Source organism: Botrytis cinerea, chromosome 13 (assembly GCF_000143535.2).
Source record: "Botrytis cinerea B05.10 chromosome 13, complete sequence".
NCBI classification, from domain to species: domain Eukaryota; kingdom Fungi; phylum Ascomycota; class Leotiomycetes; order Helotiales; family Sclerotiniaceae; genus Botrytis; species Botrytis cinerea.
In genome coordinates, this window is record NC_037322.1 from 4542 (window position 1) to 72738 (window position 68197).

Below are 68197 nucleotides of genomic sequence, written 5' to 3' on the forward strand. Positions count from 1 at the left end.
AGCGAATATGTTTTGCCGGTGTGGGAAAGGATGTGTTCGAAGAGGAAGCAATATTTGTTGATCTGAGCCGCGAGGAAATCGAGGGCACCCTTGGTAGGGATGATATAATACGGGAGGTGAGGTCGATTGATATTATGTTCATCATCGTATTGATCCCACTGTTGCCACTGCTGGTAGATCTCTTCCATCATGGTTTGGGAGATGCGATGCTCTTCTCGAATCCCATACGACTTTGCACGATTGTCTACCAGGTTCGCGTGAGCCCGCTTCTTGCTGTGCTGGTAACCAAACTCAGCGACAGCCTTAGAGAAAGTAATACCGCCACCGGCTTGTTGAAGAGCTCGAATGTATCCAGGGTCGAGAGCCAGATTCTCCACCGAATCATTGTCAAAAACGTATACCTTGGATGAGTCGAAAGGCGTCTTGATTAAGCCATAAAATTGAGAATAGATTAATCCATCCATATTCTCTTGACTATGTGGGACAGCAAAAAGAGTTTGACCTATTGTGTCCCGCATGGTGGCCCAAGGGTATACAGTTCGTTTGGGATTGCCCCTCGCGGGACTACCGTCAGCCTCAAGAACCACTCGACTCTTGGCATACGCTTCAAGACAACACTTCTTCCACAAGAATACCTCGGCTTCGTGATGGGTAAGAATGTGATCAAATGGCAAGGCAGTATCTTGAGATGTTACCTGTTTGGCAAGGTCTACAAATGTACGATCCGGGTTGTAGAATTGAGTATCAGTTGTAGCAACCCACTTGGAATGCCAGTCATCATATACTTTCGTCAGGCTAGCATTCATGAATTCCAACTTGATATTCTTGGAATGAGCGAATAGAGTAGCGCCTCGAAATCGATGGAAGCCGGGGTTATCTTCAATACTTTGAACAATAGCATCCCAGAGTCGATCAAGATATTGAGGTTGTATAGTGTGCTTGACCAACTGTTCCCTCGAAGATTCTTTTCGTCGCAGGCCCTCGGTCGAAATAGCCATAGCATCCAATTGCGAAATCCTAGCGGATGCAGGATAATGCTGTATGATATTGGAGGATTGGATAACCCGATTGAGAGCGGGGCTAACGATGGCATCAAAGAAGAGTTCATTGTCCTCATTACTCAAGTAGGAAGTGTGTTGATAATTACTCTCGAGGTGTAAGGCAGGGAAGAAGATAAAGATTAGTAATGATTCCATCCCAATTGCATTACCAAAGCAATAGTGAGGGATTTTGTGAAGTGGAGTAGCTCTTTCTATTAATATACCACGATTGTTGTAAGTAGGTATCTTCAAGGCAAAGTGAATATCAGCCGTGAGATTGAGGATAGAGTGAGCTTTAGGCAACCAGTGTATGCCACGTTTCGCAAAGCCTAAGCTGGTGGGAAAACAGCAAATGCTATCGATATCGTATGTCACCTTGGCTTCACGATTCTTCTTGCTGGTAAGGTGGTGTTGTGACAAACACAAGTTCTTGGGCAAGTTCTCATTTCGTGTGCCGTCATCTTCAAGAGCGGCTGTAGTACTCACACCTTCAAATGCTGCTTGAAAATCCTGGAAATTGTAATCTCCTGCCTGGAGCAATTTGTGATTGCTCAAAACATCAGGCAGAGGAACTCCACCAGGATAATCCCCTTTGAGGAGGGTGGTGATATCTTGTAAGGACGAACATTCCGAGTGGATATCAGGTTCTTGGTGATGCTCGCGGTGAAGTTGTTCAGCCGTCTCATGTTGCTCGTGGGTACAGCCTTGGAAGTTACGGAGTTGCTTGGCTAATTTGAGAGCTGTACGCTTTATGGGCGTTGAGGGAGCGGATGGTGCTGGGGAGGGGCTTCCGGTTGAGGCGGAAGAAGGAGCAAATTCAGGATTGATAAAGGCTGGCGTTGATGGTATCACAGATTCGGAAGGTGTCGAAGAAGGTACACTCTCAATCGGGGAGTGGCTTGAAGACGAAGTATTTGTGGTATGTTGTGGTAAGCTTGGAGTTGGAGTTGTATTCTGAATCCTAGAGGTTGGATGTAGTGAAGGTGTTAACCAAGCCTCGAGATTACTTTGCACAGAGAATCGGTTTCTTCCTGTACTACTGCTTTGCTGACTTCGGCTTTGATTGAATAATTGGAAAGAAGGTGATCGAGATTGAATAGGGCTTGATAGTAGTATAGGATTATCTACAGACCCTTGAATGCTCACTGATGGGTGACGGGAATTTGATACAGGAGTGCTATCATTATCCAATGTTCGGTCCTCACTTGGATCCCCCACTCTTGTTTCCTGTATTGTATTGATCGTATTCACCGATTGTATCACTGTTTCATTTGAATCAATTGCAAGACTCGTTTCCTTCATCTTTTCGGAGATTGCAGTTTCATATTCAACACGCTCTTTGTCCGCTTCTTCTTCTTCAAGTCGAATATGTCTCATTTGTTCTTCAAGTTCAGTAGTCAATTCGATTGGAGAGGATGTCGATAAAGGAGGGTTCGATTGTATGTTCGAAGGATTTTCAATTGATGAATCGTCGTCTAAAGGTATTGGGATATCAGGGCTGAGTCGAAGTCCGCTAGGAGGTGTATTGACTGGTACATCTGATAGAGGGGGTTCGTAAGCAATGAAATCGGATGGACCGGCAGCAATGCGTGGGTGACGCCGCCGTTGTTGAGCATATCGATTGCTGTTTCTTTTAGAAGCTGCAGCTTCTTCTTGTGTAAATTTTCGTGGTCTGCCACGACTTTTCTTGATTGAATTTGAATCCATTGTTGCAGTCGATATAATGAAAATAATCTTAGGATTGGTTTAATGTATACATTAAAAGAAAAACTCGATGAAAAAATGCCAATAAGGTTTAGCGCGATTCTGATTTGGTATCCACAACTGGATTTGGTATCTACAGCTTGATACAGTATCATTTACTTTGATACTACACTCGTTTCCGGCCCCTTCATTGTGCAGGTTGTATGAGCTGACTGCAATTCCATCAGAATCTTTGCAATATTTGTATCACATTCCTCTTCTGCAAGATTGATCTCTTGATTGTTCATTTCGTTCTTTTGGATATCGATCTCTTTATAGTTGTGGATCGAGGGTGATTGACTCTGTGCTGGGAGAGCGGGTTGCAAGCTCTCTAAACCATTACTCTCACAAACATTTTCAGCTTCGAGGATTTGATCTTGAGATAATGGAATTGCCATTAGGAGTCCAGTGCTCGGGCGAATATATGGAGAAGAATTATTTGCAAAGATATTGGTAAAAGAAGAGGATTGATATACAACAAACTCATTTGAATCTGAGGATTGAAGTTTTTTCTTTCTTGCACGAAGGCGATTGTTGATATTATTCGCTTTTCTAGCTTCCTCAGCATTAGCATACTTTCTCGGTCGTCCAAGGTTCCTATGAGATGGCATTATAGAGCTGTAGACTGATTGCCAATTGAAGTAGATATCGTAATGTTATGAAATATTGATAATATTTGAAGAAAAAAACCTGATTAGTAAGGCCGATAAACAACTGATGCTTTTATTGATAGAATCCAATACCTTGAGGTTAATTTATATTCATCACAACTTCATTCACGATTTTTCTTATATACTATTATGAATTATGATGTTAGATCTAAGGATCTGAAAACGAATTATTAGGTTTTCGTATTTTTAATAGGCATAGAATGTGTGTTTTGAGTGATGTGGTGTTGCGTCAGAAATAAATACTAATCGGGAAGGTGGGTCAGCTGACCTTCACCAATTCTTAGGATTAACTTGAATCAATTACAACTTCTTTTATTATTAATCTCTGATTTTGTAATTAAAACCAATAATAGTTCTAAATATTTATATACTAGGTATCAAGTTTCTATATTTTTAATGAATGTAGAATGTGTGTTTTGAGTGATGTGGTATTGTGTCAGAAATAATCCTAATCGGGAAGGTGGGTCAGCTGACCTTCACCAACTCTAAGGGTTAACTTGAATCAGCTACAACTTCACTCAACATTGGTTTTCGATTTTGAAATTCAAAATGATAGTTGTTCTACATAGCTGAATACTAGGTATTAGGTTTTTGTATTTTTAATCGAGATGGAATGTGTGTTTTGAGCGATGATTAGTTGTGTCAGAAATAATCCTAATCGGGAAAGGCGGTATGACAATCGGCAGTATCTGACTTTTTGCCGAATCGGATCTACAATACTACGAATCCTACCTTTAATCAACTATAACTTTTGCTACAACTTTTTGACAATGAAATAATTATTATCATTATAATCCTCAAATTAAGACGAATCCAATAGTATCAAAAAAAAATCAATTTTTTCTTTTACACTCTGGGCTAACCTTTACCCTATATTCAGTCTTCATGGGATCATGTGATTTTCACGTGATTTAAATTTAAAGCCAGTTTTTGAAAAGTTTGAAACGCTATATAACTCAAAATTCTTCAAATATTTCAAAAGTACTATTATTATATTGCTAGCTCTAATATTACGTAAGAAATGAGTTAATACCAGATGATTTTTGTTAATACCAGATAAATCTTAAAAATAAAAATAAAATTTTGTATATATATAATAAAAGCTACACTAAAATATTCAACTTTGAAATCTATTTATAGTAATATATTATAGCTTTTTCGAAAATATTAGTCCTTAAGCTTTTAAACCCTAAATAAGTTTTATAAGAAATCAAGAAACTCTAATTTTTCTAAGTCAAAAACGAACTAAGCCTGATTTGGACAAAATATATATCATTCAATTCGATTTATTTTGAAAAGTTCAAAAAAGTTATTTTTAATAAGCTAGCTCTAAAACTAAACGAGATATTAGTTAATACCAGATGAAATTCTAAAAATAGAACTTAATAAGGAAGAACGCTAGCAAAATAAAAAAAGCACTATTAAATCAGAAATTTTTTTGGAATTATAAAAATATAACTATATATATATAAAAGACCCTAAAAACCCTAAATTTGAGTTAATACCAGATAAAACGTTAATACCAGGTGTATAGGAGTTAGGAAGAACGCTAGCAAAATAAAAAAATCACTATTAAATCAGAATTCTTCTCAGAATTATAAAAATATAATTATATATATATAAAAGACCCTAAAACCCCTAAATTTGAGTTAATACCAGATAAAACGTTAATACCAGGTGTATAGGAGTTAGGTGTATAGGAGTTAGGTGTTGGGAAGAATGCTAGCAAAATAAAAAAATCACTATTAAATCAGAATTTTTCTCAGAATTATAAAAATATAATTATATATATATAAAAAACTCTAAAAACCCTAAATTTGAGTTAATACTAAATAAAACATTAATACCAGGTGTATAGTAGTTAGGAAAAACGCTAGCAAAATAAAAAAATCATTATTAAATTAGATTTTTTTTTAGAATTATAAAAATATAATTATATATATAAAAGACTTTAAAAACCGTAAATTTGAGTTAATATTAGATAAAACATTAATATCCGGTGTATAGGAGTTAGATTAATAAATTTCTGTTATAAATTGGATTTAGAGTGATAACTAGATTGATTTATTTTGTATATGATTATTCTTTTTGTTAGGGAGCGATCACCTGATTGGGTATATATAGTAGATTCACTATTTCAAAAGCATTTGAAATACTCCATGCTTTTATAGATCAATAGAAAAGTAAATCATTCCTGATATTGTATTCCAGATATAAGGATGTCTTATTCTGAAATTCTTATTTGTATAAATTTAAACAAAAATAATTATATCTTGAATTCAATCTCAATAATTGATTTAGTTGTAACTATTATACTTTTAGTATTCTATATTTATAAAATCTTATATTTATAGAATTGTTAGCTCCTTTTTGATTGGTGTATATCGGGTGGGTTTGTATAAAACGAAAACAAGTATTAGGAAACAATCATCTAATTGAATATATATAATAGATTCACTATTTCAGAAGTATTTGGAATACTCTATGCTTTTGTGGGTCAATGGGAAAGTGAATCACTTCTAACACTTTTTGTTTTCAAAAATTATTATAGCTTTTTTTTAATCTTTTGAATCTCTTGAAAACTAGTTTTATTTTAATTCAATATAAAAGCTTCAATATTAAAAATATTTTAATTTTAGTTTTTAATAAATATAATTCAATTGAATTTTTATTAATTTATTTTTTTAAATTTTTAAAAAGTTTTAAATTGAAGTTAGGAAGGGTGTTAACCAATTGAAAAGTTTTAATGTTTTTTTGTAGGTTATTATTCTTTTGTTTTTTATAAATTACTGTAGTTTTTTTTCAATTTTATTAGAATTAAAGTTATTTCAATTCGATATAGAAGTTTCAATTTCAAGAATTTTTCAATTCTAATATCGAGTAAATATAATTCAATTGATTTTCTATTAATTTTTATTTTCAAATTTTAAAAAAGTTTTGAATTGAAGTCAGAAAGGATGGTAATCAATTGAAGAGATTTTTATTGGATTATTATTCCCCTATTGAAATGGATTATTACTGATACTGATTATCAAAAAAATCCTAGGAATAATAATTACAACTCCTTTTTATTTTCTCTTTTACAATCTTTTTAAATCCTTCCATTGTGCAACATCTTATTTTCATTTCCATATTTTATAATCTCTCCTTTTTCATCATCTACATTCAAAGCTCTTTTCATCTCTCTCTAATTCAACACATCCTTATCCCTTACCTCTACGCTCAAATTAAATTAAATAACTCTCCTCTTAAACTCAAGCTCAGCAGTCGGGTTCGGACTAATCGTTACATTATAAATATAATTCGACGGTTTCTCTCCCCCTTTCCCCTCTTTATCGCCCACTAATCTGAAGTCCCAACCTTTTAATATTTCCACCAATAGTACTTTGATCTCTATTGCTGCGAAGAAACGACCTGGGCATGCGTGGTTCTGTGGGCGGGGAGTTAGCGCATGTTATCTTTTACCATTTGAAGAAGCGGGAGAGACATTGGAAAGGTGGAAAGGTGGAAGATAAGAAGAATGAAAGAACAGAAGAAAAACCGGAATTTAGAAGGGGTTTACGACGAAAAATGTGGACATGAAGGGATTAATATGTATTGAGATAATGAGCTCGCGTTAACAAAGATTTCAAAAGTGTAATTGTGAAAGCAAACTACATACCCCATGTCCAAAATTTACGCTCTCTTTATTTGTCGTCACATACTGATATTTCGATTCATTCCCCGGTGCTTCACGTAGCGTCGACCATCTGAACGGCGAAAAGATTTCAGGAGAATCAAGTGCTGGAATATTAGAAGGATCGTGAGGAAGAGAAGAAACATTGGGACCGGACATGTTGATTGTGTGTGCATCAAATGTTATGCGTGTTCCGGCAGGTATGGTCTCACCGGTAGACAAGCGAATCGGCGAGGTTGTTGAACGAATATTGAAGACTAGGTTTCATTAGTATATCAGAAGGATGGGAAATGCCTAAAAGAAAGTCCACCAGGTCTTGGTATATATGGAGAAGAATGTGAGGGGGAAAGCAAAACTCACCCAAGTCGAGAGGACTGAGCCTCTGACTTTCTTTTAAGAGACTATCCAATTTCTTCAATTTAGGTAATGATTGTTTTTTCAAGGTTTTCATCCCGCTGCCATCATCTTCCCATCCATCATCCGCCAGAACCTGATCAATTTCCTCGCGAAGAGGCGCAATGAATTGTGGATGAGATGCTAAATCGAATAATGCGTGTGTAACAGCCATGGCAGTTGTATGCATAGCAGCAAAAGACAAGGTGAGTTGATGTTGCGCCAAAGCAAACGGATCCTCCTTTTTCTTTTCATCCGACCATTTCATAACCCAACTAACGAATGTGCCCTGATTGTCATCAAATTCATCACCTTCATAATCTTCTTTTCCCTCCCTGAATCTTTGAATGCATCCCTCTATAATCGGTCTCAATAACTCTGCCCCTACGGCTTTATGTTGCCTTAGCTTCCTGATCTCTGGTAAGAATGGGATCGCGAAAGATCTAAGCCACGCTGGATACTTAGCCACGCTTTCTCTTGCTAGCACCACATCCTCCGTAAAATGAGTACTAATGTCAATCCACTCTTCAGTTCGACTCAGCGGTCTTCCCACAAAAACTCTTCCGCTGAGAAGTGCAATCATCTTGAGTATTTTTTCGTACACAATAACTTGAGTCCAATTGTCGTACGTGCCGAGTTCTTTATCTAATGCAAAGCGCGACTCGTCTTGGAGAGGCTCAATGGTAGATGCTACATGACGGTTCAAATCTGTTTTGACGACTTTGATGATTGGGGGAGTGTCTATGCCAATACCAGTGTGCTCGCCATAGAACATGCGGGAAAGTTCTTTTTGGAAAGAAGCTTTGTTTTCAGGGAGATTTCGTAGTTCATCATGCATAGTCAAGGGGAGGACGACCGTTGGGGGGTCACTGGGGAGGACGTAGGGGGTTGTAGGATACTGTCTGGTGTAAGTTTGGATGTTAGGGTAAATGAGGGAGGATTTGATTGAATGGAAAGGCTCTTACTTTGGCAGTTCCTTCGAGCAATGCAGCTCTAAAATCGACATCACTGGGATTTCCCACGATTGGAAAGTCTAAGTTTTTGGGTCGGAAAAGTATAGCTCGGATGACATATGCAAGGAGAAGAAGTGCCGAAGCACCTAGAACAAGTGTTGAAGGCATCTTGTCTTTGCTTTTTCGAATAGCTATGGCGAAATCTCGATGAAGTGTATTTTGTAGCTCAACTTTGGACTGAGCTTCATCTAACAGTAACTATATCCAATAATTAGTCTGAATTTCTCTGATGTGAATATTCCGAGGTCCTGGAGAACAGTTGAAGCATCTTCAAGTAGCGGAAACTTACAACAGCAGAACGAAAAACAAGAGTATGTATATAGAATCTCCTCAAAAGCTTCCCGGTAGCTCCAAACCTCAAAAGAATTAAGAAGAAGGTAAATGATCCAATACTCCAACTCTTTGCGAGGACTTGGACACATATATATACCCGCGTTTTCTCCACTCTCTTCTGTTCCTAACCTTCCATCCCGTTACCTACCTGCCAACTGCAGATTATTCATCCACTGTAATTGACCTTGCACATCACCTCGTACAGTCCCTTTCGACGACACATTTTTTGTTCTATCACTTGTAAATAATGCTCCACACGTCTACGTCCACCCCACACCATCTTGTACACGACAAATCGGTACTCTCGCACTTCTGAATTGTCCGTCTTCAAACAGGGTCGAATCTCCAATAACGAGCAAAATTTCTACTTGATCCGTGTTTAAATTGCATGAACGAATTTTTATATTGTCAAAATTCAGAAAATAATCTACTCGGTCTTTGCGGATATTCAAGAGCAAGATGGTCCGAATTTTAAACTTCACAGAATTGAATCATATTCTAAGCCAGGACCATGGCGATAATTCGTTGATGTCGGCACGGCCTCTCAGTAAGGTAATTCCGGGATAAGGTTAAAACAATCGAGTGCTTTTGTATAACTAGTCATCTGATTAATGACCTTATATAATGTTATTCTGTTCACTTCAAAACACAAGTTCTAGACATCGTGTCTTTGAACTAATCAGCGAATAATAATAATAATAATAAAATAATAAAATAATTCTGAGAGGAATTAACGATTTTTTAAAACCCTTCGAATATAAAATGATACCCTTTTTTCAATCTTTCAGTTCTCATCTGACTCACTGCTGCTGCTGTTGCTTTCACTATGTCGAGTACGAGATATAATGTAGTTGATTTCTCATATCAAGTTACACTACCTACTTACTAAGTATATAAAGATTGTAATTTAAGATTTCATACATTTGATTCTTTCGATTAATTCATCCGGCTCTACTATTCATCATTATCATAATCACTATTCATTTCGATATCTTAGCTCCAAGCCCTCTCAATACCTGTTACAACGGATTAGTAATAAACTATAGAATTATCAACTTATAAGCTATAGTAGTTATAAAAATTATAACTAGTTGTAATCTTATTTGAATCCCTATTTAAAGTATAGTTTAAATTATTTTAAAAGATCTTTAGATGCTTGTATATAACTCTAGAGACAGCTCTCGTAATAATACTCTATATTCAGATTAATTATTATATAATTCTCCGATTCACGTATAACGGAAATGAATATTAAGAAGGTTTAAATAGAAACTAAATTTTCGAGTATTAGATTTTTAAACTTTATTAAGTCTATTTTTCCTTTTATAAAATTTTAATTAGAACACAAATTTGATTGAAATACAAATCTAACTGAAATACAAATTTAATAAAAAAGATGAATTTTAATGTAATTCTAAAGTAGCTCATATAATAATAACTTATATACAAATAAACCACGTTATATTAATACTAACTAACTTATATTCCCAGGGATAAGAATCAGTAATGTTTAATCATATCATATTCGAGCTATAAATCGAGAAAGGAAGATCATAAATATAAAGACTTCCTACTAATATAGAAAACAGAAGAAAGAGGGAGAAGGATGTAGATCTCTTATAATCTTAATATCTATTTTGACCCTTCAATACCTTATAGCTGTTTCATTAATATGTAATCTGTTTGTACAATCTCCCCTATCGTAAAGTCATGCTCTCCGACTTTCTTATATCCCCATTTCTCATATGCTTTCATTGCTCGGTGGTTCTCCTCCCAAACACCAAGCCATATATGCTGAAATTTCTGATCTCGGGCAATATTCTCCAGCCTATCAGCTAATAATTTTCCAACGCCCTGGCCATGAGCACTTGGATGGACGTATATTCTTTGCAGCTCGACTGCATCCTGCAGATGCTGCACGCACGGTTCGCTTGTTCCACGGGTCAAAAGAGCAAAAGCGATGATATCTTCATTCTCTTGCTCAGTTGCAACGATCATATCTTTTTCGGGATTGCAAATATCTGCAACGGTTGCTGTTACGCTGTAGGATTCATCGAGGTAGGTTTGTAATTGGTGTGGTTCAACTGAATGGCCAAAGGTGGCGCTGAAGACAAAAGAACCAAGTTTAGCGACTTGAGCAGCATCACCAAGCTTTGCATTGCGCACCAGGATCGGAGATTGACCGGAGGGAGCCATTTTGAATAGATGTACTTATTTTTAAGAAAGACTTCAATCGACACTGAATTGCAGCAATTGAACCTAGAGAATTTGTCTGAATTGGCGCAAGGGACAATTATAAAAGTAATTATGGTATATTCAATTAATGAAATTTTTTTGAACTTATACTAAGTATGTTATAGAAAGAGTAGATACCTCTCAAGTCTAGAATGTAAATGATTCTGAACGGAATGTTCTCGAAGGCTGTGGGTGTCGATTTCAGGGCGCACGCTGTGGAGTTTTTCCTAGTGTTGCTCAAAAAACTTTCTTTTGAGTTCATCCCCGCTTCCGGTTGTACATACTATATTAGGAAGGCACTCCTACCGGTACTTGAGCGACCATGCAATAACCCACTCGAAGCACGCTTCCATTGTCAGCACGCTAGCCTTTTTTGTTCAAGCTAAGTCTAAAGTACATCTAGCCATCCACAAAAATCAGTCAACCTGTTGTTGATAGGGCGTGTGGCATGTCAAAACATTGCCGACATTAACCGCCCCTTTCGAAAGGAGAAATAATGAAACCTAGAATGAGAAAGGCAAATCACAAATTCATTTCGGTTTCACGGACCCGGCATAACATGGTGAACTTGAAGGATATGAGCAATTATCTTGGCAGCTCCAAAATAAAAAAGATTTCGACCTTGGGTATAAAGAGCGCAAGGTAACAACAAGGCCGGCGGGTCACAAGGGAGTAAATTGATCATTGGGTTGTGACAAAGTTCCATCTGAATTTTTGATTTATCAATAACCAATCTCATCTACACACAGGATAAGCCATCATCACAAACATGTATATTCGATCCGTCCACGCGGAAAGAGATCTCCGTGTCCTTCGAAAGTTGATACACGATAACCCTCTTGGGTTTTTGACCACTGCAATTCGATCGTCCTCGCACCCTTTCCTTCAGACAAGTCATATCCCGTTCGTTTTGGATGTCAATGATGAGTCTAGCGAGATTGAACTTGGGCGGTTGAGAGGACATCTTGCTCGACAAAACCCACATAGCAAGGCAATGATCGAGGTACTGACTTCAACGCCCAAATCAGCGAATTTTCTTGAGGAGGAAGTCCTCGTGTTGTTTAATGCCCCAGCCCATCACTATGTCACACCAAAATTTTATACAGAGACAAAGCCTGCTACAGGTAAAGTGGTACCAACATGGAATTATGCAGCGGTACAAGCATACGGCAGAGCCAAGATATTCTTTGATTCTCGCTCGGACACGACGTCGATGTTTTTACAGAAACAAATAGAAGACCTGAGCCACCACAACGAGACCGTAACTATGGGTTATACAGGAGAAGCCGGTCGTCCGTCTGAATGGAAAGTTTCGGACGCTCCAGAACGCTACATTCAGTTACTTAAGAAGAATATTATTGGCATCGAGATTGAAATTCATCGTTTAGAGGGCAAATTTAAGATGAGCCAGGAGATGGGCCAGGGGGATCGGAAAGGTGTTGTCGAGGGCTTTGCGAAGGTAGGTTCGGACACAGCAGACTGGATTTCAGACACAGTTGGTCGGTGTGCGAGGTAAATTGAAGGGTTTCTAGAAGAGCGCGAAAGCTAGATTAACACGATAAATCAGTACGCAATGATTTCCTTTTTTAAGTATCATGATTTAATTCAGAGTTCCGCCAAAAACGTCGATCAAGTGGGCATCGGGGAACATTTCGACTGCCAGCCACTGCTCTGAATTCTTGGAATTGCGGATACTAGACGAACAATTATGTAGTAATTTAATTGATGGTGACACGATAACATGTCCAGAATATGGGTATTTGAGGGACTAGTTGTTATGGATATGATCTGACGAAATGGACACTATAGCAACCTATTTGTATACCGAAGTAGGCAAATAATCCACATAAAGTGCCTCATAAGCTACGACTTTTTCTTGACATTCAGTTCCCAGTGGCAGTGCCAGGGATAGGCACCCGTACCATACCTAGCGTTTTAGATCGGTCGCTTTGTCCATGGAGCTGTGCGAATTGTCTTTCTAGACTGCATACTGTACATAAATTAAACATGAGTCTGCAAAATCTTTTTACCAGTAAATTTTTTAGATAACATTCAATGATGTGAACTTCGTCATTCTTTGTTGATCTGCGGATATTTTTGCAGGCCTCACCTGTTTCTTAACTGGGTCTATGACTTGGCTATGTATTGATTTGAATTTTCTTGACACTCCTGCTGACAACCAGGCTTAATGTTGACTAATGCTAGCCGAGCACAAGCACTGGCTGCGGGCTTGTTTGATAGACCGACTTGTAATTTATTACAATATTAGACAATACTAACACAAAAGACGATGATCCATGCAGGCTGAAACTCCATCTCAAGTTGGTTACTACTCTCCCTGCGGCTGTGTGACTCGGAGCACATTTCAATGATATTTGGTCAACCGATATTTATTCACTTCCTTCATTCTTTTTTCCTTTTTAGCACTCTGTGATCTGAGTCTCTCAATCCTCAAACTTTTTAACATAATAAACAACATGGTCATAGAGACAAGTTCAATATTTGGTCTGATCATTGTTTGTAGCCTGTTAGTTGCCTGTGTCATCTTGCTGCCCTGGTATCGCGACATGCTCGCTTACTGGACATCCAAGCTGCCACCGCAGATAGGGGAGAAAGAGATAATCAGCCTACGTATCTATCCAATCAAATCTTTTCGTGGTATTGAGGTGCAATCGACTCGACTTGTCCAGAATGGATTGGATCTGGATCATAATTAGATGTGGATCTCTCGAAAAACTTGGGGATTTATCACTATTCGTACCGATTCTCGAATGACTTTGGTCACTACGGCCCTAGATACAGACGAATACAAGCTGACTATTAAGTATAGAGATGTTTGTACTGATTTACTGGCACATCCAACGAATACCTGACTTGAAGAAAACACACAGCTCACGAAAGCTATTATCTGAGGCTACAAGACGGATTCTTGAAAATACACAAAGAGTATAAGCCTGTGATAGCAGAATCAATAATAGGCAAAACGGCCGCTTCATTAGTATAAGAAAATCTTAATAATTTTATAATATATTGAAAAAGGTGTTATTAAAGTATTGATTAGGTTAATTTTATTTCTGTAAATAATAAGAAAATTTTATTTTTAAGGGATTTAATGAATTTCTTGAATTTGAAAGTTAAATTTATTTTTTAATTTAAAAATCATTGGGATTATTTTTTTATTTTAAATTCGATTATTAATCAATAATATAATAATAAAACTTTTGATTGAAAAATAAACTAGAAATAATATAAGTGATTTATTTCTTATTTCTTTTTTTCTCTTAAATTTTTGAATAATATTTCTTAGGGTTATGAATTAGTTATAACTCTATATAGTAGATTTGATATTGATCAAACTATTTATACTCTTTTGAGGTTATATAATCAAGTAGTAGAGTATTCGATATTATAATAATTAGTTTAATCTTATTCAGAGGTTTTGAGTAATTGAATTTGATTAATTAGGGAAAAGTGATTTCGTTTATTTTTAAGTATATAATCAATCAAAATTCTTATAATATTATTCTAGAATAGGGAATAAGATTTTGTTGTATTTATTCTAGTATTATAAAGGAAGTAGTGTTATGAATTGATTATAATTTTATATTATAAGAGTTAGGGCCTCAGCTTATCGCACACCATCTTATTTCGTGATAAAATCCCTGCAAAAAAGTTGTTTTCTTATATAAATTAATTTCTTTTATAATAATTGAAAAAGTGATTTAAAAATTTTATTATATATAATACTTTTCCTGTATAAAAAAATCGATTTTTTCGAAAATTTTGGAAATTATTATTTTGAAATTCTACAACTCTTTCTCAAAAAATATTAAAAATAATCCATTAATTTTTTCAAATAATTTCAATTATTATTTACTATTATTATAAATTTTAATAATTCAATTTATATATTCATTGAAATTTCATATAATTAAAAAGTTGAATAAATGAGGGTTTTTGCTGTGTTTTCGCTTAGTATGCGATAAGCCGGGGCCTCAACTCTTACATTTGATATTAATCAAATTACTTATATTCTTTTGAGATTATGTGACCGAGTAATAGAGTACTCGGTGCCGTAATACTTATTCATTTTTAATTCTTATATCTGCTTCCTTTCTTTTCCGAATTTTTACACTTACTTTTTTCTTTCTTTTAACTTTTATATTCGCTTTTTTTCTATTTACTTTTTCTACAATTCTAATATTTACTGAATTCTGAAATCTGAAATCTTTATTTTATTTTTTTCTATTAAGAATTAATAATAAACAGATTCTATTTAAAATAGCAAATATGTATTATAATTGTAATATATATAATAGAAATTTGTATAGGGATTTGTATTGAATTTATTTTTGTCGAAAATATTGACTTTACCACTACAGGGAAACCCGGCCGATCACAGATACCCTAGAAATTGATGTGTCTCGTTTTCAAAAGACCTTTTCCACGGGTCCTTCGCGGCTGTGGTGCGCCTAAATTATTAGGTAGCGTTGAGAGCACCAGATTTGCGGATATGTTGCCGATCCAGATAAGCTCTATGGCTAGCTTAAAAGAGCTTAGTGAACATCTGAGTCGGCGAGGTGAAGATAATATCGATATGGAAAGATTTAGACCAAACATTGTTGTTTGAGGACATGATCCATCGGTAGAGGACCAATAGAAGTCGCTGAGTATTCATATTCATGGAATCTCCAGACCTATAGATCTTGATCTAGTCTTTCGATGCTTCCGAGCTCATGTGTCTAACGTGGACTCGGCCACAGATGAGAAGCACTCACGGCAACCTTGAAAAGAGTTGATGAAGTATCGACGCATCGATCGCGGCCTGCCCTTCGAACTGGGTTTCGGGATGCTCTGTGTACCACAAAATGAAGGCTTTGTGACTACGGGTATGATGGTTAAAGTCACAGAAACAACCAACGATCACTTCTCTATCAATCCTATGATGTAGTTGCGTAAATAAAAATTGATCGTTCTTGAACGAAGCTATGTACAATGCAGTGGAGTGGATAATATCAAGTTTCTGATTACCTAGTACAACTAATGCTATTAGCGTTGCTTAAGCGGATGATATAAAAGGGAAATGAATGATGTCGATTCACTCATGTTCACAGATACCTTCAAGTTATCTGCAAGCTCTTGAGTGTAGGTCCCATCCCACATGCTTCCATTTAGTTTTTCATGGGTTTGCAAGTCTTCTCTTGCGAATCTTCTAGCCAACGTCTTCAATGGCCTATTCCTGAAACTCACTGCCGAATAAAGCCACTGGTTCTCACTCAAACTTGTTCTTTGAATTTTTTCTCCAAGATCCAAATTCATCTCTCAGTTTCATCGAAAGTGACGGGAAAGTAGGTTGCGGAATGTTCTGTTGGCCTCATGTTTATGTAGATATTTGACCACTAAATCCAAGCTTCTCGTTAACAAAATATTTCGAACATATAAGACAAATTGATTGGTGATAATGATGAGAAAATGTCTGGCCTGCGGGGACTACAAATGCCTCGTGATAAACCCCGATGTGGGAGTGATTCTAAAGCAATTTGGTCCAATATTTCATGCTTGAGAGATGAATTGCGCTATGCGTAAATTGATGTAATGATTCAAGATTTCTGAGGTAAACAACGGCTAGCACCTGACCAATAGAGGAATCCTAGCCGCATCCAATCCATCTCAACATACCTAGAAAACCATTCTTCTCTAGTTCTGCTTCCAGAGCCGCTTGTATCGCTGAGAACCGCTTTTCCATTTCCATCATACCTGGAGCAAGAGCTCCGAGCCGGTGGTTACATTTTCCACTCAATGAGAAGACAAAAATAGACTTTTCCGTAGGCAGAGATCCAAATTTACCATTAGGTTGTACATACTGGCTTCCAAATTTGGTAAGGAGAAAGTCATCCATATATCGATTTCGAGTAATGCCAGACGCCATGAGTTGATGGTCGATTACACGGTACAGGAGGATTAAGGCGCCTGGAAAAAGGGCTATAGGTAAAGTGTATTTAAATTCTCAATAGAAAGTCCCAACAATTGCTTTTCTAAATCTGATTTTCCTTCCACAAAGCTTCTAATTTTTTACTGTCTTAATCTCACACCATTTCTCCGCTCTTGATTTGCGATCTTGTACACTGGGCTCCAACCTCCCTCCGAAATCGAAAATTACAATGAAATTTAATATTTTGGTTCACTGGCAGTGGATCTGTTGGTTTTGGTGTATCTTCCATTGTTCGCTAAAGCCAACGTAGCTAATAATCAAAATGTTGCCATGGAATATTCTGAATATAACGGAACAAAAGATGCAAGTTTAAACGACTAGATCTTGAGAGATTGAGATTCTGAAGCCCTCCTAAGTGCAGCTGGGACGACTCCCAGCACACCAAGTATTGGCTACATTTCCATCACAGCATTTGAAAGATGAGATTCGCTTTTGCCAACCTCCGCCACAGATATTATTAAAATCTTCTGTTCTACCGTCTATTTGGTTCGTATGATCACCGCCACAATTTGCGTTTCTGATATTCAATTAGCATAATACCCAAGTCTCGATGTGAAAATATAAAATGACAAAGAAATGAATCCTACTCCCAAAAAACACAGTTTCCACCACTAATTGTAGCGGAGTGTGTTTGATCATTCACGCTTAAGTCAACATTTCCTGACCATCGTTATAAGCAGGTTTTTGAGAAGCCAATTAAGGATAGAAACTAACTACAAGCACCAGCAGCAAGGTCAACTTCGAAGCAAATCCCTGCCATATCCAGGCCATTACAATATCTGACCACAATTCCAATGCTCGGACTGAAAAGGATGAAGCTAAAAGCTGTTCCAAGAGCAGAGAATCTCATTTTGCTTGGGCGTTATTGCTTTGGATGTTGAGTTTTCGAATAGTGATTGAATATTTTGGGACTATTGAAAAGAGTAGAATTGTTGATCATAAAAGGAAGAATATAGGGGACCTGAGCTTTATTTTATACATGAAGTTTTAGCAAGAATGTATGAGCTTCTAAATATATGACTCGCACTTGTAATCTACTCCAGGTTTATTCTACACTGTTTCGAATACCTCGGGCTAAGCACTCTCTTCTATTAAATCTTACTTTTTTCTGCTCAAACTGAACAAGATTTCATCTACAATGCACTTCCATTGGCTTAATTTCAGAGATTTGTATACACTCAAAAGGGAGGCTTGAATGCAAAGTGATGACAAACAGCTCAAAAAATTGGGGTCTGTATTTCAAGCCCAATCATCTATGACGAAAGGACCATAAAAACTTACATAATGTAAAACTATCTGCAGTAGTTTGATGCCAATGTTACAATTAGCAACCTTCGACGTTTATATCGACACTTGAATGGGCAGTTATACTTAGCACAGTAATCTCAGCTACGAGCCAAGCATCCAAACAAGTGTGCCATCGGGTATGTAAGCGGGTATGCGTATTATCTCATATCAGATAGCTGAGTTCATGAAGAGCGGAGGATAACGTAAGACAAGCAAGTGGTCTGGCAAGCTGCAACTTGATCCTAGATAACCATTTTGATAATACATAGAATACGTGAAATACTAAGAAGTCTAATCATACCTTGCTTATCATTAATAACGATAGGGGAAGTAAAAAATGACATGCATAATGGAAGAATTTGTCATCGATTCAAAAGCTAACTAAAGAAGGGCATTTAGCTAAATCCAAAAAAATTATTTATTACATCTAATGAGTGTGCTATATGCAAGGTAATTCCTCATTTTATATCATCCAAATTTCGCTCATACAAAAATACATAAAGGAATGTGGTATTACAGTAATCCAAGATAAACATAGCATCGTTAATTTATTCATCTCTGCATCGCAACAAAATCCGCAAAGTAATCCAGCTCTTAAAAGACATAAACTGGTTCAGGACCAATATCTCCAAAATTACCGGATCCAGCTGGGCTTGAAGGAGTGACTGCGTTTCCATTTACGTTCGCGACACCGAAATAAGCGTTTGTCTTCTCTTCATTGTTGGTGACAGTCAAAACAGCAAATGCATTTTCAGCACCAAACTGGTCAGAAACTCCCCAAGAGATGGTGTTTGCAGATCCTGTAGTACATGGAATCCCATACCAGGACTCGGTAGTAGCACCACTTCCCGGCATACGAATGACAGTACATCTCTCATCAGGTCTCTCATCATTGTAGGAGATGGCAAAGTTGTAATCACATCCAGATCCATCTTCTGAACAATATCTGATCAACTGCTTGATAGTCCATTCGACACCCTCAACAATTGACGTTTGATCTGGAGAAGGGGTAACGGAAGCTTGGGGGGCTTGTGTGGAACTTGGTGCATTAGTTGTAGAAATAGCGCTACTAGAGCAGGCGGTAGGAGTGACGAGGGATCCACTATTGTCAAATGGTAAATATCCAAGACATGTGGCATATTCGGATGCACACGTAGATCTATTAGCATCTGGAGCAGATCGACATGAGTTGTATGAGTCGTTGCATTTAGATACACAAGCGTCAGCTGTAGCGGATGAAGCAGCTTGAGTAGTGGTTGTGGCAGCAGCAGTAGTTGATGTTACTGATTTGGAGCAAGCAGTTGGGGTGACGAGTGATCCGTTGGTATCATATGGAAGGTATCCAAGACATGATGAGTATTCGGAGGCACATGTGGCTTGATTGGCGTTTGGTCCAGTACGGCATGAGTTGTATGATGCGTTACATTGAGATACGCAAGCATCGGCTGTAGCGGATGATGTAGCGGATGAAGCAGTGGTTGATGCTACTGACTTAGAACAAGCAGTTGGGGTCACGAGTGATCCGTTGGTATCGTACGGAGAATATCCGAGGCATGATGCATATTCGGAAGCACAAGTGGAACGGTTCGCATCTGGAGCACTTCGACAGGTATTGTACTCAGTGTTGCAGGTATCGGAGCATGCATCTCTAGCTTTCAGTGCAGCTGGTGCAGCGAATGCTCCAGTTACGAAGAGAGCGAATGCGATATCTTGTAAATGCATGTTGATTCGAAACTGAATTGTTCCTCGTCGGTTTGGATGCTGATGAGTTGGATTGAGGATGGAAATTTGAGTGGTTTTTAAGAAGTTATAATGATAAAGTGTATGAATTGATTGTTTGATATCAGGCATTTCGAGGAAGAACTCGACGCATTATATATTAAATTTTTGATTCAATTTTTCTCTATACATCCATTGACTTCACTGCGCTATCCCACTTGACTTGGCATACACGACACTTCAACATGCTGTCCCCAAAATTGACTAAGGCCACCCACAATAACTCGTACCGGTTCGATGATTCCAATAGTTTCCCGAGAATTGCTTAGCCTACACATTCTTGCCTTCAAATTCGTACCGACCAAGAGCCTCAAACCAAGAATAGATATTTAGCAGTAAGAATTGAATAAAGTTCACATAACCGACGGGCGCCATCCCAAAACTAGTTACTATGTTTTGGTAGATTCGGGAACGGTGAGTTTACTTTGTCTGCTGATCTCAAAATCAGGGGTCTGCCCAAAATAATTCTAGCCTAAGACGTCATAATCATGAAGAAAAGCTTGAACCCTAGTATGAAATCACGTTTTTAAAAGTCTTCGATCTCGTATACGTGGCTTGACGGAAAAAGATGTTTGTGGGGATCTGATTGCTTGAGCCCGCGACGGATAGAATTTACCGAACACCAAAATGCTTTTCCCTGGTCAAAGATCGATATCAAAATGATGAGACAACGTTTCTTCTTGAAATGGTTTGTAGGAGCAATTCAACAAGCGAAACTCTATTTCCTCAATTTTAAATCAATTCGACTTCAAAATGAATTTACACTCGTTTCTAAGAAAGAGCCAATGTTGAGACTTTTTCTCTGCTGTTTTGATTCATTCGCAGCTGGGGTCATGCTGAAAGAAACTTTTTGATATCTCGTGGGTCGTATCGGCACAACGGAATGAGGTTAGAGATGGTACCCGGTGCTTCGATCAATTGATAATAGTGCAAAACCTAGACACACCAACACGATGGACAAGATCCGAGCCAATGATATACGATATCGCCCCTGATACCTAAAGTCTAATTGTTGTACCTCATGCCATCCCAGCTGTCCATCTGATTTTTCTGGGGGCTGGCGATCTGTTAACCAGCCCCAAAATGAAGCTTAAAATTCACACACGAGGTTCTTGGCTGGCTTGAGGGAGGGGCAGTAACAAACACCAGCCATCTTGGTTGAAAAACACGTTTTCTGGTAGGTATGCACAGCCACAATAGTGCAGGGCAGGCTATTTAAAAGCTTCTTCGAAGCCGGTGCTATAACTCCCGTTGGTTCATGGGGATTATAATATTTGAATACAATATCAGACCCTGACTATTGAAGCGTTTTTCCTATCATGGATCCTTGGTACAGCATTAGGGTGCCTCAGTGTGGAAAGATCTTTCAATCAAAATTATAGCACGATGCGATACATTATACTCGCCACAGCCCGATTCAGGGTCCCATCTGACGAACAGTACACCATCAATGAGTCTTTCGTAGCTTTACGAAATTCGGATCAAATCTCGCACGAAAGAACATTTACATGTACGTCATAATCTGAGCTTTCTTCTCTCACAAGATGACAAATACTCTTGGCCAAATATTATTCCCTAATTTGATATTTCATTTTGATATTAACGTGATATTTAAAGAAATATCCAGGATCATGTTTACCTCTACTCCATTCATTCGGAAGGTCACATGTTTTTGTAACGCCAAAAGGCCAACTCGTTCAAACTTGCCCTCAGTGCCCTTTATAGCTATCAACACAAACTCCGGGTTTCACAAACGTCTATATTCAAGTTTCTGGACTGCAATATCAACTAGTCGCTGAGGTGTGATTTTCATAACGCTCTACTGCTTAATTCGATATTTTAGTGAGATGACACAGGGTAACAAGTTCGCTCTGCTGGTATTGTTCTACTTAGCCTAAGACCAACTAAAACTCGGGCACTGCTCACCAGATTTTAATGATTGTTAAGTATAGGGACATTACAAAAGCTTTATTTTAAAAAGACTTTATCGGTTTTTGCCACTGGCTCATTCTCGCTTGCACGTAGAAAGACTAATATGCACTCCTTGTGAATGGTGCAGTAGGTTTCTCTATCCTTTGAAAACCGAAACACCAAGCGAAGCCTTAACAGCATACTCTATGCACGTCAACCCCTTCTTACGCTGATATATGGGCCAAAATACACCATAATTATTAGTAAAGTCCATAGAGATTTTCCTAGGAATGTTTCTTACTTTTTAAGAATCTATTAACAGTTCAAAATCTCGCGGCTGCTCAATGTTTGACACAGGAAGGATGAAATGCAAAATAATGCCTCTGCACAACTAAAGATTTACCAACGCAGCTAGTTATGTTTATTTATTTGCTACCGATGCTTAACATGAACGGAATTCATTGCCCACCATTACCAAGTACTCTTTTCAAAATTCAATTGTTAATTGATCAATCCCTCTTTGTTTATTTTGAAAACATCTAGGGGTTTCCAGGAGCTTATAGTTGAGATATATGTCAAGTTTTGTGGTAATTTAAAGCAATCTGGGATTGCCATATTGAATAACTTTGTGCATAAAAGTGAGTTGTGAAGATCATTTTTTTTGATGGTTTGGTAAACAACGAATTCCGTTCGTTCACATCAGGCTAACAATCATCGGCCTAGGCTAGGTACCCTCGAGGTACCGTGCTGCGACCTATTCAGCTTTAACCAGCACTGACTTCTTTGTAAGCAAAATTCATAACCTCCATCTAAGTTCCGTGTCACCTCCATTTACTGTTTAACATCCGTTCAGCAATATGTTCCATACAACTTGGTAAATGCCGCAATATCTTCCATCTATCCTACAATTTTCTAATTGATAGTTTTCTTCAATCCGTTAAAATCCGTATTCGAGCAAATCAATTCCCTTCATCAACAAATCATGGCGACCCCAACTAATCCTCCCCCCGACGCAACCATGAGGGATTCACATGAACCCAAAATGCCGGTTACAAAGCAGACGGAGCTTGAACAGTACTCTGTGAGTTTGGGATTGTCCCTTGTAATGTATATACTTATCAAAGTTCAATGTTAATAGTGCGACCATTGTAAACGTAGAAAGGTTAGTCCAGCTAATTATCCCTCTTTCTTATCATATCAAAATCTGAGCGTTGGTAGCTTAAATGCTCTCGGGAGAGACCGAAATGTGTGAATTGCCAGGGATGGTCTGGTCCATGTACTTATTCTCGCCGTGGAAGAATACCCAGACGACCTAGGACGAAGTAAGTCTAAGGATACTAAGCCCTCATGAAATGGAGCTGATGAGAAAAAAGCATTCTACAAGACAGCGTCAACAATCACATAGAACGGAACCTTGATGGCTCATATGTCGTCAAGTCTACCGATCATACCTTGCCGACCTCTTTTACTAATCAGGAACCCACGTACTTAAACTTAGCGAACTACGAGAGTGACAGAGATATCATAGCTGAATCAAATAATTCCATCAAATCACCAGCTTGTGATGGCGGGGAAAATGAAGACACCAACGATGAATCTTCCACTCCTTCAATTTTGAGTCAAGCAAAGAGTAGCATTACAACAGCTGAAATGAAGTCAAGCAATCTCGAGCCGGGCTTACAACGAGATGCTGAGAATGGACTATCATATCTTACCACAATATTTTCCGAACGAAGTTTTGACGATCCCGACATTTACTCAAATGTCAAACACTTTAGAAGGCAGAGGGAGGTTTTCTTTATTCCAGAAAAGGCTGAAGGGGATCGTATGATACAAAGTAAGATAATCTCATGCTTCAAACTCCCAGAGAGAATTTATACTTAGCCTACTAGTCCAGATCATTGGACACCATGCGTATCATACAAGTGCTATTACTAATTCCAACTTGAAGTCTTCATTGCAGGAATTGAACGAGGTAAACCGTTCTTTACCATGCCCCCACTTGACATAATTCCGCAACTTGCGTTTGAGCCGAAGAGAGTATCCGAAAGAGCCTGGCTTTTGCTTTACAACGCCTTTTTGTCAACCACAATAGCTTTCATGGAACCATCAAACACAAGAATTAATCGAGGTCTTCAGTGGAATGTGTGGATAATTCTTCAAGATTCCTCGTTCTTCCTCGAGCCATCAGAAATTGGTATACAAGCGATATTGATGGTATCATGTCATAGTCAAGATGTCGTTCCTCCAGGTTTATGTTGGACATTAATAAGTCATGCTTGTCGAATGGCTCAAAGTCTCAATCTCCACATTCCTTCCCCGAAATTTCCAAAGAAGAGTAAAGAGAACGCCCACCGAAATTGCCTATTCTGGAATCTGTTCATGATTGATAAATCATTGTCGCTGGCTTATGGGAGACCTCCGTTTCTATTAAGTCAACTATATGAGGGCATTGATCCCCCAGATCTCTCATTTCTCGCGACATTTAGACCTCATCGACCATCGACCGCAGTCACTGGAACCCCAGATCATCAACTTAGCGATAGTTTCGGCGCATTGTACTTTTCCCTAGCACGAGAACTTTTTGTGTTACAGGGAAAGATTATAGATATCGCTCTTGTGGTTCACAATGGAGAGTTTGGGACAGAACAAATTTCTTCAATGAAAGAGAGACTTGAAAATTGGAAGGTCAATCTCGATGATGTTCGTTCTATCTTACCTCTTATCATCACAATTCACAGCCAGACTCCTCAATAGCTCAGACTATAGTTCAACGACCAAAGACTAAAAAATTCAAAATCTCGAATTTTGAATTTTGAATAGCACTACAGTCTCTGCTATTATCGATATTTCATACAGTGACTTAATATACCACAAGGAGTGCCCAGCTAACGTGTAACAAACAGAAAATGTCAGTATACAGTAACTTCCAAGGAGAAGAAAGTGAAGTTCAGTCAGTCCAAATGGGCATCAATTTTCTCACATTCCAATACCACCATTCGGTTGTCTACTTGACTCGGAGTTCCAAACATAATCACGAGCTTTGTCTTTTTCACGCACGAATTGCCATAGAGATGTTGGAAAAACTTGTCTCTAGCTCCCTGGAAGTTTTCAATGGCATTGTATGGTACGTAGTTATCTACTCATTTCTGTATCCTTTGTTCAAGTTCTTGTCCTTCCCATTATAGTCCACATTGCAGTCCAAAATTCAAATAGTTTTTATTTTTCTCAGTCCAGTGCGAGCATTTAGTTGATGTTGAATTGAATTACGGAGCTCCTTTACCACATTTAATTGCTGACCAGCATTGAAAGCTATATTAGCCAGGACGAATTGATATCATGCTCGTCTCTTTAACTCTTGAAGTCTTACTTGCTTACATTTCTAACATCCTTGCAGGCAACTTCTTTACTACCCATTTATGCCATACTTTGTCCTTTTCTCCAATATAATTGCCGATCCGCATTCCCCGACTTGTTTTGACGACCTTCAATCACTGAGAAAGGTAGTGTATTATTTCTTGAGGATGCATGTCCAACACCGTAGTGCTCGGAAGCTTGAAAAAATCGCGGAAACCTTTACTAGGCTTGCAGAAAGTTTTGTTAGAGGAAGTATGAGTCGTAAGGCCTTGGAGGACAAATTACCGGAAATTGATGTTCAACCACCAAGTAGAAGTTCGGAATTGACTTCTCACAACACAGGCTGGACAACGCCGCAGAGTCCACGCCAAACAGGATCACATCCTCCAGTGAATGATGCACAGAACGCAAGCATTTCCAACAATCTTGCCTCCTCAACAGGAATGGACCTCAGAGATCTATCTGGCGACCTCACAGACCCCACATTACTCAGTTTCCTATCCTATCCAATAGACACATCTGTGTTCAATAATGAGATGGCGGAAGATAACCCGTTACGTGATAGCAATTCATTCGCTGAGCAAGGTCGAGCAGTAGCAGATCCATTACTTCATCAGTTAGACTTTTTATCTACAGAACAATCTTTAGATGGGAACTTTGACTGGTTTTCATGGGATAGTTATGCATGGAACGCCCCAGGAAATGGGTCTTGATTCAATGTTTAAAAAATCAATAATCAACAGTAAATCATTATCAATTGAGCTATAAACACTCTCTTATCTTTTTCCACAGAACATAGCCAAATTAAAGTTCTCTGGTTTAAAGATCATTGCCATAACCGAAACTCCTTTTGAAGTATCAAGTGTATTCAAATCTACGGGGAGTCCTTGCAATAATACTTTTATTAATGAAGATAAGATATATCCACTTTCTCTGCTAGATTCACATCAAATCAGTCCCATTTTCTCCTTTGGCCACCGCAAATACCACTGCCATCTCGCGTTTTCTCCCAGCTCCTCTCCGATTACCTCCACCAAGTCTCTTCCCCAATTCTTTGCCCACCAGTTATGCCCTACTCCTCTATCCTGTCCTACTGCCCAGTAAGCGACTAGTATCAACGCCATAGGTTCCCTTTCTTTCATACATTCAATGTATGCTGGTGGTGCCGCTCCAGGCCATGCTCTTCCAGGAAATTGTTCCGTCCTTCTTAAATTCCGTCGAACTTTTTGAGATACGTCGTGGTACAGCTCTCGAAGATGTTGATCTTTTAACGTTGCAATTTCTCGAAGCTCTAATTGCTCGAGATACTCTTCGCCCTCTGCAGGAGTGCTTGTTGCATCAGCTGCTACTACTTTATTCCGAAGATGCACACTGAGTGGAGAATTCAGGCTTTTCGTCCACCCCATTCGGTATATAGCCACGGTTCCATTGAACAAGCTAAATATTATAGGTAGGTAATCTAACAATCTTTTACTAGGCTTACCAGGCCCGGCTTGCGCTACTGGGAATGCATATATGGAACTTATCAGTAGCCCAGAAAAGCCCAAAGCGGCTTCACAATTCGACGCTGTGACGTTTTCCAATACTGTCCTAAATTCTATCATGCCCGTGTTTTGAAATTTCAGCGCTCTGGCTATGTGAATTGAACGATTCTGGGGTTGAAGAACAGCCAGATGTAAAGACGCGAAGGAAAGGATTCCGTTGTACACGTATTCATGAGTTGAAGCGCTCCGTTGCACAGCTCCTTCCCATTTATTATGATCTGGACTAATGAATCCTGATGTCGCGGGCTTAGCAGTAACATTAATATAATGATACAGAAGGGAATCTGCTTCTTTATATCGGCCAAATGGAAGTGGTGCTTGAATGCCATAACTTGGATCTTGACTCTGAGGTGGTTCACGTCGAGATGATGGCCTGAGGAAAGCTGTTCTGTGCTTTTGGGTCTTTGATTTCGGCGGTGGCCGTAGTTCAAAACTATGTTGACCAGGAGCTTGAGTGATCAATGAATTGTATGTGCATTCTCTGTTGTATGCTGTACATCTAGAACAAGTAGGCTGACGCTCATCACACTAATTTTGTGATTAGCATGATCTCCCCAGAAAGGCTATGTGCTATGACAGAACCCACAGCTTTCCAAAATGCAACAAGCAAGAACAATTTACCTTAACTCTTCTGAGTTTGCACTGTGTACAACCATGATGTGATTTGATATGTGATCTTCTCGATGGCATCGTGCACTAATCGTTATGTGTCGGTGAATGATGAATGGTGCCAAAGGAATCAATGATCTGTGTAGAATACCCTAGGATAGTCAACTAAATATACGGATTTTCGGTCGAATATTGTCGTTAGAAATAACGTACCATTTCAATCTTTCCTTGCTCCTCAATTGGAAGACCCTTGAAATGACATTCGAATTGATTTGTGCCTGGCTATATTTGGATCATGATAAGTGATAAGAATTAGAGCGGCGCATAGATTTATCTGCGGGACAGCGATTTTGACCCCGCTTCCTAATCATTCCCCCTGCCATCGTTACTCATTTGGTGAATTTAGATCACGTTGCGTGTGATGCCTAGTCAGCCCAATATATGATATGTATATTCCATTCTGAACGTTTCTGAGCAGCAATGACCAAAATCTCCCAATTCGGTGAGGTCAAGGCGAATAATGGTCTTAATACTGTACGAACCAAACACGATTCCTTTTCCTCCTTCCTCCTGTTCCCCTTAAACCCTGGCAAGAAGATCCCTTTTAACATGATTAGGTGGTTACAGTAACCATCATTCCCGGATTGAATACAGATATCAAACATCTGGAGGTGAAGCCTTGGGGATTAATTTTGGTTTGAAGTTATTTTTGCTTCTGTCAAATCAATGTAACATTCCTTCTTGGCTGCTGCGCCTTTCCAAATTGCCGGGCTCGGTATTTTCTCGACGAAATCCGACACTTTATTGTTTCATATATTCATTGAAATAATCCTTTGGCATCCTATATGCAAAATCAACACATGTTTTTTGAACAAAACTCGCCACATGTATTGTAAGGCGGACCTACATCAAGCAAAGGCTTTGACCAAGTCACCACCATAAGAAGCCGAGAACCTTCGGGGAAAAAAGATGAGATGGCATTGATCTAGAATCGAAGGGTTGATGGCACATCCCGCTACCCCGCGTGGCTCCCTTGTAACAAACCTAGCCTTTTTGTTCCCTGCTGTAGGTGAAATCATGTTGACTAGGATATTCGGTGACTTGCAAGTGGCAACTTACCTAGAGGTAACTGTAGATCCATGCTGAACTCACGATGAATAATAATGTCAGGGTCTTGGAAGACCGAAAGGCCGAGATGAGTTTAAACTAGTGTAAGTCCTCACGATGCGATGTTTGGAAAACCTTGGTCGTTCTATATGAGTTGGAATTTTGTCCGCTGCAAAATTCTTATAGTCGCAACCACTGTTTTCTTACCCTGCAACTCTGGAGGATTTGCACTGCATCTGACTTGAAATGGCCTTCCGCATATGCAGTGGTAGAAAGTATACAATTCTTCCATGTAAATTCCCTAAATACTACCCACATTGTTGATCAAAGCTATGCTTGCTGCCGTGCACGCCGTGTAGAGTTTCCCTTCACATAACCTTATTTCTCATGTGCCATAATGCTCCAGGGAATGCATTGGAATAAATAAGCATAATATAAGCACCACCTAGCATCAATCCTCAATTGCATCACTAAATGCCCCTGAACCTCACCTTAATTTCACCAAATATTTCCCACGGATTTGCTGCGGATTCTCATGTTATCAAAACAATCAACGTGTTATCTCCCTACTTCAAACCGTTTTCAGATCATATCCATCTGTCTAGATCGTCGCAACGGCCATATAAAACAACGCATCAGTCAAAAGACGCTCTATATTCGTAATTATGGTCTGACTGGGTTATTATCAGGACGGGGGCGGGGCTTTCATTGGTGTAAACTAGGAAAGACGATAACTCAATTTGGGAACGCAAAATATGATCAAAATATGATAACGAGAAACTGTAACAAACTACCCATCACAGCGATGAATGCTATATCCTTCGGTTGTCTGAAAGTTTGAAATGTCGCTAGGGCATGCTTACCTTGCTTTCTATAGTCTGCCGTAAATCAAAAAGACGGTAAACACAAGTTTCGAGATCAAAACCTAGAAGCTGATCCGCTTCATCTCAAGACATGCAACTCGATTTGATGCTCTTACGACAACAATCGGAGCGAGTGATAAATTGCCGCTTGTGACGGTCCAAATAAGTACACCCCGTATCAAAGTCAAATGATAGAAGGAATTTGAACCACAAATAAGCTGATTGAATCAACTTTGCATTGATTAAATCTAGACTTGCCCAGCTCGCGCCAATCTTTTTCTTACTTATCCCACCATCACATCCCGTTTTCCGAAGCACACTTACACTTTCGGAATTCTTCTCGGTGTCTGAATCTAATTTCCTCAGCTTATCCTCCGCAGCCCTCGCTCTGCCTTGGACCGGTGAGTCACTGCTTTTACAGCTCCTCCTTCTTCCTTATTTCTTTAACTTCTGTAACCTTCCCCATATCCCTCAAACCTCTCTTGACAATACTCGTCAACATCTCGAAAGCCACCTGCGCACCACTGAGTGCAGTTTCTTCCCCAATCCCATCATAGCTTGGACTAACCTCCACGATATCCTGAAAAATCCAAGTTAGTATTCATAATCATAAAAAATGTTCGGAATGGAAAAGACGTAGTGCGAATTTTGAATCAGAAATCGGTAATGGGCAGCAGGACGTGCAACAGAACTGACAGAAATACTGTTTGCAAGTCGCCAATGCTTAAATCAAATCAATACTTTAATTGATAAACAAATGTTATCTTGTTGTAGGCGTGTGGTATCCAATTGGATAGCTTGCTTGGGAGCACAAATTGACAATCAAAAAAATAACACGAAACTCACCGCACCCACAACATTCAATCCCTCTATCCCCCTTAATATTCTAATCAACTCCCTCATCGTCCATCCACCAGGCTCAGGCGTCCCTGTCCCTGGTGCTACGCCGGGATCCAAAACATCAATATCAATACTAAGATAAACCGGAACTTCCGTTCCAATTCTGTCCATAATCTTCTTTGCCACGCCTTGAGGTCTAAGATCATCAATATCATCCGCGGAAATTCTCAAAAAGCCTTGCCTATCATCATCCTCATAATCCGCGAAATCATCACCACTTAATCGTGTTCTCAACCCAGCATGAACGCTACTACCGTTCATGATTAACCCTTCATTTGAAGCGAGCCAAAACATACTACCATGATTGAATTGCGCTTGCTTACTTGCCCATGGATCTGGATATTTGGCAGGATGCCATGTATCGAGATGGGCGTCGAAGTGGAGGACGGCGATTGGTTGATTGTAGACCTGATGGAGAGCCCGAAGAGCTGCTAGTGCTAGACTATGGTCACCTCCTAGAGAGATGATTTTTGGGCGGGAAAGTGATGAGGAGAGGGGCTTCCGGTTGAGGAGTTCGGTGTAAGCTGCCGTCATTTGTTCTAATGCCACGGCATTATTCAAGGGAGTTACCGGTATATCTCCACAATCAAGAATGCGAGCAAACGATGTGTATGGATTTAATCCACCTCTCGTATTGACTGGCAGAAATATCAGCCCCTTACTTTTCGAAACAGTATATCCATCATCCATTACTACTATATTGTTGAGGTAATAGATCAAGAGCGCAAGAACTTACATCCTCTAAAGCTAGTTTGTCTCGCACTGGCTGCTCGAATAGCTTTGGGTCCAAATCTAGCCCCAGGTCGATAGCTGACTGCCGTGTCGAATGGAACACCTAGAATTCCTATGTCGAAAAGTTCTTCGGGGGTAGTGAGGCATTTTTTGTATTCAAGATGGGCAAATGTCGAGATTCCTGAAAAAGACCACTGTGTGTAGAATTTCATCCATAAGTATGCGATGGTTTCAAAATTTGAATAATGATAACTAGGTTTGGATTGGAGAGAAAAGTATGAATGTGAAAAAAATGCACTTGCTCCTCCTATTTCACCATCTCAAACCATTGCTATGACCACATTCATCGGGCACAGAAATAGACACAGAATTGGGAAAGTACGGATCATATTGTCTATGCCACTAGGCATGTATCCTTCCATGAGAATCTGATCATCAGTTCATCAATCTATAAGACAAACACATAATCCCATTACTATCACAGTCCCTCGATTGTTCACCATAAAATTCCCAAAACCACGTCTCCCTCCCACCAGCGTACCATTGAAACCTCGGATCAACAAAAATGACTGACCTCGAATCCCCAAAGTTTCTCCAATTCTTGCTTTTCTTCCTTGCTCACACTTCCATCGACCTTTCCAAGTCTCAATTCCTCCGGATTCAAATGTTGCTGCGCTATTTCATCATGCTGATGCCCCACCACAAAAGTTGGTAGAAAACCCCCACATGCTGCCAATAATGACAGCGACTTGAAAATGAAGAGCTTCATTCCTTTCTTATCCTTTCTAAGATTATTGTGTTCGTATGTCCAAATGGTTGAAAGGAGAAGATGGGAAACCAAAAAGATCTATGGTGGGGAGCCTCCAGATGTTGTCTTGATATAGGAACGAAAACAATCATCTCTGTAAGAACTGGAGTTCCATTGTAGATAGCACGCCCTTTCACTTGTTTTGCTGAATGGTGACTTTGATAAGCTCTATCTGGTATGAGTACCTTTGCCATTGATTAGAATCCGTTACATAAGTGATTGATAAGTTTTACAATGGAAATGTTCCCCGCGACCAGCCAGCTAGCAACTCGGCTCGGTACTTCGAACGGTCTGTCCACTTGCCCACTAATATCGGAACCTCGAGCCTATCATCAGTGTCCCTTATCTTCAAGCTCCGAGTCGAGACTTTTTGTTCGCGCATTGAAGCTCCAATTTATTGATTTACATTACAAACGGTTGCACATGTGAACTCACAGCCATGCTATGCTATGCATGTTAATGTTAATGTTTCTGAGATGAAAAGTGTCGGCAAAATATAGAGTCGACTCCAATCAACTCACGTTACGGGAAGTAGAAAGGCGCTGAATATCGATCGATACCATGAAATTAATCCTACTTATCCGGTCTTCCTGTAAACATAACGCCATATCTTTCTTATGTGAATCGAGCTCGAGAAATCACAATTTTTCCTCTTCTTGACGCACGACACGACGGCACGACGCTTCCTGCCGCCATAGCCTTTCATAGGCTCAAGTATTTCGAACCATAGACAAGCTAAAACTTGGATGTTTTAGCTCACAACAAGATGCATCAAGGTATCAAAAAATTCTGTATATTGCACTCCTGCCCCCTACGCTTTACCTACAAAACACCCCAGCCCGCACGCCATATAGAAAAAAGAGGTAATCAAAGCAGACTTTCTGGGAATCGATTCTTCGGATCAAAGTAACAAGAGAGGACTGTAAAAAGAAAAGAAAAAAGCTTTCGCACGTCAACCCATTTCTCTACCTCCACCCGTTCCCACAAACCTCAAAGGTCCGCTCCCAGGAAATCGATTGAGAAAATTGATACTCCAAATTCTGTCCAGAACATATAATCTCCCTCGATGTGGAAGCAGTGCATCATCCCTTGAGTCTATTCGCTAGTCTTCCCCTTGAAATTTCCTAGCTGTTTCAAAATGACGCATCATACCCCCATTTCTGAATTGAAGATGCAAGAAGAGGCCGGTTCTTGACTAGTCCGGCGATGTGTGAATATGTAACGTAACTTTCGATTTCCTCCACGGTGATACAACACTAGGATATTCCGAACTTATGTAATTGCTCGAAGAGGATATGGACAATGAGATGTGAAAGAACGATGGTAGAAGGCGGCGGTAAAGAGCGGTACGAAAAAAGGTGAGGTAGAAGATTAATTGTTTGGTCTATGTAAAACAATTGAATTAAAGAATTAAACATTTATGTTGTTTCTTCTTTGGCGCAGGAGGTTCTAGTGCCGCAACAATCGCCTACTCATGATTAGTATCTTCCTTCATCTCATGAATACCTCGGTAGAAGGAGTACCGCATAGAATCAAGAGATACATACTTCATCGAAAACGTCCTTCAACTTGTATTGAGTCAGAGCACTGCACTCAACGTACTTAACAGCCCCCAAATCCTTAGCCATTCTCTCGCCATCACTCTTTTCGACCGGCTTCATCTTTTGTTTTGTAAGCTTTTCCTTGACACTGGGATCATCTCTCAAATCGGTTTGTGTGCCGACGATTAAACAAGGTACGCCGGGGCAGTGATGATGAACTTCTGGAAACCATTTCTCTCGTACGTTCTCGAATGATGCGGGCGAGGTTACCGAAAAGCAAACGAGGAAGACGTCGGTTTGTGGATATGAAAGAGGTCGAAGTCTGTCATAATCTTCTTGTCCGGCAGTATCAAATAGACCGAGTGTATATGGCTCATCACCGATCCTAATAAATTCATGATCAGAACAATATCCTATAGTTGTATACGTATTGAGGAGATGGCAGAAACGGAGTTGAGAAATGACGGTGTAAATCAAACTCACATAACTGTGACGGCATAGTTGTCGAAGACTGTAGGAACATATTCGGAAGGGAATTTATTCGTAGTATAGGATATAAGTAAACAGGTCTTTCCGACGGCACCGTCACCGACGACGACACATCTACAGATTGACATTATATGTTAGCTACGATTGAAGTCATTGAAATAAGGTAATTCTCCGAGATCATTGCTCAATCCATGCCACAACAGCAGCTTCATCATGGTCATCAACCCCCCAATGAAGCTACGTAATATAGCATATGTCCAAAAGAAAGACCACGGAGAGGAATCAGGAATTAGGAAGAAGATACGAACTTTATCGTTGCAACGACCATTGTTCCGTTTTGTCTCGAGACAAGAATAAGCCGTTCTTGAATATCTAGGGGGAAAATCGGTCTTTGAAATCCACTTTCTTCAGTAATCAATTCAACAAGCAAGTGTGAGAAGTTATTCGATGGTTGTATCGAGTTGCGCTCGGTCTGTAGGAATTGATTGTATGCAAAATGACGTTCGATAAGAGAGGTGGTGATATTTGATTGAGAGAGGATGGTTGAATGTGAAGTGTGCGAAATGAAAGATTTGAATGATTGAATTAAATTGAATTGACTGAAAGTAGGGGTTGAGGTTGAATGAAATGCACGAGAACGAGTTGAATGAGATTGATCCAGGAAAGTAATAATGCATGCAAGATGAGCAAACGATTTCCAATCTTTTGGTTATTTTCGAGGTCTGGATTATCAGGCAGAAAGAAAAGTGACCAGACAGGACAAGCTTGAGCGAGACAAGACAACAATGAGATGGGGGATGGGGAGGGGAGGGGAGGGGAGGGGATGGATGGGATGGGATGGGATGGGATGGGATGGGATGGGATTAAGATGGGATGAGGACGACAATGGAACTCCATGCATTTTCCCCCCTTTCTTACGACGTAGATACTCTGGGATACTCTTCGGTGTTGTTGTTATAATTCTTGTTATTATCATCATTATTTGCTGCCGTTTTACGGTTCCCGTATTTTAAATGTTTCTATGAAGGGCCTGATGGTTGGATTTTCATGGTTTCGGCGCTGCAAGTAGGGTGTTTTGGTGGCTCGGTGGTGCGTGCTCCTTTTGGATTCATTGCTGTGTGTGTTCTAGTGTACGGAGTACATCGTAGGTAGATGGAGCAGCGCTGTATGGCTGTTGATGTGTTGTACTCTACTGGCTTGATTCTTGTAGCTGTGCAATACATAACTGGTTCGAACACCTGATGGCGGGACGAGGGGAGGAGGCGTTGAAGAGGCAGCAACTGAATGACAATTAAAAATTGGGTTTATCAAGCACTGTCAAGGTGCTTTTCCCAATGAGTTTTTTACACGGTGAGTTAAAGGGATGAATGAATAAATGGGTATCTAGCTAGGTGTAGCAGGTATCGGTGTACTTTCGTCCCTCTTAGACGCCCTTGCTCTTGCTCTTGCTCTTGCTCTTGCTCTTGCTCTAGCTGCTGTTCCTGTTGCTGTCCCGTCTCTCCCTTTCCCATCCAATTCGAAGAAACCCAATTGGAAGAACGTACACGGCAATTTGATGCAATGAAATCTGCAAACTCCTCCCATGCAAACGGAAATTACTGGCTACCTGCTGAAAATTAAACTCCAGCAGCGTGCCCATACCCCCCAGCACTCAACACATTCTTCCAATGGACTAGGTACTCAGCTACTCAGCGCTTGAAAGGATTCGGGTAGGGCAAACAAGCAAGGTGGGTAAAGGAGGGAAAGAAAGGGCACGCCTAGATTGAGACAGGCCATGCTGGCAGGGCAGGTAAGGGTCCGAAGCAGATAGATAGGGCGGGATATCAGAGCGAAATATTGATTATCTACGTATCAATGCGACGGAACCATTGATTACAACCAATGCTTTTATACTTGCACCTGGGTTACAGCCGTGTAAATCGATGATGAGCAAATAAGCAATACGTAGTGGCAGAACAGGCAGTGAGAAAAAGTAGACGGCACTCAACGTTCGAGGGCTTTCTTTTTCTAGTATTTGATGCGAAGTACGAAGGATCTATTATATCAAAGCTCGGAGCGGCAAGAGGGAGATTCTTGTAGCAGCTAACAGCCTTACCAAAAACAAATTCCAACTCCAATGCTCGAAATGCCCTCCTTTCCTAACAGGAGCGAAGCGAGACAGTCTCCACGGCAGTGGCCCAGCGGAGCGTTATCAGTCTCGAAAACGTGTTGAATGTGTGCGGAATGAATGTGGTGAAGTTTAACTGTAGTGATACTCTTTGGATTGGACAGAGTTCCTATCCACCTGCATGCAGGCATATTATGCTTTGGAGAAGATTTTCAAACATTAAACTCAAAACATTCTCCATTCCTGGGTAGGAATCATGTCAAGTGTGGCCAATCATCACTCATCATCATTTTTGGTGCCATGTTTCGTCAAACAAAACACAACACAACACAACACATCATCAATATCTTCATTTCTTCCCCTTTGGACTTCCTTTGCATTCTGGTCCAGGCACCCAGTAGGAACTCGAGTAGACAGTCAATCGGCCGGATGTCCTTATTAAGCGGTCTCCAATTGATTGCCTGGTACGTCCTCCGTCGGTGTTCTCCACCTTCCACGAGTTTTGTTCTTTTCTTCCATGATCCTTGATCAAATCCTGGTCGCTGGCTCGCTGGGACTCCACTTTGCAATTCAATTGTGCAGAGCGCCTAGTCATCAGTCCCATGTCTTGTGCCGCCGGTACTGGTAGTTTTCCATACAATACACATACAATAACAATACACACACAATACAATGCAGACCACTACTTCGTGCTAGCTGGGTAGGCAGCTGTTCTTCCCAAGCTCCTTCGAGAGAATCACGATCCCAATATTGGAATTTCGCGCGGAAATCGTATCATATCATATCATTAAAATTACAACAAACGATCCAACGCACACCACACTACGATATCATCAACTCCATCTGTACCCCTTTCATCGAAGCCCCATTCACCAGACTCGGACTTCACCATGTCTATCGCTATCGCTATCTCTACTTCGACGGTTCACGAACTTACCCTGGAAATCGATCAGCTGTTAGAACAATACCTTCAACTTTTGGATCAATACAGTGCTCTAAGATCTAAGCTCTCCGCGCTGTCTTCATCGGTCAGTCATTGATCTCTTCTCACACAGTTCCATCGTTCAATATATTCATCATGCCTCTTGGTTGTTGGACCCCTCATCCCTCTCACCCCTCACTTATCATTGGCACAGGCCCGTATTCCCTCTTCATTTTCAGATGAAGTTCAGGAAATCTCGTTGACTGGGTACCTTTACTAATACGAACGACAACAGATGTACATTAGTTTATCCCGAGCCAATTTTACGCCGCAAAATGGAATGCGTTATGATACCTCTTTCTATGATGATCGTATCCACGCACAGAGGTTGTGCAGTGTAACGATCCCCGAAAACGCCTCGAATACACAGTCGACAAAACTTGCCCCTCCTCTATTCGCCATTAACGAAACCTCTACTTCGGGATCGGAATCGGACCTTTTGAACAAAGATGCAAACGGCGACGATGACACGAAAACTGCTCTCAAGAAGGACCCATTAAGAATGTTTGGGCTTTTCACCCCGCAGGCTTTAAAGGATACAAAGGAAGATAGTATCAAGATGATGGATGTCATTCCGAAATTGGTTAATACCGAGAAAGCTATGGAAGATCTCGAAATTCGGATACGAAGGGCTAGGAAGTACAGAGGGAAGGCAGAAATCGAGGGAAAAAAGAATCTACCAGCTGAAGCAAATCGCAAGCCCATCAATCCTATCTAAAAAAGTTACAGTACAACAGTACAGTTGGACATTAAATGCTCGGCGATCAGATAAAAATGTACGTTCGTGGAACGGAAAAAGATGATGCGCAGTATACTTATCCATTTCAACGCACATTTCTGTGCAGGCAACGAATATGGAAATAACAGGACAAGCAAAGATTCGAGGACCTGCTAGAAAATTGAAACCAAACATGTTGTGGTTGTGCCCGGGATGACGTGCATATTATGTTGCAGGTGGCTTAGAAGACGGGATGAGAATCTGACTTTTTCTCACGAGCTGGCTGTACTCCACGACGGGCGGCCAGTTGGGAATTATGAGTTCTCGGTGTCCCATCGATTATTCTTGATAATTGAGAATCTCTTGAATACCTGACAAGCTTTCGAGGTTTCTAATTGAAAATGGAAATGACCTCGCCTGGCCTCGCCTCACCATACAACCATTCCCATAACATTTCTTACATCCAAAAATAAATCATTATGCTGCAAGCTACGCGTAGTACAACATCTGCCAAGCCACGTGGTCATTCTGACAGCTTGCCTTTTCAAGGCTGTCCGCACATCTATCTATGCCGTGATGTCTCGTTTAAGACATGGTTCCATCTGCCTCCGTGCCGTTTTCGTTCGACACCGGTTCCTAAATCGGAAAGCTGGCTGGAGAATTGAAGTGATACTACCGGATGAGATCCCGGTATAGCTGGTGTCGCGTAGCTGTGGTAGATAGAGGCTTCTCGGCTAGCTGAAGGATTGGAGTGGGGGCCGGAAATATATGGATGTATGGAGGCATTACCGGATCAATGATGGGATGGATGTATTTGCGTAGAGAAATCATCCAGTCTATTGGTGGCGGGAAATTTATTTCATTATTCTCGCACGGAATTCCTGAAAGTCGGGCCGGTCTACGTACATTTATTTGTACTACCTTTTTGACTGACAGGTTCGAGAATGTAAATCGAGGGAATAGTGCTAGCCCCTCACGCTCACAATTACGTGATGATTAGGTTCTCGTCGTAACTTGTGCGTTTGGATATCTACCCTCATTCTGTCATTCGCATCCCAATATTTGACACTATCAGATTACCCGTTTCGGAGAGGTGACTTTAGGTATAAAGGAAGACTAGTTCATGGAACTTGAGCTATTTATACTTTCGACTCATCGCATAGCGTCCTTTCTGTTCTCCATGTCCGATTTTGTCGAAATTTCAATAAATTGTGGTAACGAGTAGGCTGCCCCCCCCTTCTTTTGATTGGCTGTGGTAGGAAACATATGTCTAGTGTTGCAATTTTCTTCCTCATATTTCACTCCTAGTTCATAGCGCCTTTTCACTTTTCTGATTTCTATCTTGAGATTTCGTTTGGGCCATGGGACATAGGTTGATATTCCAGTGAAGGGGTGGAAATGAAATAGTCTCAAAACTCAGCTCCTTAGACTGAAGGGGTGTGTGAGAGTAGTTCAACAATAGACATTGCTAACTGTCAAGTATAGATAATCTTGACAAATCAGATCGATTGAAAAATTGTGTTTAAAATGGCATTTCAACTGTCTCTCCCCATACCGCACACATGCATGTGCCATTGATCTTCAAATGTTGACGGTTTTCGAGCGTTGAAAGCATCTTGGAATATCCACTATTCATAAGGTTCTAGAGATTACAATCTTTTTTTTTTACGAATTCCAAGAAACTAAAATGTTCATAGCTTTTCGCCAATTGATTGTTTTCTTACAAGACTGCAGTTTATACACCGATATACTCCAATGGTAACAAGTCAGGACACTCAGCCCATAGACTCTGCAGTTTTTGATATTAAATTTTTAATCTAAATTTACGGATGTGCTCTTACACTCAGATTGTGTGAGAGGTTTGGGCTTCTTTACTTCAATGTCATTCATAATTAAGCCTCTGAAATATCGACAGTCATACATTTTGAAGGTGTAATGAAATATAGTTGTGTGTGTATAGCCTCGAGATCGGCTTTAGCATAAGTGACGTCTCTCTAATCCCCACAATCCTAATCCATCGTGTCGACCCTTTTTTGTATATAATATTAATAATCGACGTTTCCTCCCCGAAGAAAGTTTTTTTTATTTAAAATTTGATTCTCTTCAGACTCAAAAGTCTATTTAGCTTTCTGTCCTGATTTTCTTGACGCTGTAATTGGCACTTCTCCGGATCTTTGCCAGAACAATCATATCCACACACATGACTCAATGACTTAATTTCCTCCTCTTCATTCCTCTTGTTTCAGTCTGTATTCCGGCTCTGGAGTCTGACTTCTTCATTGCAACAGTCAAACCTAGGACACCCATATTTCTTATGTCGTGCAATACTTTCGAAATGCGTACGTTCTTCCGATGCCAAGCACATTGAACTAGAAAGATCTAATCTGCTTCCCCATTGCTCTGCTGACATGATTCTATTGAAATGCTGTATAGCCTCGTCGTTGTCAAGAATTGAGTGGGTTTCTGCATAATTTCGAAGAGGAAGTATACATTGGTCCAAAACCCGTTCTGATCTGTCTTCGGGAGAGCATGCTAGAAGCTCAGCCAATACTTTTGATCGCATTTTGAAAACATTGTCTCGATTCCAATAGTAGCCAATGAAGATTCCACAACAAGACAATACTTTAGAAAATCTTAGTAATTTAGTGTCAAAAGCTAGACTCGACTCACTCGAGTATCGATGTAATGTTATTAAAAACCCCGCGTTTTTGACGAATATGATATACAGCCTTTCATAATACGCCCGCTAGTCCTCCGGCCATCATAATCTTCACGGGTGGGTGACAACCAACTTGATCACCGTAATGGCGATTCTGTCAAATCAATGTAATGTTAGTTTGAAAATTGACTCCAATGACAATTACATAATATTCGTCCTTAAGATTGTGTTAAAACACTCAACTCAAAGACAAGAGGCCCCTCATAATTTCTTGTACGAATGCACTGCGACTGAAAGAATTCATGACCGTAGCCAATAACATATAATTAAATAACTGAATTTAACAGAAAAGAACTTTTCCATACCATAAAGATGTACTAGAACGCCACCAAATATCACTACCAGCTTAAATGCCCGAATCGAATTCCGTATTCCAAGCATTATCAACCCGCTCGGTATTATACCATGCATTCCACATCTTGCAACCAGTATCTACAGTGGAAAGATCTACCCTTTGTGCAATTTCAGATTCTCTTTCTAGGAATTGAAGTGCAAGCCCCTCTCCGACATGGAACGCGATATGACAATGTAACAACCAAGCCCCGGGGTTATCCGTAACAAAGGCAATGACTAAGTACCCAAGAGCTGGAAGCATGGCTACATCACGGCGAGCAGGGTTAGCAAAGTTCAAACTAGATTTGTCTGTGAAATTGATACCATTCTCTTGTCCTAAAATGTAAAAGTCGTGACCATGAAGATGAATAGGGTGTGGTATAGCGGCGGCATTTTTGATGATCCAAAATGTCCATACATTCGCATCTGGAAGCTCAATGATACTCTGATGTACGTTGTAACTTTTGTTACCCTGGATAACATATTGGAGCGTAGGCTTATCCCACTCAATTTTCATGTATGTATCGTTGATACTCCAGATATATGGTGCGGGTGCTTTTGAAAGCGAATTGCTTCCTGGCCCAGTAACGATTAATTCTTGGGAAGTAGGCCACACGAATTCATCTTCGGGCACGGCTTTCTCATGCCAGGAGACTAGTTGAGTCTCGTCTTCGCAGCTTTGTGGCATAAGAAAAGATTTGGAAGTTGGTTCCGATGATTCGACTCCCTGGTAAGAGAAAATAGCATTGATAGACCCATTATTGGCATTTTGACCGCAGCCAAACCCCTTTTGTGTCGGGGGGTTTGGAACAATGGCTCTGAACCAGTAATTAGAAGGCGTTTGATCAGCTGTAATGATAACATCATATCGTTGGCCAATTGCTATGAAGATGGTCTTGGTAGTGTAGGGCTGAATCGGTACGAAATCAGTTTGAATTACTTGAAAATAATGAGAGTCTAAAGTAACTTGAAAATGATTGTCTATACTCGTGTTGATGATTCGTAGACGATATTTTGCTCCTGGTACTAGTCCAGATACTTGATTGTACACTCCAGCGGTTTTTTGAGGGTTTCGATTCGTTCCGTTTATGAGGCCATTGTCAGCTTTTGGAGGACCTCTACTAACAGATAGAAGGCCTTCTTCATAGGTAGAATTATAGTAAAAATCAGTAATTGGTAGTGGGCCAAGATCATGGTCATAGTTTAGCGAAGCAGGACCGTTAACGACAATACTTCCAAGAACTCCATCACCATATTGGGCTGCATGATGTGAGTGATACCAAGACGTACCATGCTGGGTTGCGAGAAACTTGTAGAGTTTGGACGAACCCGGTGGAATTGGACATTCTGTTATTCCATTCACACCATCCATTGTATTGGTATTCTTTTGAACAATTCCGTGCCAGTGCATGCTTACACTAAAGAGATTCAACATTTGATGGTGAGATATGAAAATCAAAGGAGACACTTACCCGTCTGTGATTATTTGATTGACAACAGTAATTTCTAGTGTATCACCCCAGTCTATGAAGAGATAAGCTGACATTGCACTAGATGATGGGGGCCACATTGGGGCGGACTCACTTGCAGTAATGGTAGGACCCGGGTAAGTGCCGTTGACTACTAACATCCATCTCGGTGTACCATCCGGTGACATGGTCTGATTTGTTATGACAAGAGTGTACTGCGAAGAATGAGATATGAACAACTTTGACAACGCATTATATACATACCGCAACAACAACCCCAGTGTCTGGCCATGCCTCTTCTGTATCTGTATTGATCGAATAGTTGCCATTCCAACAATTTCTTGACGATGCAGCATTTAAGCAAGTTGAAGCTGAAGTTCTCTTGTTATTTGATAATGCCTGGCTTGGTATGGCAGAAGGAAGACAAGTCCGAATGAGAATTGCAATAGAGAGCATAACCGTGAAAAACATGATAGAATGTGCATATATTCTCAAACAATAGGAACTACAACCGCTTTTAGTTCATTGAAGATATGGGAAACTCGCAATCTATTTATGTGATGGTACTTGCAACTATTGTGTGCGAACTGGTTATGTACAAATGATTTGGGCCACTATTGACCACGTCAATTATTGATTTCTCCATGCCAGACACTTTATGAATATGAATCACGATGTCATAAAAGGCCGGGTAAAAAAATCTATCGGTATTGAAGCCGATTTAACCTTCCGGGGCCCATGAAAAGGCCGAAAAATATTGTTGGTGTCCGTCCCAGCGGCCGGAATTCATTTCTCGAGAAAAAAACTCCTCTACAAATATTATAGTGTAATGCTTGGAAACATCATAGACCAAACGTAACCCTCAGGAGAATTCATTGTTGCGGTACTCTGAGCATGCGTAGAATGTTATTTTCCTAAAAATGGTTTCCGAATATGAGATTACCAAGTATGGCTAGGTAATACGTTGTCACTCAGGACTACAAGGGACTGCCGCAGTGAATACCGCCATTAAGAATGCGCTTGCAATAGGAGATACGATTCTTCAGTGGTGGCACCGGCTGAGATCATTTTCACAATCCGACCGACACAGCCGAAGCAGGGTCAAACACTATGTCGCTGTCGAAGAAATCTTTGACATTTTCTGCGATAAGTGACAAGATGGAATAGACATTCAAGAAAAAGCACGAAATATAACAAGAGAACTTTGAGAACTAATGAAAGAAACGTCCAGCATATACACCTTGTAGTCAACTGATAAAACATTCGCATTCCCTCCACCTTACCCACCAGTTCCATCACAAAGATTGCCAATACAATTCTAGGAACAAGAGGCCGCAGTAAAAGAAGAGCCATAAAGCTGCCGCTGATAATAGTTGAATTCCCCTCTAATATACAAATTCCGATTTACAAATCTCGCTATGCATCGATGGGCCATACACATAACACGACGGTTTCCAATTTACCCATTCTGTTGGTCCAATAACTTTGAGTGGAGCCTAAAACCATCCGTCCATTAAATATGTCCAAACCGGTAGTAATAATGATTCAAATCCTAAACGCCAACCAAACCATCATCATTTATCTTCGTTATATGTCGTGAATCCCCCCTCCATATTTTACATTTCGATGAATTCGGAATTCATGACACGGGCACCGGAGCAGGAGCATGTTCTACAGTGTCTGTTGGTGCCGAAATAATTGGAGCCTTTTCAATTGAAGATTCATCCCCGTCATGTCCACCTTCTGTCGTCCCGGTTGCAGTCTCAGTCCCGTTCGTCTGAGCTTGTGGGAACTTTTGATTCATTTGATCCTCATCCTCTCGCGAAATCGGGGCAGGTTTGGCCTTGTCTTCCCTACTAACGCTTTCCGCCAAACTCGTCCTCGAGTAAACGGAAGAGGAAGAAGAATTTCCAGCACCTATTATGAATCGAAATTTCTTGGCATCCTTTTTGGCTTGTTTCTTTTCTTCTTTAGTATCTCCCGAGACTTCATCATCGGTCAAATCTTTCTCGACAGGAATCTCCAAATACACCTGGAAGCCTCTACGTCTGAATCCTTTGTTCCATTGCCTCAAAGCTGATTTCAATTCTGATTCGTATTGAAGGTCCCTTTTGATTATCGCAGTAATTTTTCCACGCTTCCATAACCAGCTAAAGCTCTTTGACGGTGGCAGAGTTTCAATTATCTCTTTTGTGAATTGTGACCATTCGTGTTCGGAAACACCGTATTTGTTCAATTTTATGTTGTACGGAAACCCGGACGATGGCATGTTTTCCTTCGAGGGTATCATCAAAGTTCTCGTTTGTGGTCGTGGGGCATCTGCGAATGAAACTCTTCGAGAATCTGGGCCTTGGGATCTCGATCTCTCAGTTCCAAGTTCAAATGATGTTCGAGGGGTAACATTTGTAGATTGTGTAGTACGCCGAGGAGTTATATTCTGAGGTGGAATTACTGGACTGGGCCCCGGGGCTGATGTTGGACGTTGTGTCTGTGATGGTCCCCTTCTGCATTAAGTGTTAGTTATCAGTGTGAGATGATCTGCGGGCACGAAGCTGAAAAACTTACGATTGGACTGAAGATGATCGCGAGTTTGCTGTTGATCTGCTTGTCCTTGGTTTTGCTTGACTGTTCTTTCGACTTGGAGCTTTAGTGGTCTCCTTGTCGAGCTCTGCGAGCAAACTCAATGCCCCAGACATGGCTGTGCTTTGAACAGTTTGGTCGAGTTGCAGCTATTGGGTTTAAAGGGAAAGGTTGGTGGGAGGCGAGGCTCTAATCGACGAATATGTTGCGGGAAATTGGCCACCAGAGGTAGGTGATGATATATATACGGAAGAGAGTGAGTGATCGATCAATGTGTCGTTGCGTGGAATTGGGATGGACGATTGGGCACAAAAAATGGAGAAAAAATAAATGATATGGTTGTGATGATAACGGTGATGGATGGACGTCCTTCTATGGGGAGACGAGTACGAAATGGCAGGACACGACAGCTCTTTATTAATCAATTCGATGCTATAAACCTTAATTTTTTGGATTACCGATGAATGACAGTGATTGTGGCCGGGTCTTGCATTTATATTCATCCATTGTAAGCGCTGATAGGTCACAATGGCCATGGTCTGTGGCGTAGCACCAGGTGCAGTGTGCACATGGTAAAGCAAGGAAGGAAGCATGGATGGGTATTTTGTCAGCCCTGCTCGAGAGCCAAGCGAAATGCTGAGAAATGTACTTGACTATGGAGCATAGATGGAGCACATAGCAGGTGCACGGTGTGGTTGCTGGCATGAAATCACCCAAAAGTTAATATGACGGCTTTGGTAAATGACTGCAAGTGGGCATTCTTGGGCTTACAACAACACTAGGCAAACTCAACATAATATAACCACTTAGGCTTCTCGGTGTTTATCAGAGGGGTCACTGGCGAGATGATTTGGATCGCAACTGAAGTGTTGATGATCGACATTGATATACCCGAGGACCTATTATCTTGCGACGAATGTGCTCCGTATATCTTACTGAATTCGGCACTTGAATGTCTGAAATGATCTCGAGTAGATCGGATTTTAGATTCAGGGGCAGAGAGGGGGAGAGTACCAGTTCGTGCCCATTCAATGTCTTACCGTAATACCTGGACTCGTATATACCACCAACAATCAAACGTTCGTAGCCGAGGCCAACGACCAAGCAATGTACCAACTTTCTTCCTGTAATAGAAATTCCACACCGTTCTTGTCAATCTGTACAACACATCACACGACCAGCCTCCAGGAAAATTTCGTTCTCTTCTTGAAGTATTTTTCTCTAGCATATAAAAATCTTCAAAGAGTCATACTCTATGTGGATTCCGTAATGTCCTAATGCTGAATCAGGCAAAAATACACTCACTAAGAAGGTAGCAGTGGCAAGGAGTGGATCCAGATGAAGTCCAAAAACTTAAAAATGCGGATTTTGGGGTTGGTCTAGATGTCCGGAAGTCCTAGCGATGTTGGTTTGCTGACTGTATTCGCAATACAGGGACCCTTTGAGCAACTATAACCTTTCAAGGCGTTCCTGGACTCCATCTTTCTAGGGAAGAGAGGTCATGGCAGCGTCATATGAATATTCTTGTATTAACAATCTCTTGAACGTTCGATTTTCAACGAGGCTGAGTCCGTTTTCCTTTCGGACATTCTCATTTCACCGGGGAAATGGTTTGAAATCTTTTCATCCGATCTTCGTATATTCGTATCATGCCATGAAGATTCCAGAATCGTCTGAAACGCCGTCTGATGTCTTCAACACTTCACGTCCCATCATGACGTGTAATCCTAGCATTGGAATTAATTGCAGCGATAAAGTGACAAATCGGTCTAGATACGTGCCTGAAGTAGTTCGTCGTTCGGTGGAAAAGGGTGCAAATGTGAGAAATACCCCGCACGGGAGGTAGGTAGACATAGGGAAGGGATAGTTGCTCTGCTTGAGACTAAATGCTCTCGTTCCGTACAAAGCGTTGGCCAACACAGCCTCCAAGTATGATGGATGTTAATGCCTCGAAAACTCAAATATCGCATACATGATAATACGGTTCGTCAGATCATGGGCCAAGCGGTCGTGACACTTACGTGCTTGTGCATTTGCTTTATCACATGCGATTTAGTGAAACGGCTTATTAAAAAGCAGGCTGTGAATGACATGGTGGGGCATTTCATTTTGCAACGTTCAGGATAGTTGCATTGGGTTCAGAGTGTGCAATGGTTTGGACTGCAGTTCGACAATCGTAGGACTTCATTTTTGTTTTGTTTTTAATTTGATTACAATAGAATATTCGAACGATATGAATCATTGGTATCATACCGAATGATGATTTTGTTCCGAGCATTGAAAAGTTGCATCCAGTCTGCAAGTCCAGATCTCTGGTCACCCTGGTTGTATGTCGCTGCAGCACTTCTGATTTTGGATGAGATGTCCTTAACAATACCCATTAATACTTCTGCAACTATAAGCTATTGATGAGTATGCAGATGCATCTTTTTTCCCAGCTTGAGCCAGACCGCAGGAGTGAAGGGAGTAAACCAGGAGCTGTTGGATATAATTTGGCAAGTCTTGCATATGTTTCCCCACTGTACTGCAGATGAGTGTCTATAGTATTCTCTCAAGTAGTTCACAATCTTGCTTGGGACTTTATCTCCCAATTGATGGACCGCGGAACCGCACCAGCATGAACAACGTCAGGATACTGATTATGTAATCATATAGAGGGTGCACCATCAGTGGGTGCACAGACTCACAGAACACTCACGAAGAAAGCACAATTTCACATCAAAAAAATCGGTTTTAATAATTCAATCAATATTCAAATCATATATTTATTTCTTTTAAATTAAATAAAACGATTTCTAAAGTATAGGAATCTTATATAATATAAGAATGAATATAAAAAAATGAAAATTCAAGCTTTTATAATTAATTATATAATATCCCATCATAAAATTTGTGTTACAACGGATTATTGACAGGCTGTAGAATCACTAATGTATAAACTATAATAATATTATAGGCCTTAATGATTCAGCTGTAATATACCAAGGGATACTAGGTACCCAAAGAAAGCCTCAAACATATATATAATATTAATTATAGGATATCCTAAAAACCTAAAATACAGTTCCCAGAACAATAAATCCTAGAAAAAACAAAATACAATAAGTAAAAAGGCTTTATTAAGATTAATAATATCTTAGAGAATTAGTTCTAGGACAAAAGAATAAGTTAGGATAATAAGAGTTATGGGATTAGTATCCCGTGATAAACAGCTCAAAAACGATAACACTCCTAAAGCAACCAGCTATCTGTTACGACGGATTAGTAACAGGCTGTAGAATCACCAACGTATAGGCTATAATGGTATTATAGGCCTCAGTGATTCAGCTGCAGTATACTGGGGGACACTAGGCACCCAAGGAAAGCCTCAGGCATGTATATAGTATTAGTCATAGGATATCCTAGAAACGTAGGACAATAGGTCCTAGGAAACACCGAACATAACTTTGCAAACTTTTCGCGAAGTTATATTAGTAATGTCCCAGGGGATTGGCCCTAGGATAAAAGATAAGCTAGGACACGGGAAGACACGGGAACCGGTATCACGTGATGGGCCGTCCCATCAATCCCACCGATTATTATCAATGGGATCAGTGGGATCCCATCACTCCCACCACTTCCGGTAAGTGGGATCGATGGGACAACAGAGTACGAAGGTCTATATAAGGGAATGGGTTTCCTTATATGTAGAGCTTCGTGCTCAAGAACAATCATTAGTTTCATTACTATAGTTACGAGAATTGCAATCAGTTACAACCTTATTGAATCCCTACTTGAAGTCTAGTCTAAACCACCTCGAGAGATCTCTAGACACTTCCACGTGACCCTAGAGGCAGCTCCCGTAACACTATCCCAGCTATTTAAAGTAAAACAAAGATTTATATAAAAGAATAGGTTTTATTATAATATAAAGCTTTGTGTTTAAGACAATAGTTATTAGTTTTATTATTATAGTTATAAGAATTGCAATCAATTATAATCTTATCGAATTCCTATTTAAAATCTAGTCTAAATCACTTTGAGAGATCTCTAAACACTTCCACGTGACCCTAGAGGCAGCTCCTGTAACAATTTGATAAGAAAGTATATGTTACGGGAGCTGCCTCTAGGGTCACGTGGAAGTGTCTAGAGATCTCTCGAGGTGGTTTAGACTAGACTTCAAGTAGGAATTCAATAAGGTTGTAACTGGTTGCAATTCTCGTAACTATAGTAATGAAACTAATGATTGTTCTTGAGCACGAAGCTCTACATTGTAATGAAACCCATTCCATATATAGACCTTCGTCCTGAAGTCGAATCGACAAGTCGAGTCGGCAAGTCGAGTCGGCTTTGTAGTCACATGACACTTGTCCTGTGACTCTTATTGTCCTAGTTTGTCCTTTTGTCCTGGGGCTAATCCCCTGGGGTATTACTAATATAACTTCGCGAAAAGTTTGCAAAGTTATGTTCGGCGTTTCCTAGAACCTATTGTCCTAGGAACTGTATCCTACGTTCTAGGATATCCTATGACTAATACTATATACATGCCTGAGGCTTTCCTTGGGTGCCTAGTGTCCCCCGGTATACTGCAGCTGAATCACTGAGGCCTATAATACCATTATAGCCTATACGTTGGTGATTCTACAGCCTGTTACTAATCCGTCGTAACACAATTCTTTTATTAATAATCTTTCTTTTTATAGAATTTATAAGATTTAATATCAATCTTATTAATTTTACAAACATTTTATAAAATTATAAAATCCCTTATATATATACAATATCCTCTATAATTTCTTCTTCCCCTTTTTTAAATATTTTGAATTCGTTATTTATATAAAGAGCTATATATAATATTAATCATTATTATATTTATATTAACTTAAAAAACCTTTTCAACTTTTTATAAAATATATAATATATTTTGTAATTTTATTTTTATAATAATAATAAAATTTCATTAAATTTGCCAGATTTCGATTTCAAAAAGGGAATTTAAAAACTAATTATAAACATTTTTATTAGAAATAAAACTATTTAAAATAAATATTTTATATTAATAATAAAAAAAATAATCAAGGAAGATTTGAATTAACTCTATTTTAAAATCGAATTGTTTATATAAAAAATACTTTCTAATGTTTTCAATATATTAGAGATTTAATAAATTATTAAAGATTGAAATCTTTATTCATATTTCTATAAAATCGCTATTTCTAATAAAAGATATAATCTAAAAATAATAAATTGAAAATAAATAAAAATTTATAATAGAAACTATAATACCCCTCCGTTTTCTTTAATCAATAATATCAAAACGATTTCCAATTAATACTACTTTATCACTAATATATATATTAAAACTAATAAATATTATTATTACCATTTCAAAAGATTTATAAAATTCAATCCAATTATCATCTTTGAATACAATAAAAGTTCTTTATTTTATTTATATCAAATCGATTATATATTTATTAAATATAATAAAAAGATTAAAAAAATAAATATATATTATATATAAAAGTAATATTAATTATAACACAAGATTTATAACCTATTAAAAATAAATAGCAAATTGTATATATTATTATAATAATAGAATATATATTATATATATTATTATTATATAAAAAGCAAAAAGCTTGAAAGAAGAATCTAATATAATAATATGTATGTGCCACACACGTGCTATGCACGTGTCTATATATGTGATTTCCAACAAATATAAATCTTTATATAAAAATAATATTTTATATTCTTGATATATTTTCAAAAAAAGTAATATAATTAATTATAAAATCTTATTCGAATACATTATGATTGAGTGCGGTTCGTAATAGAAATCAAAATGAGATCTTTTATTATCTCCTTGAAAGTTAATAAAAGAATTCCGAATAATGTTATCTTTGTGATATAAAAAACTTGTTTTAATGAATGTGAGTTATAAAAGCTAACTTCTAAGACCTTCCTTTATCAAAACAGTCTTGATTCGCAATGTCAAAACTCATTTCAAACAACACCAACCTCCAGTAGACGTAGTCAGGAGATTAACCGATATATAATCTCAAGCGCCGATTTAAAACATATGTTACAATCATATTACAACAGCATTTTAATATCCCTTACTCTTCAACTCCGCTTCTGTCCAGTTCCACAGTTCATCAGCCAACTTCGAATTCTTCGTTATCGCATTCCCGTCCCACTCTGACACACCAGGGAAATAAAAGGCACCACTCTTCACGACCTCCTTCTTCCCCGTCGCAGCAAACAATTGCGGCTTCGCCCCATCGTGTATATTCAACAAGAACATCTTGAACCCAATGGCAAAAACCCAAGAAAGATACCAATAGTTATTCGTAGTGTTAGTGGTGATACCTGTCCTGACCATGCCGGGGTGAATAGCATTCGTCTTAATATTCGGATACTTCTTAGCTAGAATTTGTGAGAAATACAGATTTGCGAGTTTTGATTGCCCGTAACGCTGTGCGCCGCTAAGAGAAGCGAGTGATGTTTTGTTTTGTGCGAGCACGAGGCCAGTGGGAGGACCGAACTTCAGGGCTTCCGAACTGATATTGACGATCCGCACATCTGCGTTGGGAGAGAGCGAGGTCTTTTGTAGAGTGGGAAGGAGGAGCTTCGTGAACAGTGCAGGACCCATATGATTCGTGCCGAATTGAGACTCATACCCATCTTCGGTTAGCCCGGGAGGGAGGCCCATGACACCTGCATTGTTGACCAGGATATCTAGGCGGTCATTTTCTGCGAGGAAGGCATCGGCTCCACGCTTCACGGACGAGAGGGAGGAGATGTCTATTTCAAGGAATTTGATGTTGGCGTTGGGAACTGTGGTTTTGATTTCGGCGATTGCTTCCTCTGCTTTGGCTTTGGAGCGAGCGCCCATGTAGAGTAAGTGGGGATTGTGTTTGGCGAGTTGGAGGACGGTTTCTTTGCCGAGGCCGCTGTTTCCTCCTGTGACTATTATGACTTTACCAGAGAGATCGGGGATGTCTGTGTTTGAATCGAAGGGGATTTTTTTGCCCATCTTGTTGGCTTGTATGGACTTTTGAGAATGAAGTCAATGTGTGTAGGTGAAAAAGGTGGAAAATGTTTAGTTCGTGGACAAAAGCCATTGGAGGTTTATTTAAGTATCATGATATCGGACCTTACGATATGATTTGGAAAAGAAATCTGGAAATGTTTGTAAGCTTTTCAACAGTCTTCTATTTGGAGCATTCTTCTTGACTCGACTCTCAAGGTTAACCCTCGGATTGGTCGATGGCTTAGGATGGGGCTCCCGGATTCACTGTTCTTGAAGGTGAAATTTACACTGGAATTTGAATACTAAACTTTTTCCTCCATAAAATCGGGATCGGAGCAACCCTCCAGCTGTCTCGGCCGCGGTGCAACCTTAGTTTCGCTTCTATGACGGGTGTGCAAACCTTAATCCCCAACGCATGAGGCTACTGTCTTTTGATACTCCACCAGTGGGTGCACAGACCCACAGGACAACAACAGGAAAGCACAATTTCACTTTCAAATCTTTCAACTTCAAAATTCAATCAAAATTGGAAAATCAATTTAATATCAATTAAATTAAAAGATGGTATCTCTCAAATATCAAAGAATGATTGCTTTAAGATTTATTACAAAAAAACAAGTTTTAATTAGAAATTATATATTCTTTTATAAAATATTAATATTAAGCTTTAATTCATTTTTGAAACAACATAGAAATTTTATACTTCAAATTTATATATTTGATTTTCAAAAAAATTTATCGAAATTTTGAATTTTAATTGAATTATCAAAATGACTCTTTTTTATATGAAATTGTCCCGTGAGTCTGTGCCCCCACTGTTGCTCGTCTGATTGTCGATCGATTGATGTAAAAGAGAAGTAATTTGACATATGTTTTCCTGGGTTTGTTGACACAGTTAGAAAATCTCTGTGTCTTTTATTCAGTCATTCGTTATGACTTAGCTGCTTTGAAGAAAATTCGAGCTTCAACTGCGATTTGCATAATCTCACAAAGTGGCAGATAGTATTTTGCGTATTCCTGGCCTATGGAGCTATCATTTAATTCGGGTTGAATGATGTTTTAAATATATTATACTATACTATATATTAAGTTGGCGCGAATGGCCTTTTACATCAGAACTTATCTTTTTAAAATATAATCAAAAATTAATAACACTTTATTCAAATATTAATAGAAAATGAATAGAATATTAGTATTGATTTTCGTTTTCATTAATAGAGACTGAAATCAAATTTTTAAAAACAGTTAAAAAAATTTATTTAATTTTGATATAGAAAACGATTTCAAAAAATTTCCTACTTTTATTCTGTATATAATATTAATCAAAAAATATAAAACTTTATAATGTAATTTATCAATGTATATATTATATTAATATGTATATTATTCATTTTATATATAAAATTCGTTTATATATAATTATATACTTTCTTTATTTATAGATTAAAGTTTCTGAAAATTTAATATAAAATATTTAATTATATATGAATTATAAAAATCTAATTAATTTTAAGAAAAACATAATTTATAAAATAGTTATTATAGAAATAACTATTTTGTAATGAAAATCGTAGCAATTTTTACTTTTTCTGAGTTTTAATAGGAATATTTATATAAAAATTAGATTTCTAAGAATCTATTTTCATATAATAATTTAATATTCTTTTCTTTTTCTAAAATAATGATTAGTTATTAAAATAAGAATATTAAAAAAGGCTAAATTTTAGTATATTTTGAAATGGTGCATGTACTGATATAGTGTACGCACTGATAAATTACATTATAATAATTGTGATTAGTTATAATCTTATTGAATTCTTTTTTGAAATTTAATTTAAATTATTTCAAAAGATTTCTAAATAATTTTATCTAATTCTAGAGGCAGCTTTCGTAATATTATATTAGTAATTATATAGATTAAGTTATTAGATTGAAGATTTATATTATAAAATGAAAGATATAAATATGCTATATATTACATACTATATATTCTATATTTCAATATATAATAATATCTTATATAATCTATTTTTTAAAACATTGTTTTTATAAATAAAAACAATTTAAATTTTTCAAGAAAAATTATAATTTTTTATATGAATAATAAGAATTTCTAATTATTTGATAAAATTTGAAATTGATATAAGAATTATTATTGGAGCAATTCTTTAATAATAAAATCATCAAAATTCAAATTTTTTTCTAGAATATAATAAAAATATCTATATAAACACTAAATGTATCAAAAGATAATTGTTTATTGTTATATAATATTATTTTTTTAATTTTTAAAAAAAAATGATTAGTTATTAAAATATAAATATTAGAAAAGACTCATTTTAGTGTATTTTGAAGTAGTCTACTTAATGATATAATTTAATCTATAAAAAGCTATATTATAGATTAACGTGATTTATCATCGAGTGGACCATATCATTGAGTGAACCACTTTTATTTCAATAAACACAATCAACTTTAATATGCGATTTATCAATCATTTATTATACAATTTAATAATAAAAAAGCATACTTGCTTTTAGTTATCAAAGTTATTAAAAATAATAAAAAACTAAATCTTTGAAAAGCTTTTTAATTATATAATATCCCTTATACGATTCTTATTCATAAAATAAATAATTTAACTTTATATATCGAAACTCAAACAAATCGATATAAACTTATAGAATTAAAAAAGAAGATTATTATTCAATATATTCTTAATATAGATTTGAAAGATTTCCTATCTAAATATAAAAGAGTAAAAGATATAACAAATCATATTCTCGAATCGAAAGATATAAAGAATATTAGAAAACTCTAAATACATCGATTTGTAAAACATCGAATCAAATTAAAGATATATTTTAATCATATTTATAACTTTCAAGAAACTCTCTGCAAAGATTTTAAGCTTTTTGAAAAATGGTTTCGATTAATTAAAAATATACAAGCGAAATACAACATTTTGAACAAAGATTTCTACAATTTCAATAAAACAAACTTTATAATAGAAATTATATATATAACAATAATAATAACTAATACTAAACGAAATAACAAAAGCAAAACAATACAATCAAACAATCGAAAATGAACTACAATAATAATATACAAAAATAAAGAGAATAAAACTATTCCTTTATTTCTAATAATTCAAAAACAAATTTATTTTTTTAATTGATATATCGAAACGAATCTTTTTATAAAATAGATTATTAAATCTATATTTAATAAATAAACAAATAATGAGATAGATTTAGAATAATTGAAATATTTCAATAAGTATATTAAAAATCGAAGAAAAAGCAAATATCGAATATTGATATTGAATAAATATGAAAGTTACAAATCAATAACTTTTCAAGTATATTATAAAAAGAATAATATTATATATTTATATTTATTATTATATTCAAATCATTTAATTCAATTATTTGATATTGATTGTTTTAACAATTTAAAATATTTATATAATAATTAAATTGATAGATTTATTAAAACATATATTAATTATATTTCGAAAATTGAATTCTTTATAATTTTCAAAATTGTATATAAAAAATCAATCATTTTTCAGAATATGAAAATAGAATTTCGAAAAGCAGGTTTAATATTATTTAATCTTAAAACTATATTTTCGAAATTAAATATTCGAATTTATATATATCACAGGAGATAGCTACATCATTTGATATCACTATGGTTGGGAATAATAAGAATAAATAGTAATATACTAAATTGACTTAAAGATTGATCAAAAGAATCAAACTTTATATATATATCTAGAATAGGCAATAGGATTACTTGAATAGGTAATTGTAATCTTTTTGTAGATTGTAGATATGATTATTATAAACGAAGCTCTTAATAATTAATTTGATAAAAGTATATATATTTATAAGGAAGATTGTAATAATCAATATAACTTTACAAGAAGTATGCAAAGTTACAGTTACGTGAGATTCACATGGTATTACACGGGATATAGGTTTTTCCGTGACAATATATCTATCCCTTTCTTTTTCAATTTAAAATAATAGATCTCATAAACTCTTTATAATTTAATTAAAACTCTTTCTCAATCAATATTAATTAAATTTTAAATAACTTATTATTAAATAAGTTCTTTTATATTTATATTCAAAACTATATTAACTTTAATTAAAAATATAAAAAGATTAATTTATGAAAATATACTCTTAAATACAAAGAACCATATACTTCAAAAAACAAATAAAACATTAAACAAATATCGATATACAAAAAAAACTCAATTACAACAAAAAGGAATACTCATTGAATAAAAAGCTTTTGATATATTATCTCAATAAAAAATTGATATTCAAATTCAATACAATAAGTATTAAAAAAAAAGGAATTCTAATACTACAATATTTTCTAATAAATATTATAATAAATATAGAAAGATAGGATATAATACAAGAATTTATTAAAACAATATAATAGATTTTAGATTATTAGATTCTTAATAGTTTTAATTAATTGATTCAATTGTTATTGAATAATATAGATTTGAAAGTGTAAATTGAAGTGAAAGTGGTTCACTTGATGATATGGTCCATTCGATGATAAATCACGTTATTCTGAATAAGAGTTCCCTAATTACCTAACCTATAGATCTTTAATCACCAGTGGGTGCACAGACTCATAGGACACTTCCAAATTTTCAATATTTTTCATAAATTCATTCTTCAATTATTTGATACCAAAATTTGTATTTTGATTATTTTATTTTTATTCAAGAATTACAATAGTTTTTAACATAAATAATTCAATATATCAAAAGATATTTACAAGTTGATTTTTGTACTGTCCCGTGAGTCTGTACACCTACTGGTGAATCATCCCACTGGGCTTAGTAATCATGCCCTCATGACATAGTCCATTGGAGGATACAACCTACTCGATAATAAATCATATTATATGAATTATCGTTCAAATGAATATTTAATTGTCCTTTGTCATTGAATCTATTGTTTTCAGCCTTACTTGTTTAGCTTTCGGGGTAACATTGCCCCGCATCTCGACTCAGGAATGGAGTGAAATGCAATTGAGATTGCGTACAGTCCACCTTTTCTTTTCGAAATAGCCTTGCGAAACTGCGGATTGAGGTTTATAATAGATGATCAGTAATCAATGGAATGCCAGACCCATAGCCTCAGTAAATATCCTTGAAATAAGGTTTGTTAGTGAAGTGCTACTGCAGTGAGAATTTCATGCTAAAAGTTTAGAGCTTTGATTAGCTATAACGATTTCTTGTAAGTAGCTCTCCAAAATAACAGACCTCTTACCAGGTTTATCTTAACTTTAACCCCTTTATTCGGATTTTTCTTTTATATATAACTTCACACCAACTTAATTGCTTACTTCATTTCAATATAATTCATTCTCCATATCAATTTCTTCGGACTTCAAGTTAAATTCAATTAGAAAGTTCAATTCATATTCTTTTGATAAAAATGAAGGCAATTCAAGCAAATCGAGCTCTCCTCACGAGAGTCTATAACCTAGGGACAGGAAAGACAATAGGACAAGGAGCTGAAGTCAAAGAAGTTCCAAATCCTACCATCTCAGAACATGAAGTCCTCGTCAAGGTTAATATCGTAGCCTTGAATGCAATCGACTACAAATACATCGATCTTCTGTCTCCAAAAAATAGCCGAATTGGTTGTGACTACGCTGGCGAGGTGACACAAGTTGGAGCGAGTGCGAGAGGCAATTGGATGGTAGGAGATCGCATTGCTGGAATGGTGCACGGTGGTGTTTTTCGAGATCAAGGTGCTTTTGCCGAATTCCTCAGCATCGACGGAGATCTCGCGTGGCACATACCAGAAGGGATGAAAGATGAAGATGCAGCAACATACGGAATCTCGGCAACAACAGCGATGTTGGCCCTAAACGTTCATTTGGAGGTTCCATGGGTGGATGAGACAGCAAAATCTGCTGAAACGAAGAACACCATTCTTATTTACTCGGGCTCCACCGCTGTTGGGTTGTTTGCTATACAATTGGCAAAAGCTGCAGGTTACGAGGTTATAACAACAGCCTCCCCGAAATCACAAGACCTAGTGAAACGATATGGTGCTGACGCAGTTTTCGACTATCGATCTTCAACTGCCATTGAGGAAATCAGAAAACAATTTCCTAACATTAGCAAAGCATTGGATTGCATTTCAGAAGGACCTTCCTCTAACTTTTGTGCAGAGGTCATGAGGGGAAACAGCGGAAAAGTCGTTTTACTTTTGGACAACGGGAAATCCAAGGTACCCAAGGTAACCTATATCAATATCGTTATATTCACTGGGTTCGGGGTTGCATTCGAATGGCTGCCTCCAATCGGGCCCAAATTTCCGGCTAGTCCAGCAGACCGTGAGTCCCTGGCCCGCTTTTACGCTATTCTACCATCAGTTCTCAAATCTTTAAAGGCTCCACCCGTTGAGTTTGTGAGGAAGAGTGGCTTTAATGGTATCTTTGAAGGCTTGAATCTAATTCGTGGTGGCAAGGTCTCGGGAAAGAAGTTGGTGGTGAAGATTTAATATAGAATGAAGCTGGTGGTTGTTAACCACTCTAAGGGCTGGTTTGGATATAAAAATCCGCACTGAATCCGCTGAACAATCTGCTCTTTTTGAAAACAGATCTTGAATTTATTTTTGAATATAAAGAGCTTTCAAAAACACGGATTTTGTAAAAGTTCTGGGCCCTGCTCACCGCACACCGTGATGTTTTGTGACATAATTCCTGCAAAATTCATGTTTTTCTATGGTGTGCGCGGAAACACGTGACCAAACGACATTAGTATTTGTAGCTCCTCTTTTTCGTAGATCTAAATTCTATTGTCTTTTTCCCTTCTTACCTTGACCCCTATATTATATTATAACTCAAGTGCGTTCTCATATCTTACTATTATTATATAGTGATTCACCCTCAGTGACTAGATATAGCTATTAGATTGACTATGATTTATATAAAGGCTTTTCTTATATGATCTTTATTTCTTCTATTCTTTTATTATATATACTAGAATATTAATATGATTTATTAATATACGACTTACATTAATTACTATATAACTCACTTCGAAAATCACCTAAATCAAGCTTTTTAAAGTATTTAGATTTTAATAATTAAATATTATTTCAATAACAACTCTTATATTAATTCAAAAAAAAATTTCAAAAAAATTAAATTTTTTATATTATTTATATAAATAAATATAATAATAATGTAGTTTATCAATGCGTATATTATATCAATATATATATCATTTCAAAATACATCAAAATTAAACCTTTTTTAATATTCTTATTTTAATAATTAATTATTATTTTAGAAAAAAGAAAAGAATGTTCAATAATAATAAGAAATTAGCTTTTTATAAATTTAGTTTTTATATGAATATTCCTATTACATCTGAGAAAAAGTGAAAATTGTTACGATTTTCATTAAAAAATAGTTATTTCTATAATAACTACTTTATAAATCAAGTTTTTCTTAAAATTAATTAGATTTTTATAATTCATATATAATTAAATATTTTATATTAAATTTTCAGAAATTTTAATCTATAAATAAAAAAAGTACACAATTATATACAAACGAATTTTGTATATAAAATGAGTAGTGCACATATTAATATAATACATGCACTGATAAACTATATTATAATAATCTTCTTATAAAATTGAATTATGTTAGTGAATTAAGAAAGTATACAATTACATGTAGACGAATTTTAAACATATTTTAAAGTAGACTATACATGAATATGAGCTATATATAAATAAACTACGTTGTATGATTATTATAATTATTAATATAAAATTATTAAAACTTTCTAATAAATAATCCAAATCATTATATATGTAAAAACGTTTCTACTTTATTTTTAAATATTTTATTAAGACTTTGTATAGACTTTTAATTGAAAAACTTTACATTAGCGATAATCCACTTTATTATTAACTTATAAAAGTGTAAAGTATTTCAAATACTTCTGAAATAGCGAATCTAATATATAACGTAACGTATGGGGAACTCGGACATATGGGGAACTCGGACACTTTTAGCCCATCACCAACTTGAAACCGCAATAACTTTTATTATGCATACCCAATCACCTTCTACATCTGCTCAAATTGAAGAGAAGCTTCAAAAGGCTATAATTTCACTTCAATTGAAAGAATTTAAATCAATTAGAAAGGCTGCAGAGCATTTTGAAGTCCCTAAGTCTACCCTAGCTGATAGGCTGGCTGGGAAGAAAACACGTTCCCAAACCCACGAAATGGCTCAAATTCTTTCAAACGCAGAAGAAAATACTCTTGTACGATGGATTTCACGACTTACCATCACTGGATTCCCTGCTACACCTATGTTGGTGAAGGAAATGGCCGACGAAATTCGTCTTCGACGCGTTCGGGTCGCGTCATCTCGAAATCCTACCTCGACAGAAATTCCACCTATAGGCCACGAATGGATCTATAGATTCCAAAAACGACATCCAGAACTTAAAACATGCTATTCACGTCAATTAGAGTCTAATCGGGCTAAAGAAGCAACTCCGGAGAATATTCAGGCTTGGTTTGACGCGTTTCGCACGCGTCTCATTGAGCGAAAGTATGAATTAGATGATATGTATAATATGGATGAAACCGGATTTGGAGTTGGAAGTACTCAAAGTACGCGCATTATAGTCGATTCTACTCAGAAGTCGAATTGGAAAGTTACAGCTGGCAAGCAAGAATGGATAACTGCATTTGAATGTATCAATGCAGCTGGAAATGCTCTATCACCTATGGTCATTTTCAAGGCTCAGAATACGAATTCTGCATGGATTCCAAAGGACACACCTCAAAGCTGGCAGTTCTCTACTAGTACAAATGGATGGACCTCAAATAGCCATGGATTAGAATGGTTAAAAAGGGTTTTCGAACCAGAATCCAAGAAAGTGTCAGGTGACCGACCTCGACTTTTGATCATGGATGGCCATTCAAGCCATATTACAGGTAGCTTTATTGCTTTCTGTATAGATAATGATATCGATTTACTTATATTACCTCCTCATTGCTCTCACTTGCTTCAGCCACTTGATATTGCGGTGTATGGGCCAATGAAACGATATCATGCTTTAGAGGTCGATCGATATTCTCGAGCTGGTGTAAAGCGAATCCAAAGAGCTGAATGGGTAGAACTCTTTCAAAATATCAGAAAAAAAGCATTGAATTCTTCTAATATTAAAGCTGGCTGGAGAGGAGCTGGTTTAGTACCTTTTGCCCCACGAAAAGTACTCGATTCATTACCATTTAACTCCTCCCAGCAACCTTCTACTCCACAAATGAGAACCCCCAATCAAGACCTAGACTTGTCTATACTCAGGAGTTCTCCTCCAGATGGAACAGAACTAAGGCAAGCAAATCAGATCTTTAATACAGCTCTAGCAAGCAGTGGTTCTCCTGCATCGCCAACTCGTCGATATGCCAAGAGAATGACTAGGCTTGTAGAATCTCAAAATGCTGAGATAGCCCTACTTCGGAAACAGCTCTCTGATGCTCAGGAGGTAATTGAGACTCGAAAGAAGAGAACTAAAGGCAAAAGAGTCAAATTACAAGGTCAATTTGTCTTTAGTACTAAGGAAGTATTGAAAATGGTACGTGAGGCGGAGGAAAAACCGAAGGAGAAAAAGCCACGAGGACGGCCACGCAAACGCCCAATTGAAGAATCAGAAGAAGAGATTGAAGAAGAAGAGCTAGAGAATAGTTCAAGTGATTCGGAATTGGAATTGGAGGATTGTGTGGCTCGTAGAACAAGATCGCGTGTAGAATAATTGAAAAAGTGTCCGAGTTCCCCATATGTCCGAGTTCCCCATACGTTACGTTACTTAATTAAATAATTACTTTCTTAATACTCACTCCTATTTTATATAAACCAATTCGATATATATTAATCAAAAAGGAGCTAGTAATCCTATAAATATAGAAACTCTATCAATATAAAATACTAAAGATATAATAGTTGTAATAAAACCAATTATCAAAATTGAATTCAAAGTATAATTATCCCCATTTAAACACAAATAAACTAGTCGTCGGGGAAAATGAATTTTTCGGATTGTGGATTCATAATAGCTTTTTTTATTTTTTTCTTATTTTAAGATATATAAAATTTTGATTTTATTTCTTTAATCTTTATAGGGGCAAGCCCCCAAGCCCCCGATCCTTGCTACGCTCGAGATTTATAAACTTCACTAACCTCTCGCTTCTAGCTCGTATAAAGACATCGAAAATATAATTAAACTTTAAAGCCTCAAAACCTTAAAACCTTATGAATCTCATAAATCTCTTTATAAATCCCTTCTTAATTCTCTTCCTAATTTCTCTTTCTAATTTCTCTTCTTATTCTCTTCCTAATTCTCTTTCTAATTCTCTTCCTAATTCTCTTTCTAATTCTCTTTCTAATTCTCTTTCTAATTCTCTTTCTAATTCTCTTTCTAATTCTCTTTCTAATTCTCTTTCTAATTGTCTTTCTAATTGTCTTCTCTTATTCTCTTCTTTTATTCTTTTTCTTATTCTCTTTCTAATTCTCCTTCTTCATTCTTTTCCTAATTCTCACTTACATAACCTAACAGCTTATTAATCAAGAATATCGAGATTTCAATCTAATAATTGATTGGATTTATAATAAAATATCTATATTGATATATAACTTCACAATTAGAATTTAAAAAATAACAAAAATAATATATTTGAAAAGTGTATAACAAATTCTTATAGAATATATTTTTAATAATAATTTATATATTTTCAAAAAATTATATATTAAATTGAAATTGTTTTATAATAATTTAGCCTTTTCATTAATTAAAAAAATCCTATTTTAATGTTAATGTATTATTTATAACCAATTAAAAAGGACTTTATAAATCTGCAAATATGAAAATAGTCTACTATATAGATATATGATTACATAATACATAAGTACATTTCCACTCCGTTTGATTCTACAAATTCATAAATTTATCAAAGTTTTTTTTGTATTAACGAAGCGGCCGCTTTGTTAACCACTGATTCTGTCATCACAGGGTTGATATCTCTCGGTACCCTGTTAATGCCCAATGTTTCTCTTTATTATGAGTCTTTGCTCTAAGCATACTAAATCTCTAATGAAGCCACTCGCCACTGGTTTGAATCAGAGGACTTCTAAGACCAACCAACGGTGTTTGTTTATGCGATCTTTGCAAATAGGCAAATGAATATCGAGTCTTCATAGTTTAGCCTTAAGGTGGTGAAACACGCTGAAGGCTAGAGTGAAGAAGCCTATTTGTCAACAGCGAAATTCCATCCCCAATATTTACAATCGCGTGTCCAGCTCTTGGCTCAACATCCTCCCACCTATCTCTTCCTTTCATCAAAACTTGAAGTCCAGGTCGCTTGGTAAACAAGATTGTCAAGCTACCAAGATCTATGTGTGGTGTTCCGGAAGCACCGCGCTCATCGAAAGGTTGGGAACGGTACTTTAGTGATCTAAGAATGCAAGGCGATGGTTGATTTATGCTGTGAAATTCTTTGAGCTTTCCACAAACTTCGAGTCGTAGGGCTAGTGTCAAGGCTTTATGAATCTAAATCTGACTTCCTGCATTTCCTGCATGTACTCTTTCAACAAAGGTATATTCTCGTCGGAAGTAGGACGTCAGAGACATGGCTCATCGCCAAGACCCAAAACTCTGTGGCAGTTGAATTGTCGTAGATGAGGAGATATTCCTTTTCGGAGGAGAGAGATGTTTTTGCTAGGAGGGAGAGCTTGAGGGATTGATATAGGCTTTGGCTGATGCTAGTGAGGTGTTAGAATTGGTTTACATATCTGGAGAGAATTCATTTACGTAGAAAGTCCAACACCAAGGGTCGAGGCTTCTTCAAAGCTTATGTTGTTTGGGATTTTAATATGATGATGTGAATGGGATATTGCTTGAATCGATAGACTTTAAACGCACCTCCTTGAGAAACCCGGCAACTCTGTCTCCCTTTTTGAATCTTTTTGTGACCTTACTTCTGACTTTCGTCAACGATTTTAGCGTAGTCACAACCAATCCGTGTCAATAATGCCATGGAGCTTTCTCTTCCTCTAACATGGAGCTTTAGGTACTCACTCTACATCTCGGAGGTGCAACGAAGTCAATGTGCTTCCAATCAGTTGGATTGAGCGTAATTACTTCTGTCTTGACGATGATATAGCCATCTCGAAGCTTGTGAACTATAATATCGGCCGCCTTGGCCTCGCCCGACTTTTCAACAACTATTGCCTGATTCTTGGACACCTTGAGAAGCTTGAGAGGTCAAACCTATAATCCAAGTTATTGATCTATTTAGGAAATGTTAAAGAACGACCAACGACCTCACCCTTCAATTTCAGTGGTTCGATCAATGGTGCATTATCAAGCCATGACTGATAATTATGGAAACGAATCGTACAAAATTTGACAATGACGATTGACTGCAACGAGTTCTTTCATTGATTACTCTAGCTCCCGTCTATTACGGTATGTAGAGTGAGGTGCCATAATAAGTGTTCGACCTGGTGCGTGTCCGTCCACTTAATTCAGCCAACCAGAGCCCTAGATATCAGGCTTTGAGTGAGCTAATTGGTTTCTTGCGCACCTACCAGGTCGAACACTTATATTACCCCAATATAAAACCTTAATGGGCTCGGAGAAACAAACTATCCTTCTACTCATTTCGAATTTAAAGTCGGAAGAAAAATTGTCCCGGTCGAGGATTAATTTTTTGATGTAGTAATGTAGTTTATCAGCATATGGCCTATATCAGTATATGGCCCATTTCGAAAATCATCTAAATCAAGCTTTCTAAAATATTCATATTTTAATAACTAATTAATATTTTTTGAAAACAAAAGTGTAATTAGTAATATTAAAAATTCAAATATTCAAAAATATAGTTTTTACTTTTATACCTTTATTATATCAAAAAAATAAATGAAATTGTTATAATTTTCGTTACAAAAAAATTATTTTTATAATAATTATTATATAAAATTAGATTTTTAAAAATTGATTAGAAATTCTTATTATTTATATGAATAATTATAATATTTTTTTTAAAAAAAATCAAATTATATTAATAAATAAAGAAAATGCACAATTACACACAAACAAATTTTGTATGTATTTTGAGATGGGCCACATGATGATATGAGCCACATGCTGATAAACTACGTTAAGCTACATTTAGAATCTTTGTCAGGGAAAGATGCTGTCAACAAAGTGAACTTTTGCTTGGAAATCCAGGTCTTCTCAGGCTCATCGACTATGTCCACAGACTACTGTAACCTCAACAAAATTCGTACGAAATCGAATCTTCGTATGAACTCAACAACTTTTATAAATGATTATAAATTATTATTTCAATGCATCTCTTTCAAAACTTAATATTTCTGTAAATAAATAATCATATTATATAATCAAAAAGAATTTATAATACTAAAAGATCTCTGAATAGAATTATCTCTAATTATATTGTATGATGAGGGAGGATATTAATACTTTGATTTTAATTGAATAATAATCTTTATATATTGAATATCTTAGTAAATTTTAGATTTATGGAATTTGATTTAATTAAATTTAATTACGTAATAATCTTATAGTTTTAGTTTCATTAATTGATATTATATATATAATTAAAACAGAATGTTTTTTCGAAATCAATTTCTATAACGTGATTTATCATCGAGCGGACCACTTTCAAAATGCACTAAAAATAAGCTTTTTCTAATATAAATATATTTTAATAATGAATCATTATTCTTTAAAATAAAAAGAATATTATAAAGTAATAGAAAATTAGCTTTTTATTAGTGTAGTTTTTATATAAATAATTTTATTATATTCAAAAAAAAAGTCAAGATTTTCGTTATAAAAAACTATTTTAATAATAACTAATATATTAAATCAAATTTCTAATAAATAATATAAATATTCAATAATTTATATAAATAACTATAATATTTATTAATAAAAATTGAATTATATCAATAAATAAAGAATGTACACGGTCACGCACAGACGAAATTATATGTATTTAGAGTGGTCCACTCGATGATAAATCACGTTATCAAAATTAAGCGAATTTTATAACTTTTGAATTCTTTTCATTTCAAAGTCTTTTTTAAATGAGACAAATGTTAATAAAAATAATCGATCCTCTATTTATTAATACTTCAATAGAATTTTCAAATTTGGGATTTTGATATCATTAAAACAATGAATTGACTTTTTAATTGTATTTTGAATAAGATGAGTTTTGACGTAAAAAGGTCATTCGCGTGAACTTAACACATAGTATAGTATGTTCTCCACTCTATTCATCGACTATGTTCTATCACTCAATGAGGAAAAATCATTGTAATTGTTCTCTATTACTCATTAGGTTGCTAATCAAATGGAATTAGATTGAGGATAGCATGTCTAAAATTACAATTTGCTCTTCAAAAATAGTTTCTTAATTATCAGTACGCGGGACACTTAAATAGTACAAGTTGTCCATCCTTCCTTCTTTTCTTCTCCTTCAATAGTTCTAATTCCATGCAAAACCATCATAATCTATCTTCTCATCCAGTCTCTGTCGCCATTCATCGAAATGCCTATCATATCCTTTGTGAAAGTTTTATCTGGGATGCTTCTTCCTCAAGTACTGGCAACAAGCTTTCCAATGTATACAGCGTTGAAAACTGTCCAGTACAACAGCACCCTTGAAATCACGTTTCACAATCCCGCATCGACCATAAATTCTTGGAGCTAGGATATCCAAGTTGGGATGACCGATATTGTCCGTCGTCTCCAGATAGACAACCAGACTACGGTTGTCATCTTCAAAAGTGACGTTCCCAAATTCTTTCTCAATCACCTAGACCCTGCAATTCTAACTATTGGTAAGTTAAAATGAATAATATTCCAATTCTGACCCTGTTTAACCCGAGAACCTAGATAATGCGGTGGAAAATTTTGCAATGCTCATGTACAATATCTCGGTTTTGCCTCAAATAACGATCGGTGCTGTAGAGGGTCGGGCGCGGAATGCCGGGAATGAATTGTTAATGGCAGTAGACATGCGCTTCGCAGTGAAACATGATGTTCTACTGGGGCAGTTCGAGGTCGGCTTGGAACTTTCCCTGGCGGCGGAGGAAGTCAGCAGCTCCACAGACTGATTGGACGGGGCCGGGCAATGGAATACATTCTTACCTCCAAGGATATCACGCCCCAAGAGGCGGAGAGGATCGGCTGGATCAACAAGGCCTTCGACTCTTCCCAGGAAATGTATCAGTACATCAGCGAGATCACTTCACGGCTCACTCTTTTTCCACGTGGAGGTGTTCTTGCGGCTAAGGCAGCTATCAATTACCGTGCCAATCCTTTGCGCGCAGATTACGAACGTGACGTTGGCTTCTTCGGTCCCTTACTAGCTAATCCAGATTTCCCCCAGATTCTCAGCAAGGCTACTGCCTTGACAAAGAATTTTACTGCTGGTGAGGCAGAGCTAAACTTTGGAGAAGATGTTGTTCAGATATATGAGTAACGCGAAAAAGTCTCTGTAATATATTTGAATATTATTTAAATATCTGTGTTCTATGTAAAATTAGTGGATCAAAATTCTTATGAAGGGAGGCAAGTTAAAGACATTAAATTTGTAATAATACGGTTTAACATCGAATAGCCTATATTACCAAATGACCTACTTCAACTATCTATAAGATTTGTCTATATATAACTGTACATTTTCTTTATTTATTAATTTAGATTTTTAAATTTGAAAATAAAATATTCAACTATGTAAATAATATAAAAGTTTAATTTGTTTTTCAAAAATTTGAATTGTTATAAGGGTTATTATTAAGATAATATTTTTATAATAATAATCATAACAATTTCGATTTTTTAAACAAATGATAATAATATTCATATAAAAACTAATTTAGTTATCATTATTATTATTTTTTTCTTCTATAGAAATGATACTTGATTATTAAGATATAAATATTAGAGAAAGTTTAATTTTGATATATTCTGAATTGAAAAGCCTATTATAATACGAATATCTATTTGATGAAATAGCTTCAAAATCCTATATGAATTTGATTTCCATTTATATCTTCAAATGAATATATTATTTTAAAGCTTTATGAACTTCGAATTACTATTCCCTTATTAAAAAGAATTGA

General features: G+C 37.3%; 15 protein-coding genes across 15 annotated transcripts; 5 read left to right on the forward strand and 10 right to left on the reverse strand.

The window, feature by feature from the left end:
- Positions 1–6479: 6479 nt before the first annotated feature.
- On the reverse strand, positions 6480–9082 carry BCIN_13g00010 (hypothetical protein). Its single transcript, XM_024696592.1, has 5 exons — positions 8826–9082; positions 8489–8734; positions 7491–8421; positions 7116–7387; positions 6480–6884 (listed from the first exon to the last, which is right to left on the reverse strand). The coding sequence occupies exons 2-5, from the start codon at positions 8642–8644 to the stop codon at positions 6687–6689; spliced, it is 1557 nt and encodes a 518-aa protein (XP_024552405.1). The 5' UTR covers positions 8645–8734; positions 8826–9082; the 3' UTR covers positions 6480–6686.
- A 1226-nt stretch (positions 9083–10308) lies between these two features.
- BCIN_13g00020 (hypothetical protein) lies at positions 10309–11242 on the reverse strand. Its single transcript, XM_024696593.1, has one exon. It carries the CDS (start codon positions 11063–11065, stop codon positions 10523–10525), a length of 543 nt encoding a protein of 180 aa, XP_024552406.1. The 5' UTR covers positions 11066–11242; the 3' UTR covers positions 10309–10522.
- Positions 11243–11760: 518 nt separating this feature from the next.
- On the forward strand, positions 11761–13003 carry BCIN_13g00030 (hypothetical protein). Its single transcript, XM_024696594.1, has one exon. It carries the CDS (start codon positions 11874–11876, stop codon positions 12618–12620), a length of 747 nt encoding a protein of 248 aa, XP_024552407.1. The 5' UTR covers positions 11761–11873; the 3' UTR covers positions 12621–13003.
- Positions 13004–17325: 4322 nt separating this feature from the next.
- BCIN_13g00040 (hypothetical protein) lies at positions 17326–18008 on the reverse strand. The gene is made up of 3 exons (XM_001545648.2): positions 17811–18008; positions 17684–17756; positions 17326–17613 (listed from the first exon to the last, which is right to left on the reverse strand). The coding sequence occupies exons 1-3, from the start codon at positions 17944–17946 to the stop codon at positions 17448–17450; spliced, it is 375 nt and encodes a 124-aa protein (XP_001545698.2). The 5' UTR covers positions 17947–18008; the 3' UTR covers positions 17326–17447.
- Positions 18009–18743: 735 nt separating this feature from the next.
- BCIN_13g00050 (hypothetical protein) lies at positions 18744–20237 on the reverse strand. Its single transcript, XM_001545647.2, has one exon. It carries the CDS (start codon positions 20103–20105, stop codon positions 18978–18980), a length of 1128 nt encoding a protein of 375 aa, XP_001545697.1. The 5' UTR covers positions 20106–20237; the 3' UTR covers positions 18744–18977.
- A 2654-nt stretch (positions 20238–22891) lies between these two features.
- On the forward strand, positions 22892–26186 carry BCIN_13g00060 (hypothetical protein). Its single transcript, XM_024696595.1, has 7 exons — positions 22892–23154; positions 23212–23235; positions 23292–23395; positions 23447–23910; positions 24025–24776; positions 24980–25200; positions 25471–26186. Exons 1-7 carry the CDS (start codon positions 23056–23058, stop codon positions 26141–26143), a joined length of 2337 nt encoding a protein of 778 aa, XP_024552408.1. The 5' UTR covers positions 22892–23055; the 3' UTR covers positions 26144–26186.
- A 132-nt stretch (positions 26187–26318) lies between these two features.
- BCIN_13g00070 (hypothetical protein) lies at positions 26319–27878 on the reverse strand. The gene is made up of 3 exons (XM_024696596.1): positions 27797–27878; positions 27596–27735; positions 26319–27502 (listed from the first exon to the last, which is right to left on the reverse strand). Exons 2-3 carry the CDS (start codon positions 27662–27664, stop codon positions 26378–26380), a joined length of 1194 nt encoding a protein of 397 aa, XP_024552409.1. The 5' UTR covers positions 27665–27735; positions 27797–27878; the 3' UTR covers positions 26319–26377.
- A 1914-nt stretch (positions 27879–29792) lies between these two features.
- Positions 29793–32083, reverse strand: BCIN_13g00080 (hypothetical protein). Its single transcript, XM_001545643.2, has 4 exons — positions 31760–32083; positions 31190–31379; positions 30400–31091; positions 29793–30133 (listed from the first exon to the last, which is right to left on the reverse strand). Exons 1-4 carry the CDS (start codon positions 31952–31954, stop codon positions 29969–29971), a joined length of 1242 nt encoding a protein of 413 aa, XP_001545693.2. The 5' UTR covers positions 31955–32083; the 3' UTR covers positions 29793–29968.
- A 677-nt stretch (positions 32084–32760) lies between these two features.
- On the reverse strand, positions 32761–34807 carry Bccdc42. Its single transcript, XM_001545642.2, has 4 exons — positions 34332–34807; positions 34018–34137; positions 33541–33919; positions 32761–33461 (listed from the first exon to the last, which is right to left on the reverse strand). The coding sequence occupies exons 1-4, from the start codon at positions 34349–34351 to the stop codon at positions 33396–33398; spliced, it is 585 nt and encodes a 194-aa protein (XP_001545692.1). The 5' UTR covers positions 34352–34807; the 3' UTR covers positions 32761–33395.
- A 1689-nt stretch (positions 34808–36496) lies between these two features.
- Positions 36497–37987, forward strand: BCIN_13g00100 (hypothetical protein). The gene is made up of 2 exons (XM_001545640.2): positions 36497–37158; positions 37348–37987. Exons 1-2 carry the CDS (start codon positions 37021–37023, stop codon positions 37828–37830), a joined length of 621 nt encoding a protein of 206 aa, XP_001545690.1. The 5' UTR covers positions 36497–37020; the 3' UTR covers positions 37831–37987.
- A 2793-nt stretch (positions 37988–40780) lies between these two features.
- Positions 40781–42875, reverse strand: Bclcc12. Its single transcript, XM_024696597.1, has 3 exons — positions 42616–42875; positions 42355–42566; positions 40781–42300 (listed from the first exon to the last, which is right to left on the reverse strand). Exons 1-3 carry the CDS (start codon positions 42820–42822, stop codon positions 40896–40898), a joined length of 1824 nt encoding a protein of 607 aa, XP_024552410.1. The 5' UTR covers positions 42823–42875; the 3' UTR covers positions 40781–40895.
- An 834-nt stretch (positions 42876–43709) lies between these two features.
- Positions 43710–45485, reverse strand: BCIN_13g00120 (hypothetical protein). The gene is made up of 2 exons (XM_024696598.1): positions 44917–45485; positions 43710–44855 (listed from the first exon to the last, which is right to left on the reverse strand). The coding sequence occupies exons 1-2, from the start codon at positions 45045–45047 to the stop codon at positions 43991–43993; spliced, it is 996 nt and encodes a 331-aa protein (XP_024552411.1). The 5' UTR covers positions 45048–45485; the 3' UTR covers positions 43710–43990.
- Positions 45486–50820: 5335 nt separating this feature from the next.
- Positions 50821–52165, reverse strand: BCIN_13g00130 (hypothetical protein). The gene has a single exon (XM_001545289.2). It carries the CDS (start codon positions 51953–51955, stop codon positions 51026–51028), a length of 930 nt encoding a protein of 309 aa, XP_001545339.1. The 5' UTR covers positions 51956–52165; the 3' UTR covers positions 50821–51025.
- Positions 52166–57296: 5131 nt separating this feature from the next.
- Positions 57297–58643, forward strand: BCIN_13g00140 (hypothetical protein). The gene has a single exon (XM_001545288.2). The coding sequence runs from the start codon at positions 57433–57435 to the stop codon at positions 58507–58509; it is 1077 nt and encodes a 358-aa protein (XP_001545338.2). The 5' UTR covers positions 57297–57432; the 3' UTR covers positions 58510–58643.
- Positions 58644–66565: 7922 nt separating this feature from the next.
- BCIN_13g00160 (hypothetical protein) lies at positions 66566–67625 on the forward strand. Its single transcript, XM_024696599.1, has 3 exons — positions 66566–66910; positions 66966–67043; positions 67127–67625. Exons 1-3 carry the CDS (start codon positions 66796–66798, stop codon positions 67552–67554), a joined length of 621 nt encoding a protein of 206 aa, XP_024552412.1. The 5' UTR covers positions 66566–66795; the 3' UTR covers positions 67555–67625.
- The last annotated feature ends 572 nt before the right edge of the window (positions 67626–68197 follow it).

Excerpts from the sequence above, each read along its gene's own strand:
- BCIN_13g00010 (XM_024696592.1), bottom strand. The coding sequence starts at position 8,644 with ATGCCTTCAACACTTGTTCTAGGTGCTTCGGCACTTCTTCTCCTTGCA. Across the intron at positions 8,422-8,488 it reads TGCTCGAAGGAACTGCCAAA|TATCCTACAACCCCCTACGT; the intron begins GTAAGAGCCTTT and ends TACACCAGACAG. Across the intron at positions 7,388-7,490 it reads GCTCAGTCCTCTCGACTTGG|TCTTCAATATTCGTTCAACA; the intron begins GTGAGTTTTGCT and ends AATGAAACCTAG.
- BCIN_13g00020 (XM_024696593.1), bottom strand. The coding sequence starts at position 11,065 with ATGGCTCCCTCCGGTCAATCTCCGATCCTGGTGCGCAATGCAAAGCTT.
- BCIN_13g00030 (XM_024696594.1), top strand. The coding sequence starts at position 11,874 with ATGTATATTCGATCCGTCCACGCGGAAAGAGATCTCCGTGTCCTTCGA.
- BCIN_13g00040 (XM_001545648.2), bottom strand. The coding sequence starts at position 17,946 with ATGAGATTCTCTGCTCTTGGAACAGCTTTTAGCTTCATCCTTTTCAGT. Across the intron at positions 17,757-17,810 it reads CCTTGCTGCTGGTGCTTGTA|GAAATGTTGACTTAAGCGTG; the intron begins GTTAGTTTCTAT and ends AACGATGGTCAG. Across the intron at positions 17,614-17,683 it reads GGAAACTGTGTTTTTTGGGA|AAACGCAAATTGTGGCGGTG; the intron begins GTAGGATTCATT and ends ATTGAATATCAG.
- BCIN_13g00050 (XM_001545647.2), bottom strand. The coding sequence starts at position 20,105 with ATGCATTTACAAGATATCGCATTCGCTCTCTTCGTAACTGGAGCATTC.
- BCIN_13g00060 (XM_024696595.1), top strand. The coding sequence starts at position 23,056 with ATGGCGACCCCAACTAATCCTCCCCCCGACGCAACCATGAGGGATTCA. Across the intron at positions 23,155-23,211 it reads CGGAGCTTGAACAGTACTCT|TGCGACCATTGTAAACGTAG; the intron begins GTGAGTTTGGGA and ends CAATGTTAATAG. Across the intron at positions 23,911-24,024 it reads AGGGGATCGTATGATACAAA|TCTTCATTGCAGGAATTGAA; the intron begins GTAAGATAATCT and ends TCCAACTTGAAG.
- BCIN_13g00070 (XM_024696596.1), bottom strand. The coding sequence starts at position 27,664 with ATGCCATCGAGAAGATCACATATCAAATCACATCATGGTTGTACACAG. Across the intron at positions 27,503-27,595 it reads GCAAACTCAGAAGAGTTAAG|TGTGATGAGCGTCAGCCTAC; the intron begins GTAAATTGTTCT and ends TCACAAAATTAG.
- BCIN_13g00080 (XM_001545643.2), bottom strand. The coding sequence starts at position 31,954 with ATGAAGCTCTTCATTTTCAAGTCGCTGTCATTATTGGCAGCATGTGGG. Across the intron at positions 31,092-31,189 it reads ACAAACTAGCTTTAGAGGAT|TCAATACGAGAGGTGGATTA; the intron begins GTAAGTTCTTGC and ends TATTTCTGCCAG. Across the intron at positions 30,134-30,399 it reads GATTGAATGTTGTGGGTGCG|GATATCGTGGAGGTTAGTCC; the intron begins GTGAGTTTCGTG and ends TGGATTTTTCAG.
- Bccdc42 (XM_001545642.2), bottom strand. The coding sequence starts at position 34,351 with ATGGTCGTTGCAACGATAAA. Across the intron at positions 33,920-34,017 it reads AACTATGCCGTCACAGTTAT|GATCGGTGATGAGCCATATA; the intron begins GTGAGTTTGATT and ends TGAATTTATTAG. Across the intron at positions 33,462-33,540 it reads TGAAGGACGTTTTCGATGAA|GCGATTGTTGCGGCACTAGA; the intron begins GTATGTATCTCT and ends AATCATGAGTAG.
- BCIN_13g00100 (XM_001545640.2), top strand. The coding sequence starts at position 37,021 with ATGTCTATCGCTATCGCTATCTCTACTTCGACGGTTCACGAACTTACC. Across the intron at positions 37,159-37,347 it reads TCTCCGCGCTGTCTTCATCG|ATGTACATTAGTTTATCCCG; the intron begins GTCAGTCATTGA and ends GAACGACAACAG.
- Bclcc12 (XM_024696597.1), bottom strand. The coding sequence starts at position 42,822 with ATGTTTTTCACGGTTATGCTCTCTATTGCAATTCTCATTCGGACTTGT. Across the intron at positions 42,567-42,615 it reads ACACTGGGGTTGTTGTTGCG|TACACTCTTGTCATAACAAA; the intron begins GTATGTATATAA and ends CATTCTTCGCAG. Across the intron at positions 42,301-42,354 it reads AATCAAATAATCACAGACGG|TGTAAGCATGCACTGGCACG; the intron begins GTAAGTGTCTCC and ends GAATCTCTTTAG.
- BCIN_13g00120 (XM_024696598.1), bottom strand. The coding sequence starts at position 45,047 with ATGTCTGGGGCATTGAGTTTGCTCGCAGAGCTCGACAAGGAGACCACT. Across the intron at positions 44,856-44,916 it reads CGATCATCTTCAGTCCAATC|AAGGGGACCATCACAGACAC; the intron begins GTAAGTTTTTCA and ends CACTTAATGCAG.
- BCIN_13g00130 (XM_001545289.2), bottom strand. The coding sequence starts at position 51,955 with ATGGGCAAAAAAATCCCCTTCGATTCAAACACAGACATCCCCGATCTC.
- BCIN_13g00140 (XM_001545288.2), top strand. The coding sequence starts at position 57,433 with ATGAAGGCAATTCAAGCAAATCGAGCTCTCCTCACGAGAGTCTATAAC.
- BCIN_13g00160 (XM_024696599.1), top strand. The coding sequence starts at position 66,796 with ATGACCGATATTGTCCGTCGTCTCCAGATAGACAACCAGACTACGGTT. Across the intron at positions 66,911-66,965 it reads CCCTGCAATTCTAACTATTG|ATAATGCGGTGGAAAATTTT; the intron begins GTAAGTTAAAAT and ends CCGAGAACCTAG. Across the intron at positions 67,044-67,126 it reads AACGATCGGTGCTGTAGAGG|TTCGAGGTCGGCTTGGAACT; the intron begins GTCGGGCGCGGA and ends CTACTGGGGCAG.